Below are 72,089 nucleotides of genomic sequence, written 5' to 3'. Positions count from 1 at the left end.
CTTTGATCTTTAATATCTAGAAAAGGAGAAATATTTTGATAAGCTTTGTAGAACAAAAAATGCTTTGAATAATGTTCTAAACAATATGGTACTTAAATTAATTATTTTGGTGGCCCCAGTAAGAAGGTGAAGGGTCTGCCCCTAAAACGCATTTGTTCTGATATTTTTAGAACGGTCAACAATTTTTGAACACTTGTTGAACAAAATTTGAAAAGGAGACTATTTTCTGGACCCGGTAAAGAGTTGAAGGGTCGGCCCCTAAAGCACAGATGTTCGGATATCTCTAGAACGGTTTACAATTCATAAACATGTGCTGACAATTTTGTTTATACATTTCCAAGACCTTTCATTTGATATTAAGAAAAAGGGGCTGACGCCTCAAATTTGTGGCCGGGAGGGCTACAAAGTCTTTTGATAATAACTTCTTTTTAAGCAATAATTTGCGAATAATCTTAAAAACAAAAATGAGAGCTTTTTGAACTTAATTTAAAATTGAAAAAACGTTTTAAAATATCTGACGATGCATTACAGAGAAAAAGGGGTTTAAAAATTGATTTTTACGGAAATTTTGATTCCACATTCTTGGTTAATCAGCACATGGATCATTACTTACAAGTACATTTGCATGATTATATTTTTACATATATATATATACACACACTTGATTTTAAACATTAGTTAATTTCAGTATTCTTATCTTTATGCAATTTTTTGAGTTCATTAAAGTTATAATTTAAACTTATTTAAATATAAATTAAATACAGATGTTGGTTATATTAATGCTGCAACAATAACTTCAGGGATTGACATAGAAACTGGCAAAGGATTTCATGATAATTTATATTAGAATACTGTTTATAACTGGTATGAGTAATAATTACCATATTATATTTTGATACCTTAATCATTAAATTCTTTGAACGAAAATTTAACATCAAGGAAGAAGTCAAATGTTTTTTGGGTTTTTTTTACGCACCGAATGAATACATGTAGCATTATGATCTTTCTTACTATATACCATAGCAATCAGTTAGGCAAACAAGAGGCCTAAGGGCCTCATGGCTTAAGTGAGCAACTGTAGCATTACTCTGATGAAAACAGAACAATGTAACAAGTTAGTAGAGTAATTCTTGTTTAAAAGAGATCTTAAAAAAAATTCTGTACATATCCTCATGTTAAACGTCCAACTTTTTTTCTTCGAGAGGAACATTTTGAATTTTTTCTTTTTATTCTATGTAAAAATTCATCCCCCTCTGATTGTGGCCTCACACTACTCTTAAGAATCATGATTTAAACAAACTTGAGTCTACGCTTCTTAAAAATGCTTCCACACAAGTTTCAGCATTTTTGGCCAAATGATTTTTGAGAAGATTTTTAGAGAATGCCAACAAATTTTTATTATAAATAAGGGTCGTGCTCCGATAGTGATCTGTTTGTTTGAGCCCCCTAAACTTCTGGATGATTTCTGCTAAGTTTGGTTAGAATAAGTGGTTCTGGAGAAAAAGCTAAAATGTGGAAAGTTAACAGATGGACGGACGGACAGAGACGGACGCCCTACAAAAAGCTTTCAGCTCAGGTGAGCTAAAATCTTAAGTCTGATAAAATATGCTCTCCTTTTTTCATCAAAATTTGGTTATTATTACATAATGAAATGATATGAATTATCTATCATACATAGACAGAATTGAATGAAATTGTCTATCATGTTTCCATGTGACGATTGTTTATATATCTTGCCTAGATTCGATAATTTCTAAACCAATATTACAAACACTCTCATTTTTTTTTCATATGTAAAACTTCACATATTTTTTTCTCAAAAGAAAATAATTAACACATATTTATGAACCATAGTAAGGGTTTTATAAAGTCTGAAAGTTGTAAAATATACACTTTTGTTTCCATGGAAACAACAATTTTGAGGAAACTTCCCCATTTTTTGATTATTTCTGATAACAGAAGACCCAGTCATTCTAGGATTAGTGTTGGTTTGCATCAACCTTGCCGCAAGTATTTACAGGGCATCACCAAATATGCCTCATTTCTAGTTTTTTTAAGCCCTTGGTACAATAAAGAAAGATAAATACTTTGATTTGCTAAATGTATTTTTCTATAGTTGATTTGTAATACTTTGAGAGTTTGATAAAGATTTATCACAAAAAATCTAATTGAAATAAATATTTAAGCAGAAAAAGTGTGATAGTAAGTAAAATTCAAGACCATTTGGTGCTAAGAATGATGGGTATCCATGGTAACGGAGTTGTCCAGCAACCAAATTTTGGTGTTTTATGATAGGTATATTGTAATATGCATCATATTAAAATTTGAGAAAAATCGGTGATGATGCGTGCTACTATCTAAACTATACAAGTGTTCAAATGCTTACAGAGAATATATATATATATATATATATATATATATATATATATATATATATATATATATATATATATACATATATATATATATATATATATATATATATATATATATATATATATAATATATATATATATATATATATATATATATATATATATATATATATTTAATATAAAGCACTAAAGATGGCTAACGACACGAACAATAGAAATTGTTCGTGACGTTAGCCATTTTTAGTGCTTTTTATATTCAGCTTACTGGCTTAGTATCTATATTTTAGATCCAACACTTTAAAGATGCCTAGTGTTCTTGATTCTATTCAGTGCTTTATATTATATATATATATATATATATATATATATATATATATATATATATATATATATATTTATATATATATATATATATATATATATATATATATATATATATATATATATATATATACCATTACGTTCAAGAAGTTTTTCTTGTATAAAAGATACGTCTTATCCACCATAAAACTTGAGTAGTGTTTTGTCTTTCTTTTCAGACCTTTAATATAACTAATAAATTATAAATGACGTATTTAATGTAGGTTTTAAAATATCAATTATTCAACATTTCTTCATCCACAATTCATTATCATTATCGCCATTTGTATCCACTGTTTCAAAATATATTTACAGAAAATATGTACAAGATCCGGTAGTTGATTTTATACCAGTTCGCGTAATACAATTATGTTTACACCTCAATACCAATAAATAAATGATGAATTAATGTATATTACATATATAGAATATTGTAAGAGGAAAAATTAATGTGTTTTACGCTTATTATGACAGAAGAGTAGGCCTTTCAATTTTGATTAACACCTTTTTATCATGTTAGACCCTCATAAATATGATTTAATAAAGCGTAAAGAAAGTCAGTGTGGCATGCATTTAATGATCGTTTACTATAAAGACATATTCAAAATGAAAAGCGTGTCGTCGATCAACCAGCCTCCGATAAGTCGTGTCGTCTTTGTTTGTAGACCGTTTACACCAACAGAAAATAAACTACATATTCATTCATGCTACGTCACGTGGTTTTATTTAAACCTTCCAGTTTCGCAGTAAAAATCGTGCCTCGAGTTAATAGTCTATTTCCTAGAAACTAGGTACTTGTAGTCAAATATAAAATCTAGACGTTTATTGATTTTAAACTTTATCTGATAATATGTTTCTAAAAATAAATGTGACAATAGAAAATATAAGTTTTTTTCTGGTCTTGCAACAATTAACATGCGTAATTTTTTATCCGCGCCTGACCAAATAATAGTATCAGTAGTGAAACAGCCTATACTATTCTATGCAGAATGTTCCTTGATATTGGCTCGATATACTAAGTTTTAATTCAAAATAGACACCAATTCATTTTTATAAAAAGCATGTAAAAGGTAATGCACACCAAAAGCATCAACCATGGCAATGATTTAATTAAGCAACCCAATATTTATAATTTCAACCACGTGTAGAGTGATTAAACACGAAAAAAAACAAAAAGGTGTTCAATGATGAAAACGGCTAAGCAAGATCAATGGTATTTAAAATAAACAGATTTTAAATATCGATGCCTGTTTTAATTGACATATTATTGCCACAATTATTGAAGCCTGATTTAAATGTCTCCACAGAGAAACTGCGACGAATCATCAAGCTTAACTAATGTGTTAAATGCAGTAACATCAATATTCAACCGCCTAGACGTAAAACAGTGGGATCAACTGGCTGATGAATTAATCAATTAGAAGTATTTGATCTGTGTAAAAATGGTTTACACATATTTTTATCCGTGGTAACTAGTAAAATGTTTGAATAATACATGAAATGATTAACAATTACACGATGCAAAGACTGGGATATCGTAAGAATGTATTGCTTTAGTGGAATGCATGGCACTAGCGATTTTCTCTTAATGACGATGTGATATTAAATTGTGTAGACGCCAATTTTGACGCAACTCAGGTGATTATGTTTCTTCGATCGAATTTCACTACCTGGCTTTGCACACTTTTCAAACATCAATCAATAGATGACATTGACAGAGGAACAGGTTTGACTTACTCTTAGTCATATCAAATCAAAACTGTTGAAGTTTTAGTTAGTTCATTAAAACAAACAATAAAAGTAATCCAATAAAATTTGATAAAATACAGGAATGATTATATAGAAATGATTCAAATCACGTCTTTCGGTACAAACACAAAAATATTAATCTAAAGTTCATAACATGCGTAGAAATGTTACTTAGAAGTCACTTCGGCTACTTAGATCATGTTTTTTGAGATTTTTCATATTTCTTTTACATGTACCTCCCTGAGGCTTATCTCAAGGCACTGAGAATCTACACCATTTACTTGAGTTTTCCTGAGATTTTATTTTGGTTTGTTTTTTTTCATTTTTTTTTGTGGTTCCCTGAGGCTTATTTGGTTGCACTTGAAATTTAACGATTTACTTATGACTCCCAAAATTTTTTTTAATTATTTGTAGATTTTTATGCCTCCCCGAGGCCTTTTTCATTGCACTGGGAATCTACACAATTTACTTGTGTTATCCTGAGATTTTTATTTTTTTATTTGTTTTCATATTTCTGTGCCTCCCTGAGACTTGTCTCATTGCAATTAGAATCTACACATTTTACTTGTGTTTTCCTGAGATTTTTCATATCTCTTTTGCCTCCCTGAGGATTTTTTCATTGCTCTTGGAATTTTTATAAGTTATTGTTGTTTCTCTGGGAGTTCCCTTCATTTGGCAGTTTGTCAGATATAAATATAATAATTGTATTATTTTATTCCGGGAATTCTATCCTGGATTGTGTTTGGTTTTTTCTTTTTAAGTTGACCGGATATTAACAGACTGTTCTATTTCTACTAGCCAAAGTCAGTTCATTTATATAATTTTATTTTCCACTTTAAACAACTGCAAGTATGCCAAAGTCTGGAAGAGCGAATCTCGAGTTGTTCCTTCTGAAAAGTCTAAACAGAAGAAAAAAGTGTAGTGACTGCGAGTTCAGAGTCGGTTGCAGTCATATATCCCGATAAAGAAACAGGTCACAGAGAAAGTGACAGCCTCAATTAAAGAGGAATTGAAGGCGCTTTCAATAACCAGATAAGTATATGTTCATGTAATTTAGGTACATCTCAGCCCCACCTTGAGGCCCTTGCTCAAGAACAAGTAATACAGCGGTCTGTGGAAACTAGTGTCGTAAACCATGCGGAAAAGATAACGGTTTAGTCTTCAACCAGTTTGTCAGTACATTCGTGCCAATCGACGAGTCTCAGACCAGATTAAATAAAAAATATGGTCTAATCAATTCATAGAGTTTAGGAGTCTCTTGGCAAAAGGAAAACAAAAAGTGGAAGTTTTCTCTCCAATTTGAGAAAGAGGATGATGTAAAAAAAAAATAAGCATCCATCACTGTTACGTGTACAAGCCATCCAAGCAGTTCTTTCGTGACATCCCAAAATATCAAAACCAAAGAGGTAGCACTAACTAATGGAGACAATTTAATCCAACAAAACAAATGCTACACCCAAGAAAGGGCCCAACACCAATGAAGGTAAAAAAAAAAAACCTTGCTCATAGGGTATCTGGGTATGATGAATCTGAAAGTAATTATTTAATTCAGTGTTATAAAAATAGTTTTTATTTACGCTCTGTTGGGGAATAACATGGCATTGAATCTAAGAACTTGAATTCAGCAAATATACGTTCAAAAATTACTGATTAAAAAATACAAAAATAAATTTTGGCAGGAAGAGTGCAAGGACCTTTCGATAGTAAACCATTTACAGTTTTATACGTTGGGTTTGTTTAAAAAACGAATCAAGAGAATTTCTTTGGAATGAGCTGTACGCCATTTCAATCATAGTTATTACTGTTTATGTCACTTGGTGATATAGATCACTCTCTTTCCATACCATTTCCATTAATGCACTCATTCAAAAACCAATCGAAATGGAGTTTGTAAATTAAAATGGATAGAAATTCCACTTCTGTATAATTTAGTCATACAATTATTGAAAAAGAGGAAATTTTCCCAATGCGACCAATATTTTTCAAATTTCCTATGTTGAAATTTTTCAACCGAAGCATATTTCTCTATCTTGTATTTAAAACTCAAATGATGTAATAAATCTACATAGTTTGGAATCGTATTCTGCTTAATAAGGCATATAAATATGAATTGTTTTGTAGATAATATTATGTAGTTCACAGGTCTATTGTCTACATTTAGATAATTTTCCCCAAATAGTACATTATTTACATTGTCATCAACCTTTTTTTGTTTTTCTGTATATAACATCTAAGAAAATTCCACAAGGGTAAAACATTAGTACACCTAAAATACATGTTGTATTGTTTCTATTTCTTCTTTACAAAAAGTGCAGAAATAATTTGCAATTATATTATTTTTTTTTCAAATAATAGTTCACAGGAAGAATTCTGTGTAGAACTCTGTACTTTAGCCATTGAACAGATGTATTATTAGTCGTCATAAAACATATTTTGCAACAGCCTTGTATGCACAACTTTTGTCCATGTGGTGATTCATTATTCCATCATGATATTGCATTTGGGACCAGTAGTATAGTTCAAAGTTTTATAAATTGCCTTGGTACATTTTTCATTCAGTAAAATTACTTCAAAGTACATTGGTAGAAAAAGGGTACATTTTTTTTCAATATTTACTTTTTCAACATAAACTGATTTTGAAAACTTTGAAATAACATTAATATTATTCTTGTATTGCATGACATATACATCAGGCACGTTAAACGTATGTAAAAATAAAAAAAAATATCGCATGTCAACAAAGCTCCATTTGCTGATAAGAAGTCTCAAACTAATTTTATACCATGTTGGGACTACACTAATAAAGAAAGATTTATTGGTAACTGTAATACAGGCGTTGTGCCATATTAGAACGTTGATAATATTTTTCTTAATATAGCCAGGCTGTTTTTTGAACATGTTCACATACTGGAGCAATGAATGAAAAACATCCTGTCAAAAGCAACATTTTGTTTATTCATCTTTCTGATAAAATTATCCCTAAACTCGAACATTTTCATAACAACATCTTTGCCTTCAACTGCCAAAAAACATTATCCATCCATGGTTTGTGTTTGAGGTTAACCTTTTAATCCATGAATATTTGAGAGAGAAAACAAAGTTATATACATCAGGCATTATTAAACCACCTTTTGTGTAATCTTGAGTAATTATCTGCCTTTTTACTTTATCACCTTTAGATTTCCATATAAAATTAAATATTGCTGTATTCAATGAAAATAAAAATGCTTTATAGGGTGTGGGAAGTGAAACAAATAAATGATTCAATTTCGGCAAAATTAAAGTCTTGGCCACGGTTACTCTACCAACAAGAGTTCCATTGTTGAATCAGTGAAAGAATTTTTGACAGTTGTATGTTGTATTTTATCTAATTCTACACAGAATTTTATCCCTAACAGATTAAAAGTTTTTCTACTTCATTTGAGTTTCCCTCGAGTATGGTGAAAAACCTAATCTGAGAACTTTCTTGAACATATCCAAACCACTTTGGTTTTTGAGCTATTTATTTTTAATCCAGAAAGTTTTGAGAAAAAATCTAATGTAACTAAAGAATTAAAAAAGAAACTCTGCTGAACCATCAAGTGTCAGTGTTGTACCATCCCATATTGTGTTATCTTGTGTTCTTTACCAGTTCCAAATATTAATTTCAGTAGAATTACTAGTCATTCTTTTTGGATAGGAATGGCTTCTCACTGTGCAGCAAAATTAGACTGTTTTGTCAATGGAATTTGTGTGTGTTCTATGGCAATTTGTTATTGCCTATTTTAATATTATTCTGAAATAATGAAATAATTAACTAACGTCAGTGATTGCTAATTTTGATGTGAAAGCTTATGTAATTCAGGAACATATATATATTTATAGAGGACCACTGACTGTGTGTCTTCAGGAAGATTGGAAATGTGTGGATTCCTATTATTTACAAGGTCATACTGATTTGATTATAATTTAGCATGGTTATTGATCACTTCATAAAGTCAATTAGGTTGGATATATTTTTATTCCTACTACTACCAATCACTATGTATTAAAGGGTTCTTGATTTAGTCCTTTAGGTAGAGCATAATATGTTAATACTTACAATATTAAAACTGCATGCATTTGTATTTTTAATGGGTATAGGACTAATGTTTGTAAAGCATCTGTTTTTCATTACGAAAAACAGCATTTTTTAAAAATGATTCAATTAGTTCACACTGTTCATTTTTCTTATTAGTAACACAATTTTCTAAATGCTATTAATAAAAGCATTTTCTGATTATTTAAGTTTTTAAATATTAAAAGTACATGCAATAAACTAAATGAATACAAAATAACTCATCCCAGTTTAATATACTTTTTCTGCGCAGATTGTTTACGATTTACCTGTATTTTATATTTAGATTTCTTTGGAATGAGCTGTATGCTATTTTAATAATGTTTATTACTGTTCATATCACTTAGTGATATATTGATATATTTCACAATGTGTGTTCATTTTAAGATTGTACACACCAAATAAAAGTACGAATAATGCATGCTAGCTTCGGACAACATACTTTAAATAGGAATATGCTAACTTATGACGTAGGACTAATGCATCCAATGTTTCACGTATACAAAGCAAAGGTGTTCTTGCAATTGCATTCTTTTTAGTATAGAAATAACGCATAAATTCTTACTTATTGAATATACCATATCAGAAACAACAGTTTCTAGGTCTTTTTTTTTTTTAGCTATGAACATACTTTTGTAAATTTTATATTTGAATAAGATACATTCGTTATTGCAAAGCTAAATTAACGAGTAAAACAGATTTAATGATAAACATTTCGATTTTTAATCAAGTACAGATTTAGTGATAAACATTTCGATTTTTAATCAAGTGAAGAAATCATTGCTTAACTTTCCGTTTGGTTACCGTGGTAATATTTTTAAAATCGTTTTCATTACTAGTAATAAACCATGAAATAAGCATTGAAGTGTCATTTTACAACCTTAACACAATCTTGCTATGGAAATGGGAGCAGCAATCAAATTTCAAATGAAATTCAACGTTTTTATGTATCAGTCTAATCAACTATAAATCGATGACTGTGCATAATCACCTGGTTCAAACTGTTTTCTTATAAAATCGATATTATTTTACATCTATTAATGAACCATTGAAAATCTATATTTAGGGTTTTAATATTCATTTGTTTTAAATAAATCTTTATTTTATTTGATAAGATACAACTTTTTGCGAGTACACTTCAAAGGCTATGCTTTTAACTCAAAGATACATAATTATTCAATTCATGCTACTTACAGTTCCAAAAATACAGCTGTCCACTTCACCACTGACAATGAATAACTGAATTACAAATATGTGCCGTACCCACACATGAAGCTCGCAGGTTTATACATGTACAGTGACGTGAATAAAAGATTGTGTTTACGAAAGGATTCTTCTGGAAAGGGTGTTCAGTGATGCAAAATGACAATAACAATCAATACTTTTTAAAGCAGATCTCGGGTATTGATGCGTTTACGCTGTAACTATTGAAAAATGTTGTATTGATTTAAATGTCTCCACCAACAAACGGCGACAAATCAACAATCTAAATTAAGGTGTTAAATGCACTTACATCATTAGTAAAACAAATTTGATAAATAATACTTGGACTTTAATGAAATAAAACAAGAGGCCTTAACGGTCACCTGAGTACCATATCACATAAACAGATTTGTCGAGGAGTCCAATATATGAACTTATCGTGTTTCATTTTTGAGTAGAAAAATTATAATATTGTAATGACAACCACCTTCTTGCTTTTCGTAAAGTTTTAATAGTGCTTCACGATTTACTAATGCGTCAAAGTATAAATTTAACTGTGCATTAGAACTTAATTTTCATTTCTTTGTATATATCGTTTAAAATTGATAATTGTATTTGCGTATTCATTGTTTTAATTTAATCTGCAAGTATCTTATTTGTGAAGATACAATGTATATCTTTATATAAGTACACCACAAAAGCTGTGTTATTAACTTAAATATGCATATTTAATTCATGCAACTTGCAGACTGGTGTCTAATTCACCACTTATAATGAATTTGAATTCAAAGATACCACACTTGCACATACACCTCGCAGTTTCATACATGAACATGAACGTGCAGTAATGTGTTTCCTGGACCAAGGCAACCGGGGTAAATAAAGTCTGCAAGGCAACTGATTGCAAAGTTGCTACTCGGTCAATCGCAATTCGTTTCGACGGATTTACCAATTTTTAAATCATAATGCATGTGCATATTATTATGTTTGCTAAATTTACTGCGACCGTCTTTAATGCCACAGAAAGAATAATAGGGGTCTTCTGTATGTAATTAAGTTAAAATATATGAAAATTGTTTATTTATTAACTATTTTTTATTTTTTTTTATTTTCAGAAAAAAGTTCAAAACAACGAGCAAACAGTTGTGAAATTATTTCCCTGCCCTCAATTTGGTAATCAGTTCAATTTGTCAAGTTAAAGAGGATCAGAAAAGCTCGAATAAAGTTTTCAAAAAGTTGTAGATATACCGTGTGAAATAAACACCCATTATGATCTTAGTTACTTATGCATATTTGCATCTATTATAGACAAAACAATTTGCTACGCAATAAAATGTTGTCATGTTAATAGAAAACAAAAGGGAAATAAACACATTGAAAGGATCAAGATAATGAGTGTAACAGTACCCATAATGATTTTAAATATTATTCATTAATAGCTGAAGTAAAAAAGCAACGGCGCTTTAGTAATGAAAATGCGTGAAAATATACAACTTAAATTTTTTGGACGACTGACCGATAACTGATTTTTTAACCAGTTACATGTACCGTCGTTCCTACCGAGTAACCGGTTAAGAATTGCCATTCCTAAAATAAAGCATTGCGTTAAAATAGAATGAACGAATTATAAAAATTCAAATCTGCCGTAGCCTTACATAAACTTTAAAACCACACCTTTAATCTTCGGACATTATTTCGTCCCCAGTGAGACAAACAAAACATATGTTGCTCTCAACCCCAGGTAAATTTAATGTATACATAAAGATGTTTAAATTTAGCAAAACCGAATCAATTTTAGATAAAATACATACTGTATATAAATGCTGTTGAAAACCCATTGTTGTGTTGGATTATGAAACAAACAATAAATCAAGGAGGGATTTGTAGACAAACCGGCCTGGTTTTCTCAGCTCAACATAGAGTTAACGACTTAAATTTTACGTTGGCATCAATAATTTAATTGATAATGAGCGTTTGATATTTGTTTGTTTCAATAAAGCATATCTTATTTGTAAAGATATATCTCAATATGAGTACACTAAAACCTCTGTTTTAACTCAAAGATACATATCTAATTCAAACTGTTTACAGTTCAAAACATACAGCTGTCCACTTAACCACTGGATATGGATTACTAAATTACAAATATAAATGCCGTACCCGCATATTAATCCTGCAGGTTTATACATGTACATGAATAGTGACTTGTTTACTTTATTAAGGCAACAGATGTAAAAAAGGAAAAAAAACAAACAAACAAACAAACAAAAAACCAACACAAAATGTGTTCAATGATGAAAACTGTTAATCAATATCAATGGTACTGTAAATTCCTTATAATACGCGAGTACTTAATTCCGCGATCCCGCTGTTTTGTATCAAATCGCGAGAATATAAAATCGCGAAAGCGGAAATTTTATCCTTATTTCTCAAAGAATAATGGCGATATTTTAAAATTCGCGATGGGTGCCTCTCGCGATTTTACGCGGATATTAATTCCTCGCGTTTAATTAGGAATCTACAGTATTTAAAACTAAACATGTTTTAAATATCGTTGCCTGTATTAATTGGCATAATTATTGCTACAATTATTGAAACCTGATTTAAGTGTCTCCACAGAGGAACTGCGACGAATCATTATTTAAAAATAAACATATTTTAGATATCGTTGCCTGTATTTATTGGCATAATTATTGCCACAATTATTGAAACCTGATTTAGATGTCTCCAACGAGGAACTGCGATAATGTGTTAAATGCAGTAACATCAATATTCAATCGCCTAGACGTAAAACAGTGTGGTCAACTGGCTGATGAATTAATCAATTAGAAGTATTTGATCTGTGTAAAAATGGTTTATACATATAATTTTATCCGTGGTAACTAGTAAAAATGTTTGAATAATACAGGAAAAGATGAACAATTACACGATGCAAAGACTGCAAATTTATAGCATTAGTGAAATGCATGGCACTATCGATTTTCTCTCAATGACGATGTGACCCAACAAAAGTAGTGATCCTAATGAATAAAATCTTTTACAAAAATTGTCATAACAAAGAACTGAATAAACAAAATAACAAGGTTTAACAAATTCACAGATCCGCGATTCGACGACTTAATAATACATAACATCGTTATAAACATTAGCGCATTTGATATTTCAATCTGTTTGGATTTAGACAATTTTATGATTTGCACTAAATTTCCTATTTGGTTCTGATCAACAGGATTTTCGTTTTTGTAAAATGATTCAACAAGTTTGTAAATAAACAATGCCCTCGTGTAATTTGTAACAAAATTTCTAATTATTCTTGTCAAAAATCTTATTGACTAAATTTCAAGATTCTGAAATCAACGACAGCACATGTTCAGTGATTCAGTAAAGAGAAACGGCATTTTCCTTAAAACAGATATCAAGTATTAGGGCGTGTAGGATGTAATCATTGACACCTGTCTCCACACACAAGCTGCAATAAATCGACAAGATAATGTTCCATGCAAAAGCATGGATATGTTTACATTAGAAATATTCTGGCAGGTGAAATGCTTAAAATATGTGCCTCAAAATCTAGTTTTCAAGCAAAGGGAATCCATAAAAAGATTCTTTGTATGAGGCATAGGCTCACAAAAGGATCGATATGTAATAACATGTGTTCCTTGTTACAAATATCATCAATAAAAAGCAACATTATATCTTCAAAAACAGATATCAAATATCAAGACTTGTACGATGCAATCATCTTTATATTTGATTTACCTGTCTCGATAGACAAAATGCGATAAATCATCAAGCTAGACTACTGCTTTAGGCAATAAAATCAATATCAAATTGTGTAGCCTCCAACCAATTTTTACGCAAGTCACCTGATTATGTTGAATTATTAATTAATAACTGCCAATCTTTTGTTAGCTCAATTGTTTTGTTCAGGACAAGTCTTGTCTACACATTTTAGCGGATGCCGAACCCGATTGAAACACGCCTTTCCTTATTATTATTTTCGTAATAACTCAGATTTGAAACAGAATTAGACCTTATTTTGTGCAATTGATATTTTCCTTCCCATAAGGATAATTTATGCTAAACTACGTTGAATTGGAATCAGTAGTTCTTGAGAAGAAGATTTTTAAAAATGCACCCCCCTTTTTCTATAGTTTCAAGGTTTTCTCCGCTTTGAATATAGATTGGACTTTTATTTCTGCAATTTATATTTGCCCTCCCATAAGGATGCTTTGTGCCAAATTTGGTTGAAATTGGATAAGCGGTTTTAGAGAAGAAGTTCAAAACGTAAAAAGTTTACAGACGGACGGACAGACGGACGACGGACAAAAGGTGATCAGAAAAGCTCACTTGAGCTTTCAGCTCAGGTGAGCTAAAAACTAGTACGATGCAATCATTATTATAATTGATTTACCTGTCTCGATAGACAAAATGCGATAAATCATCAAGCTAGACTACTGCTTTATGCAATAAAATCAATATTAAATTGTGTAGACGCCAATTTTTACGCAACTCAGGTGATTATGTTTCTTCGATCGAATTTCACTACCTGGCTTTGCACACTTTTCAAACATCAATCAATCGATGACATTGACAGAGGAACGGGGTTAACTGACTCTTAGTCATATCAAATCAAAACTGTTGAAGTTTTAGTTAGTTCATTTAAACAAACAATAAAAGTAATCCAATAAAATTTAATCAAATACAGGAATAACTATATACATATACACAATACATAATATACACAGATTCAACCTTATTTAAAATGCCACATATATGACACATATTGATAGAGTAGTACAAGCGTGAAATAGCTATATGTAATAATATCTCATATAGACCAAAATGTTTCATAAATATTGTTTGAATGACATTTAGTCTCATCTTTGTGCGAAGAAAAAAAGGGAGTATCTTTTAATGACCATGAACATTAATTCAACCAACCCATACCGAGTGTTAATGAGAATCAGTTGTATCGAAAAATGTAGAATGTGGAAAGCCGGATAAAATTCTTTCTAGTTAACATTACCGAGAAAGAAATATTGATGACTATATAATAAATATGAATAATACCTTAATTCTCTGTTGATGGTAAAAAAAATATATGAGCGTTTTGATTTCCTAATCTATTTTATAAGTAGTTAATATTAATTAAACACTTTTATTTAATCTCATTTCCTACACATATAAGCATTAAAATTATTATTTTTTAATGATATAAATTAAGGGTGAACTATATAAATAAGTATCAACGATAAAATAATCAGCCTTTTATTTTATTTAATCACAGATACAGAGTCTACACAGACAGAGTTACAGACATGATAGTTGAAAATAGTGTACAAAATATGATAAATACATTATTTTTATCAAGCCTAAATCCAGTTTTTAAAAAACCTTAATCCTTGCTAAAACAATATTAATTTTCGAAATTATCTTTTACCATAGATTTGCACCAGAATTTAGAATCTCGATCATAGAATTTGAAAACAAAGATTTTGCGATGTTCATTAGAATGGTTTATATGGAAATATTTTTTTGTAAATTTTTCCTCGTAAATTTTTTTTTTACAGGTCCCATAAAAGTGGAAGTGGGGGGGGGGGGGGGGCAACTCCATGTTATTTCAATTTTTTGTATGTAAATTTAATAAAAATCTTTGCTGCGTAAAAGAGTAGGGGGAGGCTTGATGCTACGTGCCTGTATTCTTACACCATAGTTAGGCCACTAGGTCATCTAGATTTCTGTCCTGTCATTCATGTATGAAATACAATCGATTTTTCTTAAGAACAATGAATCTAATAGAAGTTTAGAATGTGCATTTTCTTACGCCACAGAGAGGTCACTAGATCACGTAGATTTCTATCTAGTAATAAATGTATGAATTACAATAGATATTCTTAAGTAATACAGGAGAAAAACTTAATGTATGTCAATATTTCCATTAAAATATATTTTTTTACATTCTTTTATTATGCATATATATATATATATTAACTATCGGTGGATAACTGTTTTACAATACACTCATGAGTATCAGATTTTTTAGTACTATGCATATCAATCAATAATAACACTACATTACATTTTTCTTTGTAGCATACAGCTAATTTTAGTTCTATGCTATTTGGAGCAATTAAAGCAAAAAAAACAACAACAAAAAAAACAAACAAAACCAACAAACAAACAAAAGGATGTTTGTAAAATACTTATGCCCCCGTCCCTTTGACAACTCTGCGAAGAAATTATATTGAAAGTGTAAATAAAAAGAATGTTTCTACGTCCATGTTTAAGGGGCATAACTCAAAAAATTCTCGATCGTACCCAAAATCGAATTTGACCTAAACATTATCATGATATACATATATCTGTATACCAAATTTCATTTGAGGAAGTGCAAAGAAAATGAACGAAAGCTGCAAATAAATGGAATTTTTCTAAGTTTAAGGGGCATAACTCTGTCGAAAATGGCTCTTAATTTAGATATTGTTATGATAAATCTGTATACAAAATTTTTTATTTCAGTTTGTGTAACTTCTGTGAGGAAAATGAACACAAACTTGGACACAGACAGACGGACAGCAGCAAAGCAATATACCATCCCTTCTGCGAAGGAAAGCATAATTAAAAAGCGAGAATTATATGTAGCAAGCGATTGGCATTTTACGTGTTTATTGATTGCTAGCTTTAATCGAGAAATCATATCGAAAATTATTTCGAAAAGTTATTCGGCATGTTGTTATATCATTTTAAAACGCCTGCACAGGTATGAAGATCTTGTATACATTGAGAACCATTTATAAGCTTACACAAAGAAAGCAAACAAATTTAATATATCATAATTTTGTATCAATTGTATTAGATTCCTCTGTTGACTCTCTTTTAGCTTCTATTGTGTTGTACGAATCTTTTGGGACTGCGCATTTCACAGATAGTACATTATTAAATATTTTATACAGAATATATTGTGTTCTTCTTAAAAAAGATATGTTGTTGCAACCTCCTGACCCATCTTGATGATTTTCACGGACAGGTAAACAATCACGAAAAAATACATTGAAATTCTCTGCACCTGTTTTATTAACATGGAATGGTTTGCCGGTGCATTATGAAATTATTTTTTTTTAAAGAAAAAATAATTTGTAATTGGTGAACACGGAATGGTACATTATGAAATGAATATTTTAACCGACTTTTATCGTTTTGGATAATTTTCACGGACTGGTACATTTTTAAATTGATATTTCATGTAGATGTTAAAGGGACTAGGATACGATTTGACTTTAAATTTTCAAATTTTATTTTTCCATTTTCGATCTTTATACTGATAAACATAGATGTTACGTCAAAATTTTAAAGTCAAATATCAAGTTATAAGCACGATAAGAGTTCATAATTCTTTGTTTTGTAAACAAAGCTCGAATATTGTCATTGTTTCCATATGTGTTGTATTGGTTCATAATTCTTTGTTTTGTAAACAAAGCTTGAATATTGTCATTGTTTCCATATGTGTTGTATTGGTGCAAGTTTCAATCAAACGAATCTTTCTTTTGTTGAAAATATAGTATTTATGAAGATACTGAATTAGTTTAAATTGTTTTATAAGTCATTTTGTCTAAGAAGTGGTTATTCTCTACATTACAGTTTTTTTTACACAACTACAAGACTCGAGCTTTGTTTACAAAACAACCAATTCTCGCCTCAGTATCTCGCTTGTAACTTGACTTTAACATTCAATATTTTGGTCAATCAAATTAAAATACCCCAGTAAACCATTTTATACTTAAAAAATGAAAATAGAACTTTTGATCTCAAATCGTGTCCAAGTCCTTTTAACAGATACTTTGTATGTGAAATGAAACATAGCGGTGATACAGCGAACTACATTGAAGCATTTAAAAGGGGTTTACTCCAGAAAAGTTTCTACGTAATGTTTTGACTGACCTTTGTCCAAGCAGATCAGTAGTAAGGGGGACAGAGAGCAGTCACTTGACAGTCAATGACGTCATGGGTTTTCCCCAGGGATGACGTCATGGGTTTTCCCCAGGGATGACGTCATGGTTTTCCCCAGGGGGTAGTCTACAGTCAGGGGGTAGTCTACAGTCAAGGACTTAGCATAGCAACAATTGAAGAATGATACTATAAATATATACTATCAGGGTCACCTTAGTTCGCATAGCAACCGTTGAAGGATAATACCATAAATATCTACTATTAATATCTACTATTAGGGTCACCTTAGTCATCTGTAACCACAGCAACAGTGTAAAGTATTGCTAAAGTTAGAATTACCAAAATATTGTTTCCAGGCATGGTTTTATAACGCAGTTTTTCGTAGGGCCAGTCCTTTAATATTCAGTATAAAAGGTGCAAAATTTGAAGCATTCCTTCACTTCACTTTTGTTTTTTGCATCAGAGGTAGCACCATTCCTCAACCTTTTACAGTAAGTAAACTATCGTTATACTTTTTACAAAGTTTTGAGATTCTCTATATCTTTTTGTTATCAGGAGACCCAGAGACAACAGAGATAGTACAAGATACAAGATATTTTAGTTCTCAATCAAGGGTCCCGGGGGTATTTCAATATACATAAATATACAATTTAAACATTATCTTTTTTTATAATAATATAATTAATGTGTTTTAAACAGTTATATATATGACCGATGTACATAATGTTCTCAGTGTCACTGATCATACACATAATACAAGTGTCCAGAAGAATGTCATTGATTACAAAACAATACAAAATGTGATGCTATACATGTACAAATTTAAATGGCTTAGTATGCATAAACATCATGACAAAGTGCAAGTCACAAGTTGTTATCGAAAATCGTTCACCGAGAATATATAACAGTAAACAGTACACTAACAATCAAAAACTAAAGAGTTGTGAACTTAACCCTTTTAGTGTGGTTGTCTACTTTGTTCAGTTTATCTTCAACAAAGTTGAAGATAATTTGAATTTGTTCACAATCAGACATCACCCTAGTCAATAGGGTTCTTAAAAGGTCGAACTGTGGTTTAAATTCTGGTTCTCTCATTCTTTTCTCAAGTTTACGAATTTTTCCCGGGTTTGTTCGCCTGTTGATGAAATATGAAAAATATACCTTACAGAGTGTTCAATTAATGTACATCTCACATTCCGTGATATTGATTTGCAATTCTTAAGAACTCATATTTAACCTTCGTAAATAAATTAACATTAATTATAATAAAAAATATTATAATTCAATATTGCTACTGATCGAATTGAGGTGATTAAGCATTCAAAAATAGTTCAATAACGAATATAAAATATCATTAACAAATTAAAGTGTTTATAATCATCACCTTAAGTTTGTTAATATTGAGTCCTCCACTTTGGCGTTGAACTGGCATTCCGACCAGTTGGACAGACTGTTGGAGTCGTGAGCTGGGGAATAGCTGGGATAAATCAAGTGTCAAAAATTTATTACTGAATCCTAAGACACGACAATACTTTTGAAATTACATTAAAATGACATATAATAATCCATTTACTCTGATGAGTTTGATCGAAACTTATTCATTTTTAAATACTACAAGTAGTGCTACGATATTCGAGAAAAATATTATTCTAATACGTACCCTTCAAAAGGGACGTGTGATGTACTGTCGGTTTCTGCTTTCTGATTTTTCTTACTTTCTGGGGTAGGAGTGGAAGGCCTTTAAAAAATATAACACACTTTCTGATTCCACTTAACACATTAATATTTGTATGAAAGTAGACATATTAAAATCAAGCCAAAGAAAGATAACTCTATCAAAATCTGTTCAACTCACCGCTTTGCCAGGCCCTCCATTTCTAACTCATCCCCCATTTTCATCCAAATTTGTTCGAACTCGTCAAACGATTTTGCTGAGCTAGTCGCTTCGCTGTCAATATAGAAAGTTTGTGTGCAACCCATAAATGATTTGATGACAAGTTTATTATATTAAAAAAACTTATAGATATATCAAATTTAGACCTTTTTCAGTAAAGTTTAAATAACCATTAATATTGCTTTAATTTGAAAAAAAAAAATAAAACAACTGTAGGATAAGGGAAAATGAACATTACTTAAAAATTTATTTGATTTTTGTGTTATGAAGTGAGAGAAAAATTATGAACAGATTCCTTTAAAAGTTAGTATACCAAAATTTGTTCTCTTAAAATTTGATAAGTTATTATTTCACTAGCTTTATTTAATTTTGAAACGATTATCTAAAAAAATTACTTACAGAAACTGTAGATATTCTTCAGCCATTTTCTCAAGATAATAACGTTAAGCAAAACTCCGTTGTATTTATATGTCTTGAATGAAAAATTCGGTGAGGGAATGAGGAAATAAAACAAAAAAATTAAGCGGGGTGGGAATGTTTACCACCCCAATCAGCGCTTTCTTCGTGGGTTAGAGTTAAAGGATTTGACGGGTCAAAGAAAAAGTACATCACGATAATGACGTAGATGCTCTACCCCATTAACTGAATTATATTCCCTTTTTAAAAACACCGCTGTGTCGTGACATATCTGCGCGACACACGGGACAGGACTGATCTGCGCATTACCCTAGGGTCTCTGATTAAGTGATATTGTGTTAATTAATTCATAGTTGCTCTATTTTTTCTACACCTGTAAACACGGGTATTGTAAGTTTAAAAAAAAAAGCAATTTAAGTTACCTCGTTTCAATCCAATGTAGCATCTTTATTCAACTATTTAAGAGAATGTTTATCATATTTAGTCTTTTTTTTTTACAGTAAAGTTTAAATAACCATTAATATTGCTTTAATTTGAAAAAAAAAGAAATCAACTGCATGTAGGATAATTATCATTACTTAAAAATTTATTTGATTTTTGTTTTATGAAGTGAGAGAATGTACATGTACACTACATTAAAGGGTGATATTTAACCCCCCCCCCCCCCCCCCCCAAAAAAAAAAAAAAAAAAAATCCGCTGTAAATTATTTATACCCACCGATATTAAGTGACAATGAAATTACTTCCAAATAGTTTGTTGTGAACAAATATTTTTTTTTCTATTTTACTGATAAACCTACAAGAAAGCTTTCAACACTGTAGCGCATTTAGTCGATATTTAAAATTTACCTTTGATAAATGCAAGAAACCTACACATGCAAGAAACCTGACTTATTCGTGTATGTAAACGCAAACTTGTAAAGGAAAATAACAAATTAAGGCTTATAATATAGTAATTGTATAATTCACAGGGCCTCAGTAATTAAAAAAATTATAGTCACTGTCTCGCATGTAAATGTGTGAGATTGTTTAACACACAAATGCTTTGAAACTCTTTCAACACTAAATAAATATAATTATCCCTACATACGAGAACCATTGTTTTTAGTTCCCTCAGTATCTGTTTCCCTTATTTTGATTTGTAATCAGTTAAAATGCTTATAAGGGCGTTATTAGACAAATCGCGCGAAATCAGGGTGGCCTAAAAGGTCACATGATGATGATGACGTTGAAAAGTCCGTGCAGAATTCGCGCCGTTGATGTTAAGATGGAAGGAGGGAAGCGAACATCACATGCAGCAGCTAGGCTGATATGCATAATATTCATTGTCATTATTGAGTTCTACACATGTGTTGAAACTAGATGTCCGAGATGTCCGTCCAGTCATGGTTTGGTCAATTGCGCTCTCTACGTACAAAGCAACTGTGTTGCCGTCGATGTCAATGTCCAGATACGCGAAATTCGGGTTGCAAAGTGCGATGTAACCATTGTCGTCAACGGAAAGGCGCCGTTTCCAGTAGTGCGGAGCAAACATGGAACTCAATGCCATGATCATGAATTCGGTAAGTAAATTATGTACATATATATACATTGCGGAATATGGGTAAGGGGGGGTGGTTCAAATTAAAATGTTTTGACCCTTTAATTTCTCATTTATGACCTGTAAGTCGTTAATTGTCTTAATATGGACTGGTCTGGTAATTTTGAGTGATTTTTAAAAGGAGGGGGCTTATAGGGAACGATTCGTAGACTTTAAAATTATCGTGAGAAAAATTAGAACACGTGATTTAATCAGCCAATCAAATCGTTGTATCTTTACTATGGAATGTGTTTATGTAGTAAATGATAAAAAGAAGGGGAGGGGTCATCTCACAAGTCGTTCTTTTTTTAAAAATATATTTCCGGTAGTTACAGTTTCTGTAATTCTGTGATTCAATTTGCCTTGTACGTGTCATGTATTTCACGCAATTTTGTAAGAAAACGTGTGAATACCTTCCTTTAAATATTAAAAGAACAATGTATATTTTATAAGTACATTAGCCCCAATCCGTTTCACAAAGATATTTTTTCTGTGTATGGTTAATGTAGCTATATAGAGTAGCCTGGGGGTAAATATCTACTGTGTATACATAAACTATAGGGTGATTTCACCATGCATCGGACACCTTTGGATTTTTCCCTTTGTTCGCGAATAAAATATCATCCAAATATAAATAAAACTTGTTTTAAAAGTTACAGGTTTTCCCCTTGCTTAAATATTGGAGAAAAATTTGTAAAATTGTTAAAAATGTAGAAAATAAAGCAAATTATTGAGGTGTTGAACTATTTCACCATGGATCGGACAATATTTACCAAGCATCGGACAGCTATAGCAGTACAGTAGAAATTAAAAATAACAACATTTTCTGGTTTTAATGCACAAATACAAAGGTTAGGAAAAATGAGTTTATTCAATTGCTATTCAGATTTCTTTTAATGTAAATCCTCAAATCTACATATAGGAACTTAGAGTAGTGCTTCTGTTTTAAAGAATATTTATCAAAAGGGGTTCTTTATCGTGCCAGCTCCTACAGGAATTTGGACTAAAAAAGGCTGTGTCGGTAAAACTCGATTTTTAAGTGGTCTGAGGAAAATGTTTGTATCAATTATTTTTTAAATTTTTATTTTACTTCACATTTAAAGTATATCACAAGGAATCATCTGTAACTGAGGCACCTACATCTGTAACTGAGGGACCTACATCTGTAACTGAAGGACCTACATCTGTAGCCGAGGGACCTACATCTGTAGCCGAAAGACGAGCCCCCACATTTTGGCACAGAATTCAATTGTCACTCAGTGATGTGGGAACTGGTATTAGTCATATTATTTCAATATGGTAAAAAAAGCAATTGTTAACAATGTGTTTGTTTTAAAAGAAACAAGGATTATACAAAAAATAGATCAACGAAAAAATTAGGAAAAACTCGCTTTATAAAATGTACAGAAGTATAAATATTCGAACAAATCAAAAGATGACATATTTTCTCTTTCATATATAAAACCTCTTCCCACAATAGTAATGACAACGCTACTGAAAATCTACCAACTTAACTTGTAGCTGAGGGACCTACATCTGTAGCTGAAGGACCTACATCTGTAACTGAGGGACCTACATCTGTAACCAAGGGACCTACATCTGTAGCCGAGGAACCTACATCTGTTGCTGAGGGATATAGAGCTACATCTGAGCCCCCCACAAGTTGGCACAGAATTCAACAATCACTAAGTGATGTGGGAACTGGTATTAGTCATATTATTTCAATATGGTGTAAAAAAAAAAAAAGCATTTGTTAACAATGTGTTTGTTTTAAAAGAAACAATTAAGGATTATACAAAAATTAGATCAACGAAAAAATTAGGAAAAACTCGCTTTATAAATGTACGGAAGTATAAATTACTTAAATTGTGCTAGAATTTAAATACTCTGTTGATAGTTCATGCATGTATATCTACTCTATTTTTTTTTATTTAGGATTTCTGGCTTGGGCAGTTGCAGTTACATCATTAATCATATTTTTTGGGCTGAGGAAACTTGTAAAGTTTTTGATAAATCGCTGCTGCCCGGAACTTAACATTTCGGATATACATTTGTTGTCACCATCATCATACACAACTTCAGCAGACACAGACACACCTCAACAACCTAGACAACAAGCCGCTCAGCAAGGACAACACGCCCCCGCTCCCCAGCCAGGACAACAAGCCCCCGCTGTTCAACCGGCACAACAAGCCCCCGTTCCTCAGCCAGGACAACAAGCCCCCGCTGTTCAACCGGCACAACAAGCCCCCGCTCCCCAGCCAGGACAACAAGCCCCCGCTGTTCAACCGGCACAACAAGCCCCCGCTCCTCAGCCAGGACAACAAGCCCCCGCTGTTCAACCGGCTCAACAAGCCCCCGCTCCTCAGCTAGGACAACAAGCCCCCGCTGTTCAACTGGGACAACAAGCCCCCGCTGTTCAACCGGCACAACAAGCCCCCGCTCCTCAGCAAGGACAACACGCCCCCGCTCCACAGCAGGGACCAACTACTAGAAGCAAAACAGCAAGAAAGAAACTAATGTTTGAAAGTCAGTAAGATTTAATATTTTGATGAATGTATAGTCTGTACTTTTATGAAGTATGAAAATTTGAAATTTTGATGACGTTGTATCAAGTAATTTTTTTAATGAATGTACATGTAGTACAATGGTATTGTTTAATTAAGGACATTGACTCGTTATTTTTTCTGTTGTGTTTTCCTAGGGTTGCTTTTTATGTTTTTTTTTGTATTTTTTTTTAATTTTTATTTTATGCGACAGTTTGTCTTTTACTTGAATACTGATGAAAGGAAAATTTTAACTCCTGTCTTTATTTGTTGATTAGTATTATGATTTACACATGACAGTGATTATTTGGTGATTTTTGCCATGCGCAATTGATGTTAAATGATGTTTAAGCTTTTTTATTTTTTTAAAACTGATAATTGTGATTTACACCTAACATTGATCATTTGCTTATTATAATTGTGATGTTTAAGTTATGACATTAGGGTTAATTGGTGTAGAACGTATTCCTATAGAATAATATTTAATATCCAATATTTATAGATTACAATCCTTAATATTATTTACCTGATATACAATGTGGGTTTTAAATATTTTTGAACATTTGTGAAGCTAGAAATTGAATTTATTGATATAAAAGTTGTCTTAAAGAAAAAGTTTGTACAAGGTTAATATTAAACATGTTTAGTGCTATTTAAAGATTTTTGTCATTAGACCAGTATTTTTGTTTACTTTGTTTTTTCCCTAATGTCATTTCTTAAAAATATGTTAAGTATTAAGAAATACTTAAAATCTATATTACAGGAATTTTGTTAATAAAAAGTATTCTATTTTGCTTTTTTTTTTATTGTTTTGAATTGAAATAAATTTAAGGTAGCTCTCTACATCAAATTTTTACTTCATGACTTGTCGCAATATTGTTAGGTAACCTTGATTTCCCTGTTCAAAGATGGACAGTTGCCTTCAATTATTTCATATGAATTTTTTAGCAATTAAGAGAGAAAATGGAAAAATAGTTTTTACTGAAAATGAAAGGTGATAGAGTTTCAAGTTTCCTCTAAAAATTATGAAATATAAATAAAGCATAACTATAAAAGTAAAATGAGATATATGTTTTTTTAAATAAAAAAAATATTTGTAAAATTAGTGCATTTTAAAAATATTTTTTAAACCTATGGTCAAAATATTTTAGACATGTTTCTATCAAGTAAAACTAATATATATAAACCATATTTTAGAAAGAAATTGGAAAAAATTAAAACTATTTAAGGAAAAATTGCTAATTTTCAAGATCAAACCGATCCCGATTAAAATTTGCCTGATCCTGATCTTAATTATTAAAAAAACCTACTGGCACGAAAATAAATGAAGCTTCACCACCAAACTTCTTAATTATTGATAAGTTCATTCAATTTACAAAGGGTTTAATTAGTTATTAGCGTCATAACAATAAAAAAAAAATGAAGAATATTTCCATTTTTCCCTAATTTAATTCCGATCAGGTTAGTGTCAACTTTGAAAGTAGGCTTTTTTAGCTTTATTTTTTTCTATTTTTTTCCAATATCTTTTCAAAATATGTTTTTCTTATACTCAATGGCTGGAAATGACTTGGTTTTCAAATTAAAAAAAAAATATTAAGAAAATTTGTTTCTAATTTTTAATAATTATTTTTTATTATAAAAAATACAAAGTCTTTATCGCCACTTTTAAATTATTGATAAACCTTATAATATACAATTTTTAGAAGCAATTTTAAAACTCTATCACCTCTCGTTTTCAGTCAAACCGATTTTTCCATTTTTTCTCAAAAATTACCAAAAAATTCATATAAAATAATTGAAAGCAACAGTCCGCCTTTGAACAGGGAAATCAAGGTAAATTGAGAATGGTTTTATTGTTTTTAAAGGAAATTTAGAAGGCTAAAATTTTTAGGCTAACAATTTTAAACAGAATCATTAATTCTGCAAATTTTTACAATTTAAGTTTTAAGTCTTAGTCGTAAGTTCTTTTGTAAAACAGACCTCCTGGAGACTGTTCTAGATAATAACTTGATATTCACGTTGAGGAACAAAATGTATTGGAAGTATAAAATTAAAGATGAGAAATTTTATATTGAAGATATGGCAGAAAATAGTCTATTGAAAGAAATCCTCCTTGAACGATCCAGAAACCGTACAGTTCTTTGCAGCAGCTAATGGTCTTACTGGTGATGTCCAGGTGGAGGACCGGTTAAGAGAACTCAAATGGGAAAAGCACATCGACGATTTATGGCAGGAGGTTCTGTCTGATATGGAGTCTCCTCCTAAAAAAACGTGTCATTCTCTCAATGATGGCAATCAACCGTCTACAAGTAGGCAGGTTGGGGGCGGTGGGGAAAGTTCTGATTCTAAGGACACATTAGCAAAACCTTACTATATCTGGAAAAGAGATACCAGAACCTTTAAGAAAAATTGGGTCCGCGACACTACATTCAAGGTTAAATTTAACGAACAGTGGCGGGGTAATAAATTAATAGATATACAAAACAATTTGCATGACATGTTCGAGGACCTGTTGTCGCAGGCCAGGGGACACGATGCGGATCTTGGACGGGTCGTCATCAGTCATCCGAGTCTAAACAATGCAATAGTCGTCCCACTACAGGCTTGGAAAACCCTCAATGCAGATATTGTGTTGTCCGAGATTACCAAAGTACTTAATTCAAACGAAAGTTTATCAGTTGACGAAAATCTTTTGGTCACCGTAGGTTCCATTGATTTGCCTAAAGGAGGAGGTAACCCTAGAAAACTACCCATCACTTCTCTTTTCGGACCCAAAAATAGCGTGGAAAGAAAAAAATCACTTTTTCACGTACAAAATGATAACAATTTGTGCCTGGCCATTTCGATTGGTCTGTGTTTTCTTAAAACGTGTAAAAAAGTAGACCCTGATACCTGGTCACAATTAGTGAGGGATGATTCCGAACAGATGCTAGATCATGTTCTCAAACACCGCACTGTATCCAAGACCTATTATGACAATGTCCTGAAAACGTCGAGAAAAAAAAAAGCAAACCGAGTTGGCGATGTGGCTATGTGAAAGAGCCGGAGTACCCACCGACAGGTATTTAGGTCTCAATGACATCGAACCTTTCGAAACCTTACTCGACGTCTCCGTCAACGTCGTGTCTTCAAGAGTAGGAAATAAATTCGTGAGGGTGACGAAGGACCAGGGCAAACCTCGACTCTATTTGTACCACGTGGACTCGGAAAACGAAAAACACTGGCACGGGATTGCCAGCATACAAGGGTTTTTTAAGGCGTCGTACTTTTGCCATACCTGTTTAAAACCGTATAAAGATAAATCGAAACATTCTTGTGCCACCTCTTGTGAAGTATGTTTACGCGACAACTGCCCGGAAACGGATGTCCAAATGGGTTGTCGTTCCTGTAGCCGGGTCTGTCGATCACTTCTGTGTTTTAAAAGACATAGAGAAAAACGGAAAGTAAAAAAACAAAGTTTTCCCCCTGCCTGCGAGCTGTTTTCCCAATGTAAAAAATGTAGAGTCGTTCTGGAATGTGCCAAGCGCTCTCCAGATTTACACGTTTGCGAAGAATGGCAGTGTCCTAACTGTCGAGAATATCAAAAGGGGGAACATAACTGTTATCAAAAATCATTTGGATCTGACATGGAAAAGCGAAACAAGAAATTTATTTTTTACGATTTTGAGACGCGCCAAGATGACATCTTTCATTGTGAAACAGGATACAGTCCGTCTCGCATTAGATGTCGACAGTGCGTTAAAGAGCCAAGTCAGTGCGTCAATTGTAGATTGTGTCAGAACTGTCGTGATCCGTCTTGTGGTCTGCAACAACACAAAGTCAACTTTGCAGTACTACAGACTGCTTGTCACAAATGCGAAAAAGAGGAATTGGTGGAGGGCGCCACCTGTACTTATTGCGGAACTCGATGTTGAAATTGTTCCCAGACCCATAAAGGAGAATACGTGAGACCCCCATGTCCCGACACCTGTGGTAAAAGGGAACTAGTGTTTTCCGGGGACAACGCCGCCGAACAGTTTTGTTCTTACGTCACCAGTAAGCACTGCAAAGACTCGATTTTAATTGCGCATAATGCAAAAAGCTTTGACCTGTACCCCGTCTTAGAGGTTCTCATCGACCGTCACTCCATTCGACCTAACAAGATCATATATAACGGTTCCAATATCATGTACATGCATATAGCCCAAAAACTGAATTTAAATTTTGTGGACTCTCTCAATTTCCTTCCCATGAAACTAGCTAAAATACCAGAAGCTTTTGGTTTGCAAGAACTCTGCAAAGGGTACTTTCCCCATTTCTTTAATACCCAAGCTCATCAAAATTACGTGGGACCGTATCCAGAATTAAAGTACTACGGATACGAATTTATGTCGAAAAAAAATCGAAGAATGGCATGCAACGAAAACGGACGAAACCTTTCACTTTCGAGAAGAAATGTTGCAATATTGTCGCTCGGACGTCGATATATTGCGACGGGGCTGTCTAGAATTTAGAAATTTAATGATTAATGTGACAACTATCGAAGAACACATTACCCAAGCAGACGGAACTGTCAAAGAAAATAACAAGTTCGGAGTCGACCCTTTCGATTACGTCACCATTGCAAGTGTATGTATGGGGATTTTCAAGTCTCTTTTCTTGAAGGGCAAGAACAAAATACAAATAACTAAAGACGGAGAAACTGATTGTTATGACATCGAGTATTTAAAGGGACTAGAAGTTGTCAATATCGAAGGATCTTTGGTGTCTGTGATCGACTTAAAAAATGACGAAAATGTGCATGTAGGAAAACGAGATTTCAAGAGTCCCATAGCAGTAGTGCCTTCTCAAGGTTATACGAAACGCGACAACTACAGTAAAATTTCGATTCAATGGTTAGAATGGTTAATGGAAAAAAGTCGTCAGCGGGGAAATCCGATTAGGATTTCACATGCTCTGAACGGAGGTGAATATCAAATTCCAGGCACCAATTACAGATGTGATGGCTTTGTTCACAATTCATCTGGAAAAGGAACCATTTACGAATTTTATGGTAAGACCGTAAGCAATTATTTCTTAAACATTTGCCCCCTCTTCCCCTCGACTGAAGGGGGGGGGGGGGGGCGCGCGGCGGCGGCGGCGGCGTACCTAATGTTAATAAAATTAATAATTATTAAATTTGTATGTATTTTTAAGGTTGTGTCTTCCACGGTTGTCCCTCTTGTTACCCGGATGACCGACATCATCTCAAGCATCCTTCCACCAATCAGACGATCCAGGAATTATATGAAATGACCAAAAAGAGAGAACGAGAACTTAAGGATCTAGGATACAATCTTGTTATCATATGGGAACATCAATTTAAATATCAACTTGAGCAAAACGCAGAATTACAGCAATTCGTATCGACACTAGATATACAGGACAGACTCGACCCACGTGATAGCTTTTTTGGTGGTCGAACTAATGCCATAAAATTACACTTTAAAGCTGCGGAAGACGAAACCATTCAATATTACGACTTTACAAGTCTTTATCCGTGGACAAATAAATATTGCCGATACCCTGTGGGGCATCCTACCATCATCACTGACAATTTCCAAGACTTGTCTCAGTATTTTGGACTAGCCAAAATTAAAATTCTTCCCCCTAGAAAACTTTATCACCCTGTGCTTCCTTACAGTTCTAATGGAAAATTAAAGTTTCCACTGTGTAGAACGTGTGCGGACAATGAAAATCAAAACGACTGTACGTGTTCCCTAGAGGAGAGAGCCATAACGGGCACGTGGTGTACTCCTGAAATTCAAATGGCAATGTCTAAAGGGTACAAAATTTTGAGCACGTACGAGATCTATCATTTTACCGAGTCGTCCAAATACAATGTCGAGTCGTGTGAGGGGGGATTGTTCGCTCAATACGTTAACATGTTCTGAAAAATCAAACAGGAGGCGTCAGGATTTCCGGCTGAATGTGTAACGGAAGAAGCTAAATGGAAATACATAAGGGAATACAAAAGAAAAGAGGGCATAGATTTAGATTACGATAAAATTACAAAAAATCCCGGGTTGCGATGCTTAGCAAAACTCTGTTTAAATAGCTTCTGGGGTAAATTTGGTCAGAGATTGGGCATGCAACAGTCTATGTTTATTCACGAATCAGAGGCCGAGAAATTTTTTCAAATACTCTCGGATCCGACAAAAGTACCCCATAATTTTCACATCGTTTCAAAAGATATACTTCATTTAGAATGGAATAACAATCCTCTATTTACTCAATTTGATAACAAAACCAATATTTTTTTAGCATCCTTTACTACTATGTGGGCTCGATTAAAACTTTACTCTGTTCTCGACAAATTAAATGAGAACGTGTTGTATTTTGATACAGACAGTGTCATCTTCAAGGCTAAACGGTCGGACGATTTGAGTTATCTGCCCATCGGCAATTACCTGGGGGAGTTGACGAACGAAATCTCCCCAAAAGACGGCTACATTATTGAATTTGTTTCGGGGGGTCCAAAGAATTATGCTTATCGCACACTGTCGGGAAAGGAAGAGTGTAAAGTTAGGGGGTTTACTCTGAACTGGGCCAACTCAAAACTGATCAATTTCGAAGCCATTAAATCGATCATCTGTACCTCTCACGAACGACAAATCGAAATTGTTAATCCCTGTAAGATTTCGAGGGACAGTAGAAAGAGAAAATTACTCAACAGAGTCGAAACGAAAAACTATAAAATGGTTTACACCAAGAGAAGAATTCTTCCCAATTTAGACACGTTGCCATTTGGATTTTAAATAACAACAATACTAAATAAATTTACATCTGTTTAATTTTTATTGACTTTCGTTCACAAGTTCAATTTAAAACTGTTTTTGATTTGAATAAATGTCAATATGTAAGCCAAGGAATGTTTTTTTTCTTTTTGCGCCGAACATCGGGAATTCCGGGAGGTTTTCCTATATTTTTCTTCTTACTGACATAACCGTTTCCTGATTGTAACAAGCCCCGTGTATCATCCGAATCTTTCACATTTTGATTCTCCGTTATTGAATTTGGTGTTTCTTGAGTATCTGTAGATAGCAATTGTTCACTTTTTTGGCCCACCTTTTCGAGAAGACGATCATATTTTAATTTAGGCACAAGTATCATTTCCTTCGCCATTATTGGGAGAAATGTGACACAACGGGTTTTAGTAAAACAGACACCAATTCAATGTGTTTAAGTAAAATCCGACGTTTTTCCTTGTTGCTCACTTCTCTGGATCCCAGCAATCGAATGTCTGATTCGTATGGTTTCAGCAAGTTTATATATCTTTTAGGTAAAGGATATGTCCCAGTGTAAATATTGAGAGCTATTTCGCTTATCACGTCGAATTGCTCGCTGGTTAAAGTTTTGACAACTAGCTTTTGTTGTGCACTGTCAGCATACAAGAGAAATTGTAAAAGAGCCCGATGCTTCTTTACTGTTTGACTCATAATTATACACTAAGACGAAAACTCGAAAGAGTAATTTATATAGGTTGATAAATAATGGTATCTTCTCCGGGGAGAATGCGAGACCTTAACTGGTATTCTCTCTTTTGTGTAGGCTCCAAACAAACATGCAAGTAGCCAAAATTTGGTCGGGTGGCACATTCATATGCGGCTTTAAAAAAAGAAGCTTGTCCCGGTAATATCTGAGAACCAAACGTGATTACCTGTCGAGAATCGCGGTAATTTTTAAACAAAATTACGTTCAGACAATTTAAAGAAATGGTCCTGGCATATTTTCCCGGAGGATAAAGGTTTTGAGAAAGCATCACCGTAGTCACGTTTCTATGATGTGATGTCACCGTAAACAAATGAACGCAGTCTTGTGATTGGGCGATTTGTAACATCAGATCATCCAAAACCAAGATGGTGTGATTGATGCCCTCCGTATACTGTTCTATGTCTTCTTTAGATGGCAACCCTTGGTGCAATGTCAAGTTGGGTATTGACTGCGATATAACGTCAAACATGGGTTGGTATTCAGAATACGCATAAATAATCTTGTCAATAGGCACAGAAAACATTCCATTTGCATTTTGTAACAGTGATTTGGTAAAATAAGTTTTACCGCTCTGTGTACAGCCACATATTAAAATGGTCGTAGGTGCCGAAAATGGAAGCAAAGAGTGTGTTTTCCACCAGTCGTTCATGACTACTGTTTCTTTCTCCGAGGCCAATCTTACAATGAAATTTCTTAAACGTTGCATTGTATTTATATTTAAAAAAAAAACTTATTGTAGACATGATTTTATTGATTCATTAAATAGTCATGCACAAAATGTTTTACAAAGCTATCATTGGCATGGATGTTAGGAAAAAATTCAAATACATGATTTAATGAATATTTGAAACACAATCTCGCAATTAAATATACCAATACATAAAGCCCACACCAATTGGAATAATATGGTTGTAATTGAATTGATTTGAAAGTAAAGTGCATATTGTTTTTCTTTAAAAAGTTTTTAATATCGGGATGGTAATCGGCTGGTGATTTTCCAAGACTGTCAAAAAATTCTCCTCGATACTGACTGAATACAATAAATGCCACCCAGTGTTCTCCGGGAAACGGCAAAGGCTGTGTATTCACAATGAAGGCACTCGGGAACTGGGTCACAGTCGAGGGTAACGTGTTGCAAGCAAACACTCCTTTTACGTACCGTCTTAAGCAGGGATCCGCTCTCACCATCTTTAGCATCTGAGTCGAGTTCATGGTTGAATATAGTTGATATCGCGTGATTTATCGACCTCTAGCAGGGATGAAAACGTTGCAAATACAAGAGCGTTGGCAGCTTTAGTTGTAGCTTCTTTGAATTTTAGTTCTAATCTGGTGTTTCCACGACGAATGAGGTTTAAATAGTCTTCGCCAAACCCACAAGGATCGATGGTAAAGACAAACAAGGAATATCCGTTTCCGAAATTATCTCGAGAGATATCTAGTCCAGCATCAGTGTTCCACTTTTCCGAGGCTTCAAACAAACGAGTGTAAGCTGCCACATACTGTCCCGCCGAGAAGTCTGTTTTTAGTGGTCTACCAGGTACGCTCTCTCCATTGACGTATATCCCTACATCTGTTACTCCCATGTGTTCGAAGTTGAATGGATTGGCCGAATAATTACCATTGCCAGCTTTTTGGTCCACCAAAGCTACCACAATACGGTCGGGTACAGCCTGGGGGAAAATATTGTCCCAGTAAAACTCTGTCGATCCTTTGGGTATGGTATTCATTTTCAGTTCGTTTCTTGATATGGTATACTTTACAGGGGTAGATTCAATCTGCTTACTATGGTTCAGTAGTACGCCAGGATCTACTCGCACTTTTGCAACTTTGTACACAACGTCAAGCAGCTCTAGTTTGTAAGCTGGAGAATCTTCAGCAGACATGATCACAAACGGGGTACTGGATCTAAATAGCTTAATGTAAATGTCTACTCCATTTATCAGGTATTTGTCTATATCAAAAATATCTTCCTTAAGATTTCCTTCCAGCTCAAAAATCTTACTCTTTTGAGTGCAACCGTATCGTAATACCAGACCGGCATTAGCGCCGTTATAAGCATTGGCGTCGTTCATCGTTCCTTCGTCTTTATAGAACAGTTCTGATTGCTTTTGAGAATCCAATTCGTCTTTTCCACAAAACAAAATTGTCTTGAGGTAGGCCTTCCAGGGATAGTTGTTTGTATTGAAGGACACTAGTTTGTTGTTCAGGTAGACGTCCATTTGTGAAAACATACTTTGCAGGGGTAAATTAACAATGCCTGTTTTTTCTGTGTCGGCAAGTGCTGTACCATCGGTTTTTAAAATTCTTGCTTTCACGTATAGTTTACTTCTCTTCAAATCTATATACTCAGCCCCTGAACCCGAAACTACAATTTCAATTGGTGTGTCTGAGACACCTATGCTCGATATTGGTCTTGCCTCCGTAAAGTAGACCTTTTCTACCGCCACTTGATTGGTAGGAGAAGAAAATAGAGAAAGTTCCATGGGCTGAGCTATGTCTTTATTATCACCGCTTAAAAACGCCATTTTTAATCCTTAAAGACACTCCTAAACGCGTCAATCTTCAATTTTTTCTGTTTAGTTGATTTTGTTTTCTTGGCGGGTTTTCGCTGATTTTTTGTAATTAATTCTTTTTTCGTTGACTTCTTTTTCTGTTGTTTAACAGATTTTGAAGACTTGTTTTTCTTCTTCCTTTGATTTAGGCGTGTTGTCGCCTTCCTCTTCTTTGCAGAAATGAAAGAAGATTGAGAACGGGGTCTTTTTATACCATCACGTACCTTAACGAATGGTACACCTTCTTTAATATCATTTGCGTGTTCGGCTTTTGCCCTCTCCTCCACAGCAGCCACGGGAGTCACGTGGGCGGTGTTTACTGTAGATTCCAACTGTGAGTGAGGTCTCAAAGGAATGACATAAGATCTGTGTCTTTTCGTTCCTCTGCCTATTTGTTTTGGCTTGTATTTGTAAGGATTGAATTTTTTTTCTGCCATGTTCTTGTAAAACGCTTCCCATATTCTGGGGTCACTGACGTAGGTCTGACTATTCATCATAAAACGTAAGGAAACTTTTTAAAATGAAGTGTTACGGTCACTGGTCCATCTAAGAATGAAACTAAATTTCCCTCTCTGTCAGTTATATATATACCAATCTGCTGTAATTCACAGATTTTAACTGGAATGTAATAAGGTAGGATAAACGTAATGTTTTCTGGTTTTTCTCCAAGACATACACGTCTCAGAAGAGGGGCGTCTTTCCCCCCAACAATTGTTTCCTCGCAAATATCACAACAAACAAATAAATCAGACTTCTTCTTTAACAACCCTAATTGTTTCCGAGTTCAGTTAAATAAACAAATTCCTTTTGAAGGATATTGGTCAGTTGCATTAACGGAATTCTCTACAGAAAGCTCATCCAACTTTCTGTAGAGAATTCCGTTAATGCAACTGACCAATATCCTTCAAAAGGAATTTGTTTATTTAACTGAACTCGGAAACAATTAGGGTTGTTATCAAAATATTCAGAGCAGTCAGTAGACGTCAATACCATTCGATGGCTCATCTTGAATGAATCCATATTTATAATATATACATCTTTTATTAGGCGTTTTCCAAAGAACTTTCTGGAATCCACGAATTAAATTTACGTGGCCATCCTTCCCATTTAACAAAGGCCTCTTTCATGTTTCCCCGACGTCGCCTTTTCAAAACTTTTTCAATTCTGTAAAGCACGTCTCCTGTCTTTATGACTTTCTGGAGCTCCGATTCGTAGAAGGTACCCTCTATTTGGTCATCATCTAAGTCTGTTACTTGGTAAACAGGAATTCCGCCTCTTTTATACCTTGCACTCACTTTAAAAAATTCCCCTGTCCATTTTTGCTGGTAATCTCTTTGAAATGCATGTTTGAGTTGTGATATTCTCACGTTGTCTCCAATTTTAAACTTAAAAACGGGTTTAGTTCTTTTTTTCAATAGCTTGTTTGATTTCTTAAAGTCGTCCTTTTCATTTATTTTCTTGTCCGGTTTTTTCTTTTTCTGTCCGGCTAGAAAAGCATCTAGTCTGATTTCGTTAGCGTTATCCTCATTCACATGAGCTGGTGCATTGCTACCTAAGGACCTGTGTGGTCTTTTGTTATAACTGTTCACCAGATCTTGTAACACATTCACATAACGGTAAGTTCTTTCTTTCATAAAATAACGATACATAAGGTTTTTCATGGTACGAATTACTCTCTCCGCATAATTTGCTTTAGTTTCGTTTTGAGTGTATATAACAGTAATCCCTTGTTTCTGTAGGAAAGTCTTTACCCAGCGGTTTTTGAATTCGCTACCCTTATCTGTTCTCAGTGTGTGCGGTTTCCTCCCTTTTTGAAAAACTGATTTCAAACCCTCAATGATGGTTTGATTCTGCTTATTTTTCAAGGGTACGATAAATAAAAATCGACTGAATATGTCTATTAATACCAGTAAAAACTTGTATCCATCGTTATGAGAAGCTATGTTACTGACATCTGCCAAATCACCATCCCACATAGAGTCGATTGTGTTCACAACGACTTTTGAGCGAGGAAATGTCTTTCGAATAGGTTTATACAGGCCATAGGCATCCTCGTTGTTTAAAAACTGTTTAATCTTTTGTCTTCCAATCTTATATTTACCCTCTAATTTAACAGCTTGGTACAATTTTTCGGGCCCAGCAAATGCGCCTGGTTTACCGGGAGTATAGTAGAGCTCCCTTAAGTAATCCGTATAGCTTGACATACTGGAACAAATTAATGATCTTGCTTTGATTGTAGCTTGTTATATCATAATACAAAATGAACTGGTTTGGTCGAGTATCATTTTATTTTGATAAAGATGTGGGAGAATAATAAAGAAACAATAATAAAAGAAGGTTAATGTCATAAACAACAGATATACATGTTACATTCAAATACATGAAATCAGAAATGTTCATATTGTCATTCAAAATCACTCTCCAGGGTTCTCATGTCTTGGGTATCACCAGCATTGCATTCCATTGACATGTTGTCTTGGGGATCGTATCCAAAAGGGGTACATTCCGGACAGTTTAGCATTCCAAGCTGATTCTGGTGACACTCCCTAAGCATGCATAATTCTGTGTCTTTTAACTCTGGAACATAGTCATGCATTTCTTCGACAGCATCTCTAAGTCTTGCCAATTTGTTTCTGTTTAGTGTGACGCCTTTCTTTGTTGGAACCGGTTTTGTAGCATCGTCTGGCTTCCAAAAATGCCTTATGTCTACTGTAGGATTGTTGGGTGATAATGAAACAAAGACTCCTCCACCAACATGCCAATGTGCTTCTTCGTTTTCTTGGCCAACATTGTCTATGTAGCTTTGAATATCTGGCAAAAGAGATTCAAATTTCAACCATCGGTCCAAAGGAAAAGTAACCCCTTTCTTGGTGGCAATAAGGCGGCCGTGAGACTCTGCAAGGTGACGTATATGAATGTAAATTGTCCCTTTGTATGGCATGACAGTGAGGAAAAGGTCGTTCACGTCGTCCAAAGGTATTCTGCATCTTTGCTCTTGAGATAACTGGCCTTTTTTTGATTCCGAAGTTCCATTTTCTTTTGTGTTGATAACGAATGATCTTGCCATGGCAAGTTTCTTTTCATATTCAGACTTTGTATCTTCGTCATTATTCATCAACAGTCGGGATAAGTCCCCTTGATTGGCTTTCATTAATGCCTTTCGGAGTCCCATAAAAGCTTTCGGCCCTCGACGTAAAATGATGCTGAGAAGTTTTCTGTTTTTATCATAATTTGTCATCTCAGCTTCTATTTGCTGTCTCATTTCCTCCGTAATGATGTGCAAAGCGTATAGGTGTCCTGCAACTGAAACAGGTATCATATTTCTGACCAATGTAGAGTAGTTTGCCTTGATAAGATCTTGATGTTTTTGCTCCATCTCGCTAATGACAGAAGCCCAGGAATGATGAAATATTCAAGTCGAGTTACGTTTTTATACAATTTAGACCACGTGGTTTATGATCGTAAAAATACGATGACGTAAGTGACTGTAGACTTCCCTTGACTGTAGACTCCACTTGACTGTAGACTGTCCCTTGAAATGTGATACTGCCTTTAACTGTCATCTACTTCAGTTTGAGTTCTTATTGTTTGTAAATGTTTCTCTAAAATAGGGCTTAATATGTTCGACATGTTTTCTATTCTTCTTTTATACCGATATCTATCCAAAGCCATGGTCATCCATTCCCCCTTTCGCTCCTCATACGGAATAAGGATAACTGTTATCCTGTCTGAAAATTGTACAGATTTCTTATTCATTCCCTTCATTCTCTCCTCTATTTCTTTTTAAGACTTCTTTTATATACTTTTCTGTACTTTTAAAATCGATTCGTCTATATGATCTATAGATGCTTTTAGGTACTGCCACTGAATTTTAGTTAAAATAATTCCCTCGTTCCCTGGTTTTCCTGAAAGATATCGCCTTATATCAATCTGTGCGGTTTCGTTGACACATATTCTGGCATAAATCTCGTTTGAGAGCGGATACTGATCCACAAATGAACAAGGTTTGATTGCAGTTTCTAATGTAGGGCGTAAAACGCAGTCCATGTGAGTAAAGGTTTTCTTCTTCTTCTCGTGTAGAACGCCGACAACGATGCACAAAGAAATTATAAGTGCAACTGCAAAAAAGCCAGGTATTATAATCGCTATTCTTTTCCGTACCTGTTCTCTTATCACAGATTTACAGTCTTTTCCACAGTTGTTTGTTAGAAGATCCAACATGACCATTTGTTCTGCCATTTTTTTGTCCAAGTGATGTTTCTTACATGTTGTTCAGCTTATTTATATACACAAGTGGAATGGCCATCCAAGTATTAAATTATTTTTGTCTTTTATAGAGCTCTATTACTTATTCCAATATTTGTGTGGCATAATGCAACGTTTAATTAAGTATACTTCAGATCCCCAGCTGTCTGCAACATCATAACCGTTTTTCATGTTTTCTTTAAAATCATTTATACAGGCCTGTTTTTTGTCAAACCATTGACTTTCTTGTATTGTCCAGGTTTTATTTTCACTATTTTTTAAAGCACTCCAGGCTACAATTTTCCATTTGTATTGCTTCTCCTTAGTTTCCATTTTTATTACAACGCAAATCAAGTTTCTCCGTATATTTATTGGTTTCTTGGTATAGAGTATGTTTTTGAAAAATGTGACTGTAGAGTCCCTATTGACTGTGAAATACCCTGTACTGACTGAAGACTCACTCTTAGCACTAAGATACGCCAATGACTGTAGACTCCTTGACTGTAGACTCCCCACTGACTGTAGACTCTTGACTGTAGACTGGCTCTTCGTCATTAATGTACCCCCTGACGTCATTGACTGTGAACTACCCCTGACTGTAGACTCCCCCCTGACTGTAGACTCCCACCTTGACCTCGGGTGACCGTCATAAATGTACCCCCTGACGTCATTGACTGTGAACTACCCCCTGACTGTAGACTACCCCTTGACTGTAGAGTCACCCTTGACTGTAGACTGCCCCTTGACTGTAGACTGCCCCTTGACTGTAGACTCCCCCTGACTGTAGACTCCCCCCTTGACCTAGTTTATGGGGAAAACCCATGACGTCATTGACTGTCAAGTGACTGCTCTCTCTGTGAACTACCCCTGACTGTAGACTCCCCCCTGACTGTAGACTCCCACCTTGACCTCGGGTGACCGTCATAAATGTACCCCCTGACGTCATTGACTGTGAACTACCCCCTGACTGTAGACTACCCCTTGACTGTAGAGTCACCCTTGACTGTAGACTGCCCCTTGACTGTAGACTGCCCCTTGACTGTAGACTCCCCCCTGACTGTAGACTCCCCCCTTGACCTAGTTTATGGGGAAAACCCATGACGTCATTGACTGTCAAGTGACTGCTCTCTGTCCCCCTTACTACTCAGATCGTAGCTGGGCGGAGATAAGACATTACCGCTCGTGACTTGAATGAGAAAGAGAAATTGAATTGAGTAAATTATAAGTGTTGCCGATGAAGGAATAATCATTAGTTATAAACTTGCAAACAAATTTATTAAGGTCTGTTTATAAAAATTACATGTATATTCTATAATAGTACAACTTTAAAGCGTTTTAAAGAACGATTGTGAAAATTTCTTTGGCTGCGAGCCGTCGACAATATGTACATGGATAAGAATGGCGTAGCTAACCAACTAAATTTCCTAGCATGGAGTCCGAGAATACGGACATTAAATATTTTGAAATGCGAACGAATGATCACTTGTGAACATGATGAATTTAGATGTAATGTAAAAGAAAGGCAATGCAGGCGGATGCTTAGTGGAAAAGTAAAACAATTGCGGACTAATTCGTCCTAAGGTAAAGAAAGTTTACACTGAGTAACCATGAAGAAAGTTTTTATACAAAGTAAATTTACAAGCTATGTTTAATTCCAGGAAGATTCGTCAAACTTTGATTAGAGTACTAACGGTTACACTTGTAATAAAAACAGTTTCTTAAATATTCGTACAGTCTTCCATGTTTGACATTACTTCCTCACATTATCTATATATAGTCATCGTTGACTTCAAAGTTTCATAAATTAAAAAGGATATAGCCTACTAGACCTTGATTTGTCACGTTATAACTATTGTTGACAGATAGTTCGCTCATCTGCCTCATCTAGGCTATAATTTACTCCATTAACTAGTTAACTCTCCCTCTCTCTCTTTCTCTCTCAAGTTAAGTCACGGACGGTAATGTCTCAACTCCGCCCAACTACTATCTGATTGGACAATGGTCAGTCAAAACATTACGTAGAAACCTTTCTGGAGTTAGCGCCTATTAAACACTCCAATGTAGTTTGCTGTATTTAGTAATCCCTAACATTGTTCGGCATTTCAGCTATCATTCAGTTGGACGTGTAACACAGGCTCATCCTGTCATCATGACTTGAATTTAATAGTAAAACATAATTAAATCAACCAAGACAAACCGGAAAAGAGATACGACAATCATAGATCTTACAAATTTTTTTAGAAATATTGTGATTTATTGTAATTCTGAACAATATGCCTTTTTCAAACGTAAATATATTAAGTAATAACAGAAATGTTAAACAAGTGATCAAATATTTTTGATCAAGTGACCAACCAAGTTCATATCCCAGTGAACGTTTTAAATTGCTCTCTATTTCTTGAAATATTTTGCAATATTATATTTTGCGTTGTTCTCAACGAAAATAGTATAACACATGATGTAATGTTTACTTGTGATCACTCAAAACCTGCCAAAATGTGCTGTGATTACAACGAATAAACGTATTCTATACGGTACTGTATGAGAGAGCTATTGTTACAGTCTTGATCAAGTTACTAGGGCACCTGTATTTTACATACTATTGAGACATATTAGTGCATAATTAACTTATATAGAACAATTATTTTAGTAATTTTCATTGGTTGTAAGAAAAGCATGTGACATATTATGTTCTTGGACAATGAGTCTTTACCGTCAACTGACTTTGTCTTCTGTTTTGGATGATTACACAAAGAATTCAGCAAATCTGGTTGTCTGAGTTTAGCTAATGTTCTAAATTTGCTAGTTATATTAAGACAGTCACTATGACTGTCAAATCGGATGATTATATAATATAACTATTATGGACACCATTGTACCATAAATTTATGTCACTATTAGGACCCATGTCAAGTTATATCGACCGAAGACACGGACGCCCAGTCTGTATCCATCGCTTCGGTCAACTTCACTTGTCATGGGTACTTATAACCATATATCGACCTACAAAAAAGTCATTTACAGAGTGTTGTAGTTAAAATTTACTACGATTAAAAGTCACAATTATTTTAGGTTTGTTTTTTTTTTTACATTAAAATTGTTTTGGCGTTGCATAGGCAAAAGACGACGTCAATTTTTTCCATGTATAACAGTTTCACTGAAAGCGGAGAAAACCTGACTTTAGAACTGGATTCTAGCCATATAATTTCTGATTGGACAGCATTGTCAGAGATGTGTTTTATTTCTTTCTTTAAAAATCTCAAACTGTGCTAGAAATAGTTTATCTAAAATCAAGTTGGTATTTTTTATTACTTAGTATACCGTTTTTTCTTCTAATAAATCAAACTGTCTGGACCCACAATCGCTAAACTCATTAGGCTACATACGTGGATCCATACTTTTAGGGGGTATAAAGGTTTGTGTTTGCAAGGATAGTCCAAGGCCTATATTTGATGGTTTTACTATGTAAATGTATAAATTTGAAATTTCCAGGGGGTTCTGGAACCCCCCCCCCCCACCACCACCAGCACCACCACCAACACCACTTGATCTGCGCTTGGGTTGAATCAAATTCTTCTTAGTTTAGTAAGATTATTAAGTAGGAAAAAAGTCCAGAATTAAAAGTCAAATTATATTCCATAAAACCTCGGGATTTAAGAATTTAGCAAATTAATAATTTGAATATCAACATCTTCAAATTTAAATTTTGTCTGAAACTTGTAATTCATGATAGAGTTGATAGATTATTAGTAACATACAAGTCAGTATTTGTCTATAAAGCTTTAAAACATGATTATAAAACATATCTACAATTAAGATGTGAAAGTTAAGCAGCTCAAGATAAAAATACATGTACAATGAATGCAATATTTTTTTAAGGTTGAACATTCCTAAAAAAAAAACTTTCGTCTTAGGTACCCTAAAAATTTGCCGGATTTAATAATAAGCCGGTTTTAAAAATAACCCATTTATTTCTTGCACTTAAAATTACTTGAAAATAAGCCTGGTTTGAAAAAAAAGCCGGTCATGAGTTGACAATGTCATTTTGGAAAGATTTTAGAATACTTGAGTTCTTATGTGCAGCACACACCTGTTTACTTTATGCACTCAAAATGTTGTGTGTAAGCCACTGTTCCTGTGCATTATACGCATCCTCTAAAAGAAGGGATTTTATATTAAGATATTTTAAAAGTCATCGATATGCATGCGTTGAGAATGTATTCAAATCGTTTAAAAGTATTAACGTATGTTTGTGGATTTATACTAAAACAGCAAACAAAGTTAAACATTTAAATGATAAATGATTCAACTTTTTGATTATTGTAACATAAACATTGTGAAGAAACGGCTGTATGTCGCATATCGTCCTTGTCAAGTCGTTTAAATGATCGGTCTATTTTTAACAGTGTCCATCAGTATGCAAACCGATTACCACAGAACGGGGCCTAAAGTAGATAAGTAATGTTTTTAATCAAATCATAATTATTGCTTATCATCCTATACACAAATTAACTGTAAAGTCCGATAAGAAAGTGCATGCTTTTGACACCGAAAATTGTTACACAAACATTGGCAAGTCAACAGGTGGCTGGTTACGTAATGGTGAATACACTGGCTTAAACTTGCAAGATGCTAGGAACAGTGGTCGGAGTAGGTAACTATTCCTATACATGAAAATAAAACCGAATCAAAGACACTTGATAATTGTTCATTTAACTCACCGGACAGCTACAGACCTATTGCCTTACTTCCGTGTTTCCTTAAAATCTTGGGAAAACTGCTGCTAAACAGAACTAAATCTGCTACCTTTCCTAATCTTCAACAACAAGGTTTTCAGCAGAGACTTAGGTGTACATCTGCCTCCTTTAATCTACAAAAGACTCTTTACCATTGTATTGAACATAGAAGTCCTGCCTACGTCGCCTCCCTTGACACCCAAATCAGCGCTCGATACAGTCTGGGGACACTGCTTCACGTACAAACTGCATACACTGGACTTGAAGAGACGTCTGTGGACCCTAATAGACGGCTGCCACGTAAACACATCCTGTTCAGTTGTGTCTAATCAGTCGTACTCTGACTGGTTCCCTGTAGCTCAAGGAGTCGGGCAAGGTGAAGTTCTTTCTACATTCTTATACCTTGTGTTTATCAACCATCTGCTACAAGAACTTGAAGATCAGTCCATCCACTGGTATATAACTACAGATTTTCAAGGAAAAAATTTGAACTATGTTCAAGTATTAAGCATTGTTTTTTTTAATATTTTACATGTATATAATTTGTATATATGATAAAGTTTATCGTCATTTTGTTATTAAATGACCATCCTCCTTACCTTGCAAACTCGTACAACCACCTAGGAATTCTATTACAATGAAAAATATACCCTAGTGAACGAAAAACAATCACATTTAAAAAAGGAAGAGGAGCTTATTTTGCACTTTTAAGATATCCGAGCATCTAAATCCAAGAAATATTTCTAAACTCTACAAAAAAGTTTTCCTCCTCTCCGTCCTTCATGGATCTGAGTTCTGGTGCGACTCGTGGTAAAAGGATACTCAAAATCTCAACACATCTCTCATTTATTCTGCAAACATGCAATGACGCTTTCATAATGTCATATGTCATTGTGCAAACTCAAGAAACAATTTTTGACATTTTTAAGTTTATGAAATATGTGATGCATATGATCAGAGATGTGATTTTCATCTAATTCACATATTGTGCAGTTCGTTTTTGTGAATGATCATAGTATAAACATTGTTGTATCGCGTGGGAAATGTATGTATCCTTTGAAATGCACATGGAAGATATGAAGCGCAAAGTTCCATTACCAAAATTGTGGATTCTAAATAGATTTAAGAAACATAATAGCCCACGGCCAAGACGTCTGCGACAAATCCAAACTACATATGTAATCTACGAGATTATACTTAAGAAAGATTATAGAAAAATATATCGGTTGATTATCCCTATGGCTTCTTTTCCAATTGCATAAAAAGCAGAAACCGCTATTCCATTGCACATTTGAGTTAAATAACGAGAAACTAGCAAGTTCTGGTCCTGAATTCAATTCTGAGTCAGTATAAAAATATAATGTCTGCTCTGGTCAATGTCCAGACAATGATTGTCAAACTTAGTGGTAAAACACATAAAGCAAAATATATATACCAACCAAATTCAACCTGAGACAAACAACTAATAAAAACCAAGATCACAAATATCAACTGACCAACTCATGATCAAGCAATGTCCTTAGGATACGTGTACAGGTGTATGAATTAAAAGAAAGGGTAAATTGTTAGATGTATCTTATTACAATAGCTTTATTTATTTAAATAAACAATTTTTATACTCATACATCTATAATTGAAATGTTGCTCTAAGTTACATGTAGGTAGACCAATTAATGTCTTTTAGCACCGCCTCTTGTTACGGCAGGTGTGACCAGTCAGCAGAGGAAGCTCACTCCTCCATGGCACCTGATCCAACCTTAATTTATGTAGAGGTCCGTGTTTGTTCTGCTTCTGTTTGTATTTTTCCTCCACACTTTTGATTTTGTAACACTGTTTGTTATCACATTTTATTTCTAGATACTTTACTTTGTACATGTGTGTTTTTTAACTTGTTTTAATTACCACTACGTTGTAAAAAAATATACAGATGTGCATGTACATGTATAATTTTTCTTTTAGCCATTAATAAGCAACAATTCTAATATGTTTATATTATCATTGCATTATAAAAAAAATCTATTCTACTCTATAATAAAATTTAATTAATAACAATGATAATTTCCTCAAGCTTTGGTAATGTCAAAACTTTAATCAAAATATTCTGGCTCTAGATGGATATATATAATTGTCTGCTGCTTCCAGTACTGAAACTGTTCGGTCAAAACAAAATGGTTTAATCTAAATGGTTTATGCGGCACTTAAAAAGAAAATAAATCCGAGATTTGCAGCTCTTTCTTTCAATAGCTTATTCAAAATGACGGTTTTATACAAGACTATTATTGCATGTAGTAACTATGTTATTTTTTTTAATCAACTTCACCTAATATATAACCAAACTGTTGCAATTAAAATTTCAGAAATCTTTAGACTCCTTTCATTTATCAGATATAGGCCTTAACAATCAACATAATCCAGAATAAAAATAGTCTTGTGTCCTCCACATTTCCAAATAAGTCTTCTCGCAAAGAAATCAAAGGATGATATAAAGTATATATTATGCATATAAAGTATGACATAAAGATTAATCTGTTGCAAGACAAATGGTATTTATCTAATATACGCCAAATCTGATCTAATACGATTATTCTCTTCTTCTCGACTTCTGTCATCCGTGTCCAATTTAGTTCTGTATCTTTCTAGAAGTTGCGACTTGAATACCTCTGAAACAGGCGCAATGTTTAACAACTCAAACCAGACAGCGTAACTGAATGCAGTGACCACGCAGCGGCCGTGTGTCATCATGTCTTTTAGCCCAGTAAAGTTAGCTTTAAAGTCGGCTTAGGAAACAAGTGCATAATGCTCTTCAATTTTGCAAGACACCCTTCGTATCTTGTACAAATTTGTGACATAAATTACCATAATAACGTGAATGTTTTCATTGAAAAACTTGATCAACTTCCTGGCGCAGTTGTGACCCTTGTTTGAGCAAGGAGAATTATTTGTATATATGGTAAATGTTGCCTGACGTCATTGTTGCCTGACGTCATGACGTCAGGCATATCTCGATCTCCGAAACAGTGTAGACAATGAGATCAAGCAATATCATGATATTTCACAAAAAAGAGTAACCGATGCATGCATGTTTAAGGTGTCAGCATTTACATTCACAATTAATGAAAATGTTATATGGGATGTAATAACAACAGCGAGCAAGAGTTTTCAAGTACAAGGGATGTTTACAATGCAGTGCACGTGTGTAATCCTGATTTAAAAATAGACCATCATTCCACCATAGTTGAACGGTGAAAAAGGGGGAGGGGGTCATCGCAACAAGTTGTAACATATTGCCCATTATGATACAATGTAAGTAATAATTGGTGTTGGATTATTATTATTACAAGAGAGTCATCAGTTTGGATTAAAACAAATATATATTTATACATCGGAGGAACACAATCGCCAAAACGGGTTGTGACCCGATTTTCGTTCAGTTGGGCAATTTCATTAATCTTGAAAAGGGGTCATAACTCGCGTGTCTTACTATAAATGTACTACATTTAACAACTACGAAGTGTGTTTGTTAATTCGATAGCTTTCTTCTAAAACACCCGATGCAAAGTATAATATACATATACATGTATGTAGCTGTTACAAAAAAATGTCCAAAAATTCATCGGACCCCCTCCCTATGGATCTCTGCCAATGGATGAGTTCATTCAAACATAAATTATTAGTATTTTTCTCATGCAAGCTAGTTTTGATACTGACGATATGTCTGAAATTTACACCTGCTTGATTGCGCTACACTTATAAATTTAGTTTATCATTGTAATGAATATAAGGCACCATCACTGATTGAATTGTACTGAACGTTGTAACTGAAAGTTTAAGGTGTATATCAATTTACTGAGAAAAAAAATTCCATTCAAGCATGATGTACTTGGGGGATAAAACTCAGGTATGCATAGTGATTTAGAATGATTGGTGTACGCGGGTTATGTATTGTTCATGCAATTTTAGCAGCATATAAATTGAGTATGGATTAACTTTTTTTTCGTGCAATTGGTACAAAAAAGACTAGAAATCGACAGTATTTAATCTCAGACAAATTGGGTGTCATTCATTTCAATAGGGATCAATATCTTGTACATGTTCAACGATAAATTCCTACTTGATGATTATATAATTAGCTGTTTTTATCCATGTGCATGAAGGTGAATTAATTCAGCAAAAATCAAATATATCCCTCCCAGAGAGGGTCAGACTTGAGAGAGGATATCAACACCATGGTCAAATTCTGGAGACTATTGTACAACCTTAATGGACTTTTGTCTAATTTTCTGTATTTCTTTCTTTCAAGCATTACGGTACACTTCAGTGCGTACAGTTGACCCCAAAAGCAATTCGAGAGTTAACCAAAAGTAAATCCCGAGTGGACCCAAATTTTCAAAAAGTAAACCCAAAAAGTAAACCCGGGATTTAGTTTGGGTTTACTCTGGTGTTAGGTTGGGTCTTATCGGTACTGTATGTCTTAACATCGTTTTGCAGTTTTTTGGGTTATGGTTTGGTTATCTGGTTTGACACATGATGAGAAGCCTTGTTTTGGTTAACTACAGTATCTTGAATTGAGGACCTGTTAGAAATCTTGGGAGTGCTCAAGATTGCTAGTTGCGATATGGATTCTCCTTAATTTAGAATTTTGATTTTATTTATGCTAAATTATTTCACAAGGACATCAATCGACACATTCTCACAGTCTTTTTAGAGAGAAAGAGGGAGATTTCCTTATCCAACTAACTGCTTCTCTTCTATCATATCCTGACGAGCATATACCTTATGGAAAATTTATTTCGTACATCAAACCACCTTGGACAAATAAGAGTTATTAAAACCCGATGGTTCACCTAAAGATAAACAGAACGAAGCGTACGTAAATTACTAAAACAAAAAGTGTATATTCAGAAAATTTCGCCTACTAGGAAACAAAAAAGGGACACAGACAATATTTGATGAAATTGACGAAGCCGCTGAGATAGACAGAGGGACTTTATAAAGAACAGCGTGGTAAAAAAATACTGTCCAGAAAATCGATGAAATCTTTAGACACTGTATTAATGATTTCATTAAAAAACCATTCACGGAACAAGATGCAAAACAGTTGCGGAGAAAAAACATCATATTGAAACACTCAAAAGGCGAACTGTCCACTGTAATTTTGGTCTAGAAAAACGATTTCTTCTTTCGCGATTAACGTGTATTTGAGAAATGGTTGTTTTCGTTGAAATAACACGTTTATATCCCTCTAGTACATTTCAACAAAAATGCATTGGCAGTACCTCTTGACTTTGATTATTTAAAGCGGAATCTTAAAGGGGCCTGGTCACGATTTTGGTCAAAAATTATTTTTTCGGTTTTAATGTTTACAATGCTTCAGTGAGGTATTTTTAATAGGCAACTAAAATTTGAGTGTCATTTGATGAGTTATAAGCGAGGTACAGATCTTACAATTCTTTGCAATGTAAACAAAGCTTTTGTTTACATTATGAATGTTGAAGTGAAAATTCCAGTTTTAGACCTAAAATGAATGTATTAATCGTTAGGAACTGTTATATGCTTTAAATGAATAATAAGATAGACAAACCAGCTTGAAAACTAATTCTACTGGTATATTGAACCTATGTAAACAAAAACAGGGCACGAGGCTTGTTTACTAACGAAGAATTGTAAGTCCTGTATCTTGCTTAAAACTCAACGACTGGCACCCAAAGTTCATTTCACAATTAGAAATGCATTCCAAAAGTATTGCGAATAATAAAACCAGAAAAATAAAATTTGACCAAAATCGTGACCATGCCCCTTTAAGGTGTTATGGGACATCTGTACATATCAATGTGGATTAAAGTACATTATATCAAAATACTTTGACCGGTTTAGAATTTTCAAAATTTATAATTTTTAGCCAAAACATAACTTATAAAAATATTTGGAGAGGTAAAAATTGTAAAACCCCTAGCGGGACTCGAACTCATGACTTACAGATTCGTAGTAAACCCTATTACCCACTGCACTATACATTATTAGTAGTATTAGAGTATTTTTCTTCTCTCAGGTGAGGATGTCTGTACTCTTCCCGCAGTCACTGGACCGTGTCGTGCCAACAGGCGTCGCTTTTACTACAATTCTGTTTCCGATCTGTGCGAGCTCTTCCGGTATGGTGGTTGTCAAGGAAACAGAAACAACTTCCCCTCTCTACAAGCCTATCAGCAGAGGTGTGGAGGAGATGGCGGTATTTTTCCACCAGGTAAATCCCAGCTTTCTGAAAGTCACAACAGTCTATAGAAATTCCATTATAAGATGTTCACATAAATATGCATTCATTTACCTTCATACCTCGTATCGAAAAGATTTTCAAATTGTCAGTAAATATATATACCACAACTTCTGAATATTTCAATCTTATCAAGGTAAATTTAGGAATAATTCTCTTTGCTGCGAGAAAAAGTGTGTGTGTGGGGTGGGGGGCGAACCCTCTATGATGCTATGTGCCTTATGGTTAGGTCTAACTACATATATGCAGGCTAGGGCTAAGCCCCCCCCCCCCCCCCCCCCCCGGCTCAAACGCTTATGTAGCTGATTGAATTGAAATACATAAAATGGTCTCTTATTACAGGAAGTCCTTGCTCTTTACCGCATGCGCAGTCCGGTAATTGCCAAGCCTTCTTCCCGTCGTGGACCTATAACCCAGTCACCCAGCGTTGTCAGGAGTTTGTGTACGGCGGATGTGGAGGAAACTGGAACCGGTTTAACTCACTGATGGACTGTCGCCGGATAAGTGTAAACGGGGGAGGCGGAGGAGATATCACGCCATGTGAGACCATTATTCAGAAAATATCTTGACCAGTATTGTTTCTTAAAGTCCGTTAATGTTAGGTAATACAAAAACAAAACAACACAAAATATAACTTGTACTCATATGTATTATTTTCTACTTCAGATCATATTAATTTTTTTATATCTTTTTTTCGTTTTTTCGTTCAGTTGTTCAACAATTAACCGACAGGACTATACACATTCTAATATATGTACATGGCATAAGAGTTGCTGAAAATACATAATTTCATATTTATTTTTAACAAAAATTAAGTTTTTATTGTAAGAGTACATAGAGAGAGAGAGAGAGAGAGAGAGAGAGAGAGAGAGAGAGAGAGTGCTTGACGAATATTTAAATGAAGGCTACTACTAGTAACCTATGTGATATTACAATTGTAAGAAACCCCCTGTTGCCCCTTTTTTGAAGGCGTGTGCCGATTACCAAGTGCTTCCGGTCCCCGTCGGGCCTTTTTCCCGCGCTGGAGTTACAGCATGACAAGTGGGCAGTGTAAAAGGTTCGTTTATGGCGGTTGCACCGGAAACAGAAACAACTTCCAAACACGTCAACAGTGTGAGGACACGTGCTCAAACGCTGGAGGAGGTATACATATATAATATTATTGTACCTCTTTGTCTTTTTTTTTTCTGAAAAATAACGACGAATAAATATGCTATTTTATCTTACCGTGAAAACGTTCCACTAATTGAAGAGTATTTGTATGTCTTCACCAGCAGTTTTTCATTTCCTTAGTATTTAATTATACTCGGAAATTACAACTGAAATCTGAATGGCTGCGTTAAATTAAAAGTCCGATAACTCGAATTTGTTTACAACCAACAAACTTGCATCACTGGCATATACAGTTTACTTCTGTATTATAAGATTTATATTAACTGACTTTTCGGGCAATAGCAAGTGTCATCGTCTTTATGGCCAGTGAAAAGTTACATGTATATACTTTAGATAACTTTTCAGCAATTACCTATATTGGATATATTTGATGTAATATACTTGAAATTGTTTCCCTAAATGATATTTTTTCAGATAACTTTTTTACATATACAGTACCGATCAGACCCAACCTAACAGAAAGTAAACCCCAACTTAACCCTGGGTTTACTTCGGGTTTACTAGATTGGACCCAGAGTAAACCCAAAGTAAACCCAGTGTGGACACAGAGAGTAAACCCAGTCAGAAGTATACTCCTGAAAGCAGACGCTAACTGTTTATTCGGAATATACAAAGGGTTGGAATAACAGGCAGTAAGATGGTAAGATAAAATACTAGTCTGCTTCACACTTCAGTGCATACAGTTGACCTCAAAAGCAATTTCAAAGTAAACCCAAAGTAAACCCCAAGTGGACCCAAATTTTCAAAAAGTAAACCCAGAGTAAACCCAAAAAGTAAACCCGGGGTTTAGTTGGGGTTTACTCTGGTGTTAGGTTGGGTCTGATCGGTACTGTACATATTTTGATACAATTTACAGGAAACGGAAACCAGATTTGTACCCTTCCCGATGATTCTGGGCCTTGCATGGCGGCCATTCCAAGGTGGCATTATAATGCCCGCTTTAGAAGATGCAAGCGTTTTTTGTGCGGTGGCTGCCAAGGAAATGAAAACAATTTTGAATCTTGGGGACAGTGCCAACGTGCTTGTGGACGAAGAGTTGGATAAATTCAAATGGCTGACCACGTGTGATTTTCGAACACATGAATTTCAAAATCATGAACCACTACTGGCACTGTACCAGTTATCGGCTAAAATTTAATGTTTTCTTTTCGTAATTTCTTATTTCTTGATATTTTTGGTAAAAAATTGCCATACTTTAAATAATGAACTCCTTATTTATCAATCTGTTAGTTTATATCATTTTTTAGAACCGCAAACATCTTGTTTTGTGATTTTTATCAGGGCCCGAATTTGCCGAGTTTTTACGATCTACTGTACCAGTTATCGGCTTCGTGATAATAACATAGTAAAATCCCTGTACATGTTGATTTTGTACTCTGCTAAATGAAATTTGAATTATGTCCCTTGTGGGGTCAGACTAAAGTAGTCGGGGTTGTGATACATTATAAACAAAACTCATAAATTAATCTTTTATTATCATACGGTAATTCACCAAATTGTACACTATTCAATAAATAATTGTGCAATCAGGCGTTCAACTGCGTTACGAATCTCTCAGAAAGTAATGAATTCCTTTTGTTTATACATGTTATATGTATTGATATTATATGTCAAATCAAAGAAGGGATATAATAACGTATCACAAAGAGGTAATATTCTATTTTTAACTTATTACGTCATTTTCCCCACTGCTGAAAGTGCAAAGATGTAAAATCAGCGGTAAACAATGATTGTTTAAGCTCGTGTATAAAACATATTCAAGAAAGTTTTCAAGCAAACCTACTTTTCTTTATTCGAAAAAGACGACTGAATTAAAAAATCTTGGATTGTCCCGTGCTATAAACCCGAACTCTCAGTTTAGCCGATAACTGGTCTTAGCCGATAACTGGTACAGTACCAGTAATGTTTAAAGTTTGAACAACTAGATGATACCCCGCGCAAGAGCGGGAATTAACATTTTACATTTCATTTTCTGAATACACATTGTCCAAATCTTTTTTCTTAATCCTTTAAAATTGAAATAAAAAACAAACAAGCATAAAGACGCCGCCTTATTCCAGTTTGTTGCATTTGACTTGAAGAAATAAGCTTTTTTATTCTACATGTACACGTATGTATTTCAAACCTGTCAATAATAGGTATTTAGTGTATCTCTGGAATCCGTTTAAAAATCGGATGATTGATTGCGGGTTATAAGCGTTAAAAAATGATTTTTATGGAAATTTTGATTCTGCATTCTGGGTTAATAAAATAGATGATTATTTAAGGTTAACTTAACTTGTACCTAAAATAATTCGAAAATTGTTAAGTCGTACTTTAACACATTCGAAATTTTGTTGTGAAGTCGATCTTTAAATTGTTAAGGCTTTTCTTAATTCGTACTTAAAATGATTCTGATTTTATTAAGTCGTAGCTAGAATCATTCGCTTTTCGTAATTAAGATACTTTTGTTACGAGTTTAAGAACTCTGTTTCTTAGATGTATTTCTAGCTTTTCTTTCGACATTAAAGAAAGACCCACTCGTTTCTTTGCAACGAACTTAGCTCTAGTTTAATTTTAAATCATCAAAATCCTCTTGCTTCTTCATTATATTTTAATCACTTCTTTCTTAAAAGTTTGCGACAATAAAGTTTATAAAAGAATAGATGACGAATGTAAACAAGTATTTTATTTTTTTATGCCTACAATTTAACGATTAAAATATTTTTCAGTTTTAGTAGAATTTAATTTATTCAAATATCAGATTTCAGGGAAGTGTACTTCGTAATTAAAACTGATATGAACGTATAAACGTTTCTTTACAATTACCTGACTGTCATGTCTTTCAAGTTAGTTTGTAAAACTTGTGCGTTATGTTTCAAAAAACTATTTTAAAGCTGACTGCGTCGTTTGCAGAAAAAAATTATGTAATGTACAGAACTTAAAAATTGTATTTATGATTATTTCTATGACCCTTGTACAGAGACACTTTGAATTAAACAATTTGAGAGTACTTTCTGAAATTAAAACCTGTTAACAGCACATGTTTCAGTCTTTCTCTGTCGTCTGTCTGCCAGCCATCTGTTTCAATAGAGTCCTGCACTTTCTTTTTTGCAATGTACAAGAAACATGCTTTGTGTTTTGTCAAGATAAATTAACATATTACAAGTAATTTAATCTAAAAAACAGTTCCTGCTTTGTCATACAAAAGTCAATATACAGAGGTTGGTGGTCTTTTTAATGCACATCTCTACAAGTCTGTTCAACAGAGGAATTGATTTTGCAAGGAATGTTTTATCTAGAATCACTGAATCCAAATCAGTATTTTTTTCCACGAAAGTGCCATTTTTACAATGCTAAGACCACAATTAAAAATATTTATGTTTCCCCTAACTCGACCGACCCAATTAAATCTCGCCGACTGAATTTTTTTAACACATTGAAAAGATATTTTTGGTTAAAGAAACCTGATTTTATCCAAACCTGATTTTATCCAAATTCGTTTTTAGAAGACCCACATCTTTTTCGTTTTACAATTATTTTGATAGGCTCGATCATCAACATGGGCGAAGTACTCGCTTAATGAGCGGTAACTTCGCCGGATTTTCCTCCGAAAGAGTTGAGGTCGCCCTGTATTCTGAGTTCACGATCGCGTTATTTAACCCCAGATACATTAAAATGATAATCATTTAATTTGAAGGCGTTTCCACAGCCTCAGTTAACGACTGTTGTGATTAATCGATTGTCTTGCATGTATCTTTCATGGGTATAGATACAGGGTGATGCAACAAGTAGCCTACTGTGCATTGAAAATTGCAACCGATGTTTAATACTTTAAGTGTTGATATTAAAATTAATTGGTAACATGTAATTAGTTACTAACTCTGCCAAATTAATGCTAAAATAATCATATCATAAAACCTGCTTACATTTATGTTAAAAATTAAAATTATCCTCTACACAACGGCTCTTATTGGGTCAATAGGTTGGACTAATACCTCCAAAATACACAGAAGTAGAGAGACTGATTAAATTTGTCAATGAGCTAACACAATTACAAAACATTTCTTCTATAAAATGTATATATACATAAAATAAGTTAAATTTAATAGATTGGATAATAAGTTTATAAACTTTTAAGAAGTTTTATTCTTTTTAACTTGGTTAATCCAATATTGATTAAGGTTAAATTTAAATCTGTGTATATCATCATTCCTGAAGATTATGTTGTATCAAATATTTACATTTTCCCTGATGTCAAACTTCTCCCTACATTTCTGTAAGGGAGAAACAAATCTCCCAAAATTTAGGTTGGTACTTGTGAAATGAACTACTCTTTGTTTTGAAATATTTAAACAGTTCTCTTAACTTCGTCAAATTTCAAATCAACAGAAACAAAACAGTTGGTTTTGGTTATGACTATAATTAAAGTGAAATTGGGTCAATTTACAAAAAATATTTATTATCTTAATATTTTTTCTTCCCTAGCATTATGTTTCAAATTTGGGTTAAAATGTTCTTGTCAAAGATGGATATTCTCTGCAAGTGTAGTGATTTTGTGTAACTTTACTATTGTAGAATCATTAAATATTACTTCACAAATATTAACATTTATTACACTGCCTTAAGTTTATCAAATTATTGTTTTAATGTACTTTTAGATATTTTATAAACCAAATTTTGAAAAAAAATCATTTGATACTTCAAAGTAGATACATAATGATCATTCAAATGTAAGCTTACATGTACATCAACATACAAATGATAATGATTAATAAATTTAAGATGAACAATATCAAATTATGAATTTGACATTAAATTTGTTTTACAGTCCATCAGTACAAGTATAACAATTCGTTTTACAACTGGTCATATTTTTTTTAGTTTTGTAATCAATTAAAGAATTGATTTATTTTAAAATGTATTTTATATTTTGCCCTGGCAAAAAAAAACATTTTTAACCTACCTACCTACCCAACTTCAAAATTTAGGGTCGGGTTGGGGGAAACATAGATATTTTTAATGATGGCCTAAGATAGTATAAGATGAATAAAGAATATTACGGAAACCTAAAAGACATTAAAAAAATTCATGGTTTGGTTTTTACTAATTATGAATTTGAAATGTAGACAACAGAGTTATTATTCAAATCAGTGCCAGTATTCATAAACATTCCTTAGTGTTGTGCTAAAATAATACTAGGGTAAACTAAGATAACTTTTTTTAGCTATGACACACAAATACTCAAGTCATATCCATATACTTCTTAGCAAAATGATATTTTACAAAACGTCATGCTCCTTTTACCTTAGTCTGTTAACATAAAGGGTTGGAAAATTCTTGTCTATGATAAAACAGAGGCCGAGATTTTGTAGAGAGACCACTGGGTGTACAGAAGGTTTTGGGATAACTCACAACACTTATTTTTGTGTAAAACAAACAATTGCAAAATGGGTTGCCTTAAATTATGTTTTGAAATGAAGAAAATCAACTTTTTCAAATGTGTTTTTATAATTAGAGATTTTCGATTCTCCGAAATGGAATCGTTTTATCCCCCATCAAGAAATCAGTTTCAAATAGAATCTGCCGAAATAAATCTAATTCTACTACAGTTATTGCCGAGATCAAAGAGATGCCGCGGACATTATTCTCCAATATACCACGAACGTCATCAGTAAATTATCAGATCAGAAATACCTATTTGTCTCGCACTGACTATGAAAGTACAACTTCAAACCGTAAAAAGTTTTAAAACCATGTCAGTTTCACGTGTTAGTTCTAGTCAAAACGATGTGTATTGCCTCAAATGTTTATTTTTAAGAGATCAATGCGGCTGTTCCTATCACCTCCCTAGCATTTTTTCAATGCATGTTTTTACATAAAATATATATCGTGTAGTAGTAATAATCGTATTAAATTGCCTTTATAATATTAGGAACATGATTCAAAGATATTTTATAAATAAGATAAGAATATTAAAAAACCAAAGAAATTTCTGTCGTCTGCATGTGATTCCTTTGATCGATACACATGTAAACATTACCAACAAAACCATTGGGGTTACACGGAACAGCCGTCAAAATGACCTAGATCGTCTCTCTATAGCAGAAACGATCTGTAGAAATACTGGGCTGTTAGTAGAATAGAAATAAAGTTCTTGTTATCGTGAATGTTGCAGGATAACCTCCTCGGTCTCGAAATGTTGTTTGAAATATAAAAGCCTCGGCTAACGCCTCGACTTTTATATTTCAAAACAACATTTCTCGACCTCGGAGGTTATTCTGCAACATTCACGAAAACTCGTACTTTATTTCTTAAGTATATAGATTATAAAAGGTCATATCACGTCTCCTTTAATTTTCTTGCGCGGAACATCAGATCAAACGAGACGCAAATCTGATAATCCGCGCCCGGCAACGAGACGTGTTCCGGCTCTTTTTATCATTATACTGTTAAAATGATAAATTTATCTTATACTGTTGTTCATTTAAAAGTTTTTTAATATTACAAATCATTTTTTTAATAAAGTGTATGACGTTTTCTTATACATGTAGCAGGTCATAGGTTTTCATCAGTACTTCGCGTTGTGTTTATTTTTGTTTTGAGACTGAATTTGACTTATACATTAAGAAAAAAACTTTACTATTTATAAATAAGGCATGAAAACGACTTTACTCTCACTATAGATATACCAGATATAAAAAACCAAACTGAAAGTAAATGAAAACCAATATTACAAACCTTTTATATGCATGAATTTATTATAAGAAAAAAAGAACACAAGTCTATAGCAAGTACTTAAAATCCCCAACACTGAAACCTAATTTTAACAGGGACATCAAATAGACAGAAGAGACGGGGACTCAGGAGAAAAGTAGCTAACAAAACCAGCTGTCTCCCTCGTCAAATAAGGACTTACATCGGTTTATAAATTTTATACGGAAAAGAAAACAACGACAACTGTCATTAAAGTTATTGACTATCGTATAAAGTGGGCGTTACCAAAGTAATAGATTATATCACATCAGGATTGGAATGATAATAATAATAAATAAAAACGAAATCCCTATCTACCATGTACAAAAAAGGTATTCTTAAACGAACTCTTTTAAAACGCGCTAAAATGCAGATGTTATTTAATGTGTACACGTCATCAGTTTCAGGGAGTGGTGTTACGGAATAGGAAACTCAAAGACTGGAATCCGGAAAATCAGATCACACTCTGTAAAATTGACAGTATCAAGGAAGGAAAATTGGTTGGTATAAAATAAATATTTCATGGTATTCATGTACTTATGTAATATACCGGGTTAGATTGCTGACATTATTGAGCGAATGATGCTGTCAACAAAACTTATCTTGTTTACTTTCAGTAAAGATTTCAAACAACTACACATGATGTGTCGTTTAAAATATTTCAGCTAATTAAAATATTTAAGTGAAAAATGTTTCCCACGATTTTTTTATCTTTCCTTTTTTATATTGTATATTTATTTTTAGTTATTAAATTCAAAAAAATTCCTATATCTGAAAAAATATTTATTGTAAATCAAATACAGAAAACTGTTTAGAATGTAATATATAAAATAATGCTTTTAAAAATGTTAAAAGTAACATTTACTGAGTTCGTGTTCTGTCTCCTTTTTTCTTCAAAAACCGAATCATAGTCAAACCAATTAAAATCAGTCTTCTTCCTTAAAATTATACACATTTCCTTGAATTTTAAAATAAAATTTCACTTTTTGCAGTGTTCTGTTTATAATTATAAAACGACATCATTTATCAAAATACCATAATTTCATATTGTTTATATTGTATATTTATAATTTAGAGGTTTATATAATCGGATCATATCATGATTGAGCTGAACTTCAGTTAAAATGAGAAAACAAATTACAAATTGGCATTCTTTTTGATATAAGTGGTATACGATACGTTTATTCTCTATAAAAATGATGTTATTTTCAAAAGAAAAAGGACTTTTGGTCTTATCCATCGGTTTTCAAATTTTCAGATGTAAATTTATTCAGCAGAATATAATTATGACAACATATATGGATAACGGAATAAACGGAGTAAAACAAAATACTAAATCCCTTAAATGTAAAAATATGATCGCTATGTTATAGCATAGTTAAGATACGCTTTTCTTTCTTATGTACATTTTTTTTGCACATTCGTCACAATAACCATGTATTCCAGATAAGCTATGCAAGCTAAACTAATAATTGCATTTACATATAAGAATTGTTCCCACAAAAAACCCATAAAACAAGTAATGCTAAACAAACAAAAAAGAAATACAAATGGCAAATATAACGTTGCTTACAATTTTACGTTGATGCCTCCTCTTTCAATAATTGAGTACAAATGCCTTTTAGATATCGATCAAAAGGCTTATGTACAATAATTAATATCAGAATTGATGTAAATTTTAAAATAATTTATAATTGATTTCGTTTTGGGGTTTTCGTTTTTGTTTTCTTTTTTTTCTTAACAAAACCAATAATTACACAGACATTCCCAGGAAATAACATATTGTTTTAGACTTTAATATTGAACAATTGTTAATTTTGTAACAAAATTATCCTAAGCTTGAGAACAGCAGAGTAGTTTCATAAACTAATTTAAATTCAACTTGTCGAATTTTTATTTTGTTTTTAAGTTTGTGTGTCATATTTTATTTTTTATTTTTTTTTTTTTTTGCATGGGATCAAATATGGACAAATTATTCCCAATTTCTAATATTCTTTTTTTATTTAACGAGGCTGGGTCTAATTCGTTCTGCCCTAGATTTTTGAATGAAATTTTTTACATGAATTTCTACTGATATAATTATTATTTTAAAATTTAAAAAAAAGACATTTACCACACCGTTTGTTTAAGGGGTCCTCTCATAATTTGTGAATTCTTAACATATGACCCTATGGGATTTTGCTTGAAATGTATAAATTTTGCACTTTTTTTACAATTTTTTTAACTTCTGCCATGGGGATTTCTTTTTTCTGTTCTACATATTCAAATTATTGCTAAAAGGCATTAAATTGTCAAATAAAAAAACCCCTTTACCTTCTGGTTTGTCCCAGGGGTCTTATCAAAGTTGTTTTTTGTATGCCAAATTTCATAGATTTGTCAGATAATGGCTATTCCACAATATAATATCAATTTTACGCATTAAACGAGCTATTTTCAACAAATTTCGCTGAATATCTGCAGTTAAAACTATCACGCCATGGCAAAAAGATGACGTCACAATACAAATGAAACGCTGCGCGAAAGCGTGCGTACTCGATCTGTACTCAGCCTCGTTAACATGCATTTTATTGAAGTTGATATTAAGTTTAAAGTCATAATGGTATATGTTAGATACAGTGAAGCAGTAAAATAGCTTTTAATATACAATAGGAAAGCGTTTATTATACATAACAGCGTGCTGATTAATGTTTTCATTATGACTACGCCAATATATAGATGTTACATATGTAGAACTCTATGCGCAAGCAAAATAATGAGCCACATACAGATAAATGAATAAAGCGTCACAGACATACATTTACCAAAAAATCAGAATTATACATATTGAAAATGTTAAGAGAAAATTGAAATACGTTTTTCCCTCTATTTTTTTAAGCATATGGTTTTAGTTAATTTTCTAGATGGTAACTAAATATGATTACTCAGTACGACTAAAGTCATAGTATAGCAAACTACTATCATTATTTGCGAATTCACTTAAATTCATTGCGTGGACCCTGAGGTCCACGCAGAAAATATATAAGCAAGGTAAAACCGGATGCTATGGGGAAAATTCAGCCTGTGCATGAGCTAGCCTGGCTCCTGTGCGTAATGGGTAGCTCAGGGAACCAGGCTAGCACACGTTTATCTGAATCGGGATCGGGATTCCGTGCCATATGCACACGTAGGTTCAAAGGCGCTGTAATTGTAAAGTTGTCGGTAAACAGTACAGAAACAAAGATTTTCGTTTTAAAAAATGATATGTGATATGAACTATCAGTATTATGAAATAAGTTAATGTTATGCCGAAACTACAACATGCATCAAATAGCATAACTTGCAATGTTTTGTTTTTTTCCGAATACACAAGTAACTTAACTTTACTTTTATAGTAGGCGAGGCTAGAGAACTTCCCGATTAAATATTTTAAGCATTTAAGTATGATTGAATAATTATGTTACTGTATAAAAGTTTAAATCTCAAGAAAAATGCATCATATGAATATGAAATTTTTAATTTACACAAAGCTGTAACTGCATAGTAGTGCGAATCGTAATGTGTGCGCAAATAGTAGAATTCACCGAATGCCTGATACTGTACATGCAAACTTCATTCATAGATAGATCATAATTATTTTAGAAGTATGAATCCTTTAAATTCTTAGATAAAAATTCAGGGCTATACATACATGTATACGTAATACAACGTACAAATTAAGTGATTAAAAGCAGAGGGCTAAAGTCGGTGGAATCTCTGATAAACTTAAGGCTTTCACTTTTTCGTTGGAAACACATACAAATGGTCCACGTATTGTAGTCCTTTTTGGGAGTTGATTTTAATCAACTCTCCTATGCAGTCACTCAGACAAACCGAAAGTGAAACAGTGTTTGGACCTCAGCACAAATCATTGCTGCTGACAAGACTTAGTTCTTGAAAATAATTGATAAATTCGATGTAATGTATGCTAAAGCATTGTTTTTCAAGGATACGTATTTATAGATACCTTGAAAGTAGTCAGATTTTATATGGTACGAACTATCTAAATATTTTTTGTAGTCGTATGTATTTCTACGCCAGAGTTCAATATGGTCTCGTTCAACTCGACGCTCGATTATATGTGTACATGTAATATGTTGTTAATATCGTGCCATGGATCTGAATGTGATTTTATATGATTTAGATCCTTCCTAATACGTCTGTCTTCACCTTGTCTGCTCCTATCATAGTTTTCAAGCTTCAAGCCGTATACACGCATAATTCGTTTTCTGGATTCCTCTGACATGTTCATGACAGCGAGTAAGGCTTCCCAGACCTCTTTAGTAAACGATTCTATCTGGCAGCGGTTACCTCCCAGGCTCATTAGATCCCTCAATCCACTGTAATTTTTTTCGTGCTTCTCTTTTATTATGGATTGTATGTGGTTTTCAGCCTTTCCAGCATCTGCTCTCAATTTACATGACTTCCGTATAATATTGTATAGATGCGTGACATGTAAAGTTAATTGAATATTCAGATTTGTCTCTAAGAAATATTTTAATGACCGAGCACAGGAAGCACAGGGAGAATTGTTTATATAAATAGTCAACTTCATTGGTCCTTTGTAGTTCGCTTTCAGATAAGTTATCAATTTGGCCTCTGCGTGTTCAAATGAGCCATTATTTGCAATAATGATTGGTTTATGAACACCGTCGATCGTACAAACTAAGTATGTGGTTGATGCAAGACCTTCCGATGGCATATATCCGCGTTTGTGGTTCAAAACTGTTTTCCACATCCATTTTATGAAGTCTTTGTCATAACCTGATAACACGAGAAAACAACAACTGAAATTAATTATTTTTAAAGGGGCATGGTCACGATTTTGGTAAAAAAAAATATTTTTCCGGTTTTAATTTTTACAATACTTCAGAAAGGCATTTTTAATAGGCAACAAAAATTTGAGTGTCATTTGTTGAGTTATAAGCGAGTTACAGAGCTTGAAATTCTTCGCTATGTAAACAAAGCGTTTGTCTACATTTTTAACGTTGAAGTAAAAATTCCAGTTTTAAACCTAAAACGAATGTGTTAAACGTTAGGAACTGCTTATCTATGCTTAAAATAAATAAAAAAAATACACAAATAAGCTGGGAAAAGGTTTTTAATTGGTATATTGAACCTTTGTAAACAAAAACAGGGCACGAGCCTTGTTTACATGACAGAAAATTGTGAGCCCCGTATCTTGCTTGTGACTCTACGAATGACTCTCAAATTTTATTTGATCATTTCTAAAGCATTGTAAATAATTAAAAAATTAAAATAGAATTTGACCAAAATCGAGACCATGCCCCTTTAAAGGATAGTTGGGATTTGTATTACTCCGATCCTCTTAGATTATCGTATACAGTATTCTATGGAGGGTAATCGTGTTCAAAAGTCCAGACCTGCAAACTTGTAAGTCCGAATATGCGGTCGTGTTGGTGTGTAAGCCTGAGTATGATTGTGTGTAATTTTGATCGTATAACCCATAAAACTCAGGCATAAACACTTTAGAGTTGACCCCGTTGGCCTTCAATCTAATTTTCTCTACAGATGCAAAATTGCAGCTCTAAAATGCTGTTTGTTATTTACATGTAACCTGCCACCATAATACACACATAATCCATCTGTGGTCTCTGCATTTGTTTTTCCGTTTTCTGAAATAGCACGGCTGACATGTTACAAATCAACTAATGTAAAGTCTACAAGTTTGTCGAATTTTGACATGACCATATATGGAAACAGTGACGTCACCGATAAAAAAGGCTAGCTGCAGGTAAAGGCATGCCGTAATCGCCGTAATGGGGACGTAATAAATAAAAAAAATATTAGGTATGCTTTTAATCATTTTATCTCTGGACAACAACATTAACATTTTTAGGAAGTATTATTTTTCGGAAAATAAATCACGAGCTTGGTGTACATTTTATCAAGAGAATGTATAAAAGGTGCGAGTAAAGAATTCGATCGGCTGAAAAAAACCATATAATGACTTTGTTATTATATATAAGAAAATATCTTTAAAAGCATCCTTATCGCTACCACAAAGTTGGGACATGAACACCCCGCGCGAAAAATTATACGGGGTCGGCCAGCTGGACAATTAAATAACTGAGTTGCAAAGTTATCAATAAGTAAAACAAACTATTTAAAGACATTGGTTATGAGATGTTGATTAATATGAGACATAGGAAGCGACATCTCTCTTTAAAAAGAGATAAATAAAAATTCCCAAGATAAGGTAAAGTGTCGTGAAATTAAAATGTGTAAATATTATTTCAAAAATGTTTCATTTTGCATTGTCGGTAATATATAGGGGAAAAGCTCATCATGCAAGTGCAATTGTTTTTTTATTTCAAGCAATTATTACGGGATATGAGTATATGACGTCTTGAATGTCCGCTTCGGGTCGGTTGACAATGGTTGTCTCGGGGTGTCAATTTCAACAGTTACCCTCCTAAACAGACACTATTTATATAATATATAATTATGTGAATATAAATGAGAAGACCACATTCCACTAACCCTCCATTACTTCAAAAAGTACGTTTTCTTTACCTGTACTAGATATAATCCAACAAATATCAAGTTGCTGATTTGAATTGCTTACTTTTACTTTGGTTTCAAAGAAGTGAAACGGAAGAAGTTATTGTCTAATCGCTACTTTCGCTCTGGGTGATTGATAACTCTTACTCAGAAATTTCGATTGATAACTCGTATACAAAGTTGATTATGACATTGATTTAATGAAATAGAAATTTGTAATAGTATTTATGGTTAGGAAAGGTACATGCATTTTTTATTTTACAGAAGTGTGCAATCTATGATAAATATTTTTAGTTTTGAACGAATTTTGTCATAATTAAGCCCCCCCCCCCCTTTGCAATGGTGTAATTTTATCTAAGTTTTTGCATAAAAATTTGACCAATTAATATGACATTGCATTTGTTTTAATCTTTTACAATGAGGCATATTTGTCAAAAGTTGAGGAAATGCTATTGGAAGGGTTTTTTTTTTAACTATAAAATTAAAATAGAGTGCACACACACACACACACACACACACACACACACACACACACACACACACACACACACACACACACACACACACACACATGCACGGTAGCGATGCTATATCCCCTTCGCAACAAGTTGCGCGAAGGGATAATTACATGTATAGTTACATACCATTTTCCGCAAAAAATACAAAATCTTTGCAAGTAGTTTAATTTTAACTAATTCAGAAAATAACAAAATAAACAACTGAATAGAAAAGCTGTCAATGTAACAGCCAACCGGGTTTCTTTTGTGTGAACAGTATCCATAATCCTTATTTGTCAATCCTGAATTGATAAATACTACCTATCCAGAGAATTGGGGTACTCTAAAATGACAAAGTTCAAGCTGGTATTTGCTTTCATATATTATCAGGAATCAAAATTCTAAGCAATTTGCATACCTCTGATAAATGTACAATTGATCTGCAAAAGAAAAAAACACCTATCTTGAAAACTGTGGGAAGAGTAATCGGTACAATAAAGGTACCCCTGTGGCAGCCACTTGCCCGCCCGCCCGCCATTTCCACTATTTCAATAACCGGAAAACCAGGTTTAAATTCTCTCTCAAAATTCTTAGAATTCAGAAGCAATGGAGTTACAGTCTCCGAACCCCATGTCGCTCAGAATATATTCACCCCCTTAGGAAATTTCTTGATCCCTCTCATTTCTAAACAAGAGGCCCATGGGCCACATCGCTCACCTGAACAGCAGTTCCTTCTAACATTACATTTCGTAGCATATGCTTTTTCTATTTTAAACATTGAACCCCTTTCTGGGGACCCAGTTATGGTCCGAGGTTTATGGTTGGCTTGAACAACATAAATAGTAACATAGGAATGAAAATGTGTTGCACTGCGGTGGGGCCGCACGTACACAACCTGAAAAACTGAACGTAGAAGAGTTCCACTTCAAGAGGAATAACTCTCAGACTGTACAGAACATCAAGAAAGATAACTCTTGGTTCCACTACATTAGAGTTTACACAATTTGAGGATCCTTGCATTGTAATCTCACAAACTGTAGCATTATAGTTCTCGAGAAAAACTTTTTAAAAACATTTTCAATATATCTTTCTATGTTAAACTTTGAACCCCTCTTGGGGCCACAGTATTAGTCCAGTGCTAAAGTTTTAATTATTTGGAATCTACACTATTTAAGGATGCTTGCATAGTTATCTCACAAGCTGAAGCATTATAGTTCCCTAGAAAAAGATTTTTCAACATTTTCCCTCTATATTTCTATGCTAAACTTTGAACACCTCTTGGGGCCCCAGTATTAGATTGAGGTCACGGCTTTTATAATTTCGAATCTACACTATTTGAGGGTGCTTACGTAGTTATCTGACAAATTGATGCATTGTAGTTTTCGAAAAGAAGATTTTTAAACATTTTCCATATATACCGGTACTTCTACATTTAACTTTTAACCCATCTTGGGTCCCTAGTATTAGTCCAGGGGTCACTATGTTAAAACTGTCGAACCTTCATTATCCAAGGTTGTATGCATGATAGTAATCTCACAAATTGAAGCATTGTAGTTCTCGAGAAGAAGATTTTTTAACATGTTACCTTTATATTTCTATAATAAACTTTGACCCCATCTTGGGGCCCCAGTATTGGTCCGGGGGTCACGATTTTACCAATTAGGAATCTACATAAGCGAAGGATGCATGCATAGAAATTCCACAAACTACAACATTGTAGTTCTTGAGAAGAAATTTTTTAAACTTTACCTTTATGTTTTTTAAAATGTTTAAAATTTGAACCCCTCTTGGTGCCCATCAATTGTCCGGGAGTTACAATTTTTTGAATCTACATTATTTAAGGATGTACATGTATGCATAATAATATCCCAAACAGTTGCATTATAGTTCTTGAGAAGAAGATTTTAAAACATTTTCCTATATATGTTAAAATCTAAACCCCTACTGGGGCCCCACCTTTTGTTCGGGGGTCACGATTTTTACAATCTTCACTATATATACAACCTTTTGTGTACGTATTGGCATTTTTGGTGAATTGGTTCTTGAGAAGAAAATTTTTAAACATTTTTCATATGTAGTTCTATGTTAAACTTTGAACCCCGCCTGGGGCTGCAGTTTTGGTCTGAGGGTCACGATTTCTACAATTTAGAATCTTCATTATACATACAAGCTTTTGTGTAAATATTGGCATTTCTGGTGCAGTGGTTCTTGAGAAGAAGATTTTTTAAACATTTTCCTATGTATTTCTATGTTAAACTTTGAACCCCGCCTGGGGCCCCAGTTTTGGTCCGAGGGTCACGATTTTTACAATTTAGAATCTTCACTATATATACAAGCTTTTGTGTAAATATTGGCATTTCTGGTGCAGTGGTTCTTGAGAAGAAGATTTTTTAAACATTTTCCTATGTATTTCTATGTTAAACTTTAACCCCGCTTGGGGCCCCAGTTTTGGTCCGAGGGTCACGATTTTTACAATTTAGAATCTTCACTATATATACAAGCTTTTCTGCAAATATTGGCATTTCTGGTGCAGTGGTTCTTGAGAAGAAGATTTTTTAAACATTTTCCATATGTAGTACTATGTTAAACTTTGAACCCCGCCTGGGGCCCCAGTTTTGGTCCGAGGGTCACGATTTTTACAATTTAGAATCTTCACTATATATACAAGCTTTTGTGTAAATATTGGCATTTCTGGTGCAGTGGTTCTTGAGAAGAAGATTTTTTAAACATTTTCCTATGTATTTCTATGTTAAACTTTGAACCCCGCTTGGGGCCCCAGTTTTGGTCCGAGGGTCACGATTTTACAATTTAGAATCTTCACTATATATACAAGCTTTTGTGTAAATATTGGCATTTCTGGTGCAGTGGTTCTTGAGAAGAAGATTTTTAAAACATATTCCTATGTATTTCTATGTTAAACTTTGAACCCCGCTTGGGGCCCCAGTTTTGGCATTTCTGGTGCAGTGGTTCTTGAGAAGAAGATTTTTAAAGATATGCACCCTATACTTACTGTTTTGCAATTATCTCCCTTTTGAAAAGGGCTGTGCCCTTTATTTTAACAATTTATAATCCCCTTTCCATATGGATGCTTTGTACCAAATTTATTTAAATTTGGCCCAGTGGTTTTTGAGAAGAAGTTGAAAATGTAAAAAGTTTACAGACGGACGGACAGACAGACGGACGGACGGACGGACGGACGGACGACGGACAACGGGTGATCAGAAAAGCTCACTTGAACCTTCGGTTCAGGTGAGCTAAAAAGAGTACGCATTAACTTATATTCCAGTTTAAATTACATGTCAAATTATTTTAAAAAAAATAGGTTATTATGCATTTCTTTTTAACCATGAGCCTCTTCCTGTTTGGTCCACTTTCAATCAATACCGGTATTTTCGATAGAAAAAATGTCGTTCATTAAAAGCTTATTGCAACAGTTTAGCTGAATATTATGTTTATTTTTCGTCCATTCCGGCGATTACAGCATGCCTTTTTCCGCAGCAAAGCAGTTGCCATGTAAGGTCATGTCAAAATTCGACAAACTGGTAGACTTTACATTTGTCAATTTCTATCATGTCAGATGTGCTATTGCCGAGCCTGAAGTTACAAATGCAGAAAATACGGATTGAAAGTGTGCAAAGTTGAAGGTTTAATTAACTAATGTAAACAATTACGCTCCAAAATGTGCATCATGCGAAGAAACTGAGTCAAATCTTACACGTGTTTATGCCCGAGTTTTATAGGTTACACGATAAGAATTACACACTTTTATCCTCATATTATTCCACCTCAATCTAAATGACCATTTATTGAGCGACTATTACGCTAGGTCCGTTCGTCATATACAAGAAAGTTTTGTGTTGTGTAGATAACCAAGTGTATTCAATAGCGCGCTGGCTATTAGAGTGGGTTCTGAAGATCGTAAGTTCAAGTTACTGAGGAGATGGATCTCCAATCAAGAAATATTCTATTTGTTAGATACATGTATATACACAGGTAAATATTGGCATCTCGAACTTATGGGGGTGGGGGGCTTCAACAAATCTGTCAGATATCCGGGGGTTCAAGATATCCGAAGTAGCTTTCCAATTTAAATTCAGTGATTTTCTAATATCAACACGTGTTTTAGTACCGGTATATATTGGACAAACGAATAATCAACCATAAATATCTTAAGGTTGTTTAATTACTAAGTTCTATCACACTGGGACAGAAGAATACGGATGTGGAAATTTTAAAAAAGACAAATAAATAGTCCAGAGTCACAATTCAAATAACATATTTTTATATCATTTGAATTTGTAAACTAACGTAACTTATATTAATTTAATATGTTCACAGCAATAGTAGGTATATTGGAAACAACCCGTGTACGATGAAGTCGCTTTAATTTAACGATGTGTGTTCATTACATGAACTGTTTCTGTTAATTTTAAATAAGATTTCTTTTAAGTTTTCGTATTTCAATCATACTTCATTGTTATTAGAGCGTCCATGAAAGAAAATAAACTCGATTCTGTAATAAAATTTACATGCAGTTATCAATGTTAGATTGATTCTCCGTACACATTGTGTTTTGTTAAAAATTTTATGGGTAATCGTGACTGTGTATAAATCTCTTTTTTTTAATTAGGTACTAAATGTACCATCTTCGCTAGCCAAGGGTTTTCGGTCCACTTTGCTCCCCATAAACCCTTGGCGGATTTCATTACGAAAACTCGATGACAAGCTTTGTTTTATGATTGGCTGCAGTTACGAGTAGCTGCTCCAATCGCAGTGCTGGTAAATATAAACTTTAAAGGAAAACACAAGTGTGATCTTTGGTAAAACATTCGCTGCTTGAGACACAAGTTTCGAGTATAGTGCCCCCCCCCCCCCCCCCCCCCCAACGAAGGTTTAACCAGATCGCTTTAAACACCTATATTTTTTACTGGGATTGTACATAGTTCTACACACTTGTCAATGCTCGCGTGATAGTATCACGGAGTGAAATTTTAGTAACTGTTATCTATTCATAAATATACCTTTCCCTTTGTACAAGACAATAATTCACTTCAGTTATAATTGCTTAATTATTCTATTAACACTTACACCTCACCTTTGATTTAATTGACTCACTCATATTGAAGTTTTACTTCATGACATATGTCACTCGTGCTTAAGTGCTTATTTCTATTGTTTTCAATTCTTATTAATATTGTATTCACCATTGTCGGGAGAGAGGAACTAGGTTTCGGATTGTTCGGGTGTAGTTTTTGGATTCCAAGAAATCACCCATACCGACCTAAAGTTCAAATAAAGTGCTTTTTACCATCTAAAGCATTTAAGTCTTATTGTCGCCGGATATATAGTAACACCATATTTTCCCCGGTGATAGTTGCATCGGAAGAAAGCATGGCGAATGTAGAAGTTACCTATCCCGTTAGTATTTACGTTCATGCTAATGGTTATTACTTTGAAGGGTTCAATGAGCCGTGTTTTATTTTATTTCTTTTGTCTGCAATATTCACGACAACGATACCTGGTTTAATGGCATAAAAGCTTTCTTATAAATCGGCGACTTTTTCACTCCCGGTACAGGTCCTTACAAAACACTATGAATAAAACATCCCGTGCTTTCCCTATGTTACATCTTAAATCGTAATTAATAACATCGTTAAGTATGTTCCGATATTCGGTAGTAAACATGTTTTCAAGTTGTATTATATATAAAACTCGTTGTTTAATTCGATTAAAATGTAAATATGTAAGGGGCGCAACCCAGGTTGCTCGCTAGATAGCGCCACCACATCACCAAATTTTCGTAATGAAATCCGTTAAGGGTTTATGGGGAGTAAAGTGGACCGAAAAGCCTTGGCTAGCGAAGATGTAAATGCACAAAACACTTAAGCTACCATACTTATTAACTTACATCGAGCAGTTTAAGATACCATCAGTTTTGAAATGTGTGACAACTGCCGCTGGCAGAAATGCGTGAGGTAATCATAACACAAATATGTTCAGCGGACCAGGGGATCGAACAGTAAAGGGTCCTTAAATCTATGACAGTGCTTAAGTAGGACTTAAGTACATTCTTAGACTTTAAGTCCTTAACTAGAAGAGGGCTTAGCTAGGACAATTTACCCAAAACTTACGCGGCCGGTAGAGGTGACTTTAGTAATGTTTTCACACAATTCAGGTACGTAGCATCGGGTGGGGGGGGGGGGGGCTGCCCCCTTAATTTTTTGCGCAGCAAAGATTAAGATTTTTCTTAAATTTACAAACAAAGAAATTGAATTTACATGGAGTTGCCCCACCCCCCCCACCCCACTCCCACTTTTATGGTACCATGTAAAAATTTTATGAAATATGTGATAATAAACAGTTTAATGTATACCTTTTCCCTTTCTAGCTCACCTGAGCCAAAGGCTCAAGTGAGCTTTTCTGATCACAATTTGTCCGTTGTCTGTCGTTGTCGTCATTGTCGTCGTTAACTTTTCACATTTTCATCTTCTTCTCAAGAACCACTGGGCAGATATCAACCAAATTTGGCACAGAGCACCACTAGGTGAAAGGGATTCAAGTTTGTTCAAATGAAGGGCCACGCCCTCTTTAAAGGGGAGATAATTGAGAATTATTGAAAATTTGTTGGTATTTTTCAATAATCTTCTTCTCAAAAACTATTTGGCCTGAAAAGCTAAAACTTGTGTGGAGGCATCCTCAGGTAGTGTAGATTCAAGTTTGTTCAAATCATGGTCCCCGGAGGTAGGGAGGGGCCACAATTGGGGGATCAAGTTTTACATAGGAATATATAGAGAAAATCTTTAAAAATCTTCTTCTCAAAAACTATCAGGCCAGAAAAGCTCAAATTAAAATGGGAGCATCCACAGGTAGTGTAGATTCAAATTTGTTCAAATCATGGTCCCTGGGGGTAGGGTGGGGCCACAATTGGGGGATCAAGTTTTACAAAGGAATATATAGAGAAATTTTTTAAAAATCTTCTCCTCAAAAACTATTAGGCCAGGAAAGCTCAAATTTGAGTGGAAGCATCCTCAGATAGTGTAGATTCAAGTTCGTTCAAATCATGGTCCCCACCGTAGGGTGGGGCCACAATAGGGGGATGAATTTTTACATAGGAATATATAGAGAAAATCTAAAAAAAATCTTCTCAAAAAATATTAAACCAGAAAAGCTCAAATTATAATGGAATCATCTTCAGGTAGTGTTGATTCAAGCTTGTACAAATCATGGTCCCCGGGGGTAGGGTGGGGCCAAAATGGGGGGATTAAGTTTTACATAGGAATATATAGAGAAAATCTATAAAAATCTTCTTCTCAAAAACAATTTGGCCAGAAAAGATCAAATTAAAATGGAAGCATCCTCAGGTAGTGTAGATTCAAGTTTGTTCAAATCATGGTCCCTGGGGGTAGGGCGGGGCCACAATGGGGGATACATTTTTATACATAGAGAAAATCTCTAAAAAATCTTCTTCTCAAAACTATTAGGCCAGGAAAGCCCAAAATCTGAGTTTGATGAAACCATGATACCCTAGAGAAAAGTGGGGCCACAAAATGGGGGGGGGGGGGGTTATATAGGAATAGAGAAAAATCTTCTTACAGGTACAACAACAAAAGGGGCTTGGTATTTACCAAAAGAAAGAGGTGGAAAAAAATTGGCAGATTTTCA

The 72,089-nt window shown here is 33.8% G+C and overlaps 6 protein-coding genes across 6 annotated transcripts; 2 read left to right on the top strand and 4 right to left on the bottom strand.

The window, feature by feature from the left end:
• Nucleotides 1-18,355: 18,355 nt before the first annotated feature.
• Nucleotides 18,356-20,148, bottom strand: LOC128170554 (uncharacterized). The gene is made up of 4 exons (XM_052836340.1): nt 19,589-20,148; nt 19,394-19,471; nt 19,118-19,210; nt 18,356-18,868 (listed from the first exon to the last, which is right to left on the bottom strand). Exons 1-4 carry the CDS (start codon nt 19,711-19,713, stop codon nt 18,667-18,669), a joined length of 498 nt encoding a protein of 165 aa, XP_052692300.1. The 5' UTR covers nt 19,714-20,148; the 3' UTR covers nt 18,356-18,666.
• A 1,109-nt stretch (nt 20,149-21,257) lies between these two features.
• Nucleotides 21,258-25,132, top strand: LOC128170519 (fibrous sheath CABYR-binding protein-like). Its single transcript, XM_052836300.1, has 4 exons — nt 21,258-21,606; nt 22,727-22,897; nt 23,145-23,327; nt 23,559-25,132. The coding sequence occupies exons 1-4, from the start codon at nt 21,258-21,260 to the stop codon at nt 24,158-24,160; spliced, it is 1,305 nt and encodes a 434-aa protein (XP_052692260.1). The 3' UTR covers nt 24,161-25,132.
• Nucleotides 25,133-32,889: 7,757 nt separating this feature from the next.
• LOC128174482 (uncharacterized protein F54H12.2-like) lies at nt 32,890-34,206 on the bottom strand. Its single transcript, XM_052840028.1, has one exon. The coding sequence runs from the start codon at nt 34,204-34,206 to the stop codon at nt 32,890-32,892; it is 1,317 nt and encodes a 438-aa protein (XP_052695988.1).
• Nucleotides 34,207-35,276: 1,070 nt separating this feature from the next.
• On the bottom strand, nt 35,277-36,437 carry LOC128174481 (uncharacterized). Its single transcript, XM_052840027.1, has one exon. It carries the CDS (start codon nt 36,435-36,437, stop codon nt 35,277-35,279), a length of 1,161 nt encoding a protein of 386 aa, XP_052695987.1.
• A 91-nt stretch (nt 36,438-36,528) lies between these two features.
• On the bottom strand, nt 36,529-37,619 carry LOC128170539 (uncharacterized). The gene has a single exon (XM_052836322.1). It carries the CDS (start codon nt 37,607-37,609, stop codon nt 36,638-36,640), a length of 972 nt encoding a protein of 323 aa, XP_052692282.1. The 5' UTR covers nt 37,610-37,619; the 3' UTR covers nt 36,529-36,637.
• An 11,321-nt stretch (nt 37,620-48,940) lies between these two features.
• Nucleotides 48,941-50,051, top strand: LOC128174480 (BPTI/Kunitz domain-containing protein-like). The gene is made up of 3 exons (XM_052840026.1): nt 48,941-48,953; nt 49,264-49,455; nt 49,825-50,051. The coding sequence occupies exons 1-3, from the start codon at nt 48,941-48,943 to the stop codon at nt 50,049-50,051; spliced, it is 432 nt and encodes a 143-aa protein (XP_052695986.1).
• Nucleotides 50,052-72,089: the final 22,038 nt, after the last annotated feature.

This window comes from Crassostrea angulata, chromosome 2, assembly GCF_025612915.1.
Source record: "Crassostrea angulata isolate pt1a10 chromosome 2, ASM2561291v2, whole genome shotgun sequence".
Taxonomy (NCBI): domain Eukaryota; kingdom Metazoa; phylum Mollusca; class Bivalvia; order Ostreida; family Ostreidae; genus Magallana; species Magallana angulata.
The sequence above is the reverse complement of the archived record's forward strand: the minus strand, read 5'-3'. Positions and strand labels throughout refer to the sequence as shown.

Bases quoted from the DNA above. Each gene is read 5' to 3' on its own strand.
- LOC128170519 (XM_052836300.1), top strand. From the start codon at position 21,258: ATGATGATGATGACGTTGAAAAGTCCGTGCAGAATTCGCGCCGTTGAT. The intron at 21,607-22,726 runs GTAAGTAAATTA...TCACATTTAAAG, and splicing joins ATGCCATGATCATGAATTCG to TATATCACAAGGAATCATCT. The intron at 23,328-23,558 runs GTATTAGTCATA...TTTTTTATTTAG, and splicing joins ACTAAGTGATGTGGGAACTG to GATTTCTGGCTTGGGCAGTT.
- LOC128170554 (XM_052836340.1), bottom strand. From the start codon at position 19,713: ATGGGTTGCACACAAACTTTCTATATTGACAGCGAAGCGACTAGCTCA. The intron at 19,472-19,588 runs GTGAGTTGAACA...TATTTTTTAAAG, and splicing joins ATGGAGGGCCTGGCAAAGCG to GCCTTCCACTCCTACCCCAG. The intron at 18,869-19,117 runs GTGATGATTATA...TTTCATCAACAG, and splicing joins TCAATATTAACAAACTTAAG to GCGAACAAACCCGGGAAAAA.
- LOC128174480 (XM_052840026.1), top strand. The intron at 49,456-49,824 runs GTAAATCCCAGC...CTCTTATTACAG, and splicing joins TGGCGGTATTTTTCCACCAG to GAAGTCCTTGCTCTTTACCG.
- LOC128170539 (XM_052836322.1), bottom strand. From the start codon at position 37,609: ATGGAGCAAAAACATCAAGATCTTATCAAGGCAAACTACTCTACATTG.
- LOC128174481 (XM_052840027.1), bottom strand. From the start codon at position 36,437: ATGTCAAGCTATACGGATTACTTAAGGGAGCTCTACTATACTCCCGGT.
- LOC128174482 (XM_052840028.1), bottom strand. From the start codon at position 34,206: ATGGCGTTTTTAAGCGGTGATAATAAAGACATAGCTCAGCCCATGGAA.